The following is a 71,382-nucleotide window of genomic DNA, read 5'->3' on the forward strand; positions in this document are numbered from 1 at the left end:
CTCTGGATGCCGCTCAAATATATGTATGTAATGCAAAAAAGTGCCCTCTGGATGCCACTCAAATAAATGTATAACATGCAAAAAAGTGCCCTCTGGATGCCCCTCAAATAAATGTATAACATGCAAAAAAGTGCCCTCTGGATGCCCCTCAAATAAATGTATAACATGCAAAAAAGTGCCGTCTGGATGCCACTCAAATAAATGTATAACATGCAAAAAAGTGCCGTCTGGATGCCACTCAAATAAATGTATAACATGCAAAAAAGTGCCCTCTGGATGCCACTCAAATAAATGTATAACGTGCAAAAAAATTGCCCTCTGGATGCCGCTCAAATATATGTATGTAATGCAAAAAGGTGCCCTCTGGATGCCACTCAAATAAATGTATAACATGCAAAAAAGTGTCGTCTGGATGCCACTCAAATAAATGTATAACATGCAAAAAAGTGTCGTCTGGATGCCACACAATTAAATGTATAACATGCAAAAAAGTGCCCTCTGGATGCCCCTCAAATAAATGTATAACATGCAAAAAAAGTGCCCTCTGGATGCCGCTCAAATATATGTATGTAATGCAAAAAAGTGCCCTCTGGATGCCACTCAAATAAATGTATAACATGCAAAAAAGTGCCGTCTGGATGCCACTCAAATAAATGTATAACATGCAAAAAAGTGCCGTCTGGATGCCACTCAAATAAATGTATAGCATGCAAAAAAGTGCCCTCTGGATGCCCCTCAAATAAATGTATAACGTGCAAAAAAATTGCCCTCTGGATGCCGCTCAAATATATGTATGTAATGCAAAAAAGTGCCCTCTGGATGCCACTCAAATAAATGTATAACATGCAAAAAAGTGCCCTCTGGATGCCCCTCAAATAAATGTATAACATGCAAAAAAGTGCCCTCTGGATGCCCCTCAAATAAATGTATAACATGCAAAAAAGTGCCGTCTGGATGCCACTCAAATAAATGTATAACATACAAAAAAGTGTCGTCTGGATGCCACACAATTAAATGTATAACATGCAAAAAAGTGCCCTCTGGATGCCCCTCAAATAAATGTATAACATGCAAAAAAAGTGCCCTCTGGATGCCGCTCAAATATATGTATGTAATGCAAAAAAGTGCCCTCTGGATGCCACTCAAATAAATGTATAACATGCAAAAAAGTGCCCTCTGGATGCCACTCAAATAAATGTATAACATGCAAAAAAGTGCCCTCTGGATGCCCCTCAAATAAATGTATAACATGCAAAAAAAGTGCCCTCTGGATGCCGCTCAAATATATGTATGTAATGCAAAAAAGTGCCCTCTGGATGCCACTCAAATAAATGTATAACATGCAAAAAAGTGCCCTCTGGATGCCCCTCAAATAAATGTATAAGATGCAAAAAAGTGCCCTCTGGATGCCCCTCAAATAAATGTATAACATGCAAAAAGTGACAAAACACTCAGGGTCATTTTACAGACAGAATAAAACATAATAAATTAAAACAACGTGATAAAATAAATAAAAACAAGCAGTGTTACACCAAGTTAAAATGAGGCAGTGAAATTAGACAGGGAATGCAGTTTGAAACAGGTGAGTTTTAAGTTTGGATTTGAACAGGGGTAGTGAGTCAGAGTTACGGATGTCTGGTGGGAGTGAGTTCCAGAGTTGGAGAGGAGAGCGACTGAAAGCTCTGCCCCATGGTGCTGAGAAATAAATATATAGCTTTGTGTTGTCCTTTTTCATTATTCAATTTCCAGCACAAATGGTCACATAAATACTCACAATATGCAAGAAATGAAGTGTTAATATCTGCTGGTTCCCAGGAGGAGGATGAATGGGAAACTGGACACAGACAGCACAGAATGATGGAGCTGAGCAGGCTCAGGGGCAATTTTGCTGGACCCTGCTTATCACAACTATGGGTTCCTTGGCTTACAACAAACCAGAACCAGGTCCAGCATTAAACCTCTGGAGAGGTATTGCAAAGACCTTGTGGTTTAAATTGTTTAAAAGTAATTTTATTTGTGTTGGTGTTTCCTCCCAGCTGAAAATAATGTTTTTTTGTTGTCATTAATTTTAGCTTTCACTCACATTGAAGGGGATAAAAGAAGTATTATATCTCATTTAAGTTATCAGCCAGATATTGCACAGTTTTAGGCAATAGCTTTGTTTCATTATGTGAGAATTATGTTACAAGAGTTGACCAGTAGGTGGCACTCAAGTTCCATGCATGAAGCAGAGGTAGTAGATTCTATGTGATAGACCAACACAATGTGGAGCATAATTGTGAAGTGGAAGGAAAATGATACATGGTGTTCACAATATTTAACAAATAAAAAAGTGTGGCGTGTAATTCAGCCCCCGAGTCAATACTTTGTTGAACCACCTTTCACTGCAAGTCTTTTGGGGTAGGTCTGTACCAGCGTTGCGCATGTAGAGACAGAATTTTTTGCCCATTTTTCTTTACAAAGCAGCTCCAGTTCAGTCAGATTAGATGGAGAGAGTCTGTGAACAACAATTTTCAAGTCTTGCTACAGATTCTCAATAGGATTCAGGTCTGGACTTTGACTGGACCATTCAAACACATGACTATGCTTTGATCTATACTGTTCCATTGTATCTCTGGCTGTATGCTTAAGTTTGTTGCTCTGCTGAAAGGTGAACCCCCACCCCAGTCTCAAGTCTATTGCAGCCTCTAACAGGTTTTCTTCCAGGATAGCCCTGTATTTAGCTCCATCCATCTTCCCATCAACACTGAGCAGCTTCCCTGTCCCTGCTGCAGAAAAACCTCCCCACAGCATGATGCCGCCACCTCCATGTTTCTGAGATGGTGTGTTCAGGTTGTACTAAATAAACTAAACTAAACTAATAGTTGTCCTGTGAGTATTTACTGCTCTGCAATATAATGTAGCATCAGTGATTTATGCTGTGTGGAAAAAAAACTAACTACAGTGAGGTTAAATACGACACCATCTCTCCTGTGACAGACCTTGTCCAGGCGACTGGCCGGCAGGCCGCCTCAGTTTGGACAAACTACCCAATGACTATCTATCTGCCACTTTTGTTTAGAAAGGAACTGTCATTGTAAATGGAAAAATATATTATTTGTATTTAAAATCATTTCAAATAAAACCTTTTAAATGTCATTTCCTTCCCCCGAGAAAATGGCTATAGTCCTTGTTACAGCAGCCGCTGGTTCAACTCCTGCCCTACACCCTTTGCTGCATGTCTTCCTCAACTCTCTACTCCCTGAAATTCGTGCCTCTCTTCAGCTCTCCTGTTTAATAACAGCAAAAATGCCCCAAAATATTACTCTTAAAATGTCTTTTAAGATTATTTCACCAAATCTGAATGTAAAATGGAAACGTTTGGTGGAATTCAGGGCAAATAAAAAAGTCTTAATTTGTGTGTGTGAGCGTACAAACGTCATGCCACCTCTGCATGAGTCAGTGCTTTATTTGAGCCAACCCAATCAATGCTCACTGGGCTCAAAACACAAAGATCAAAAAGCAATAACTTTGAAGGCACAGGCGAGTTTAAAATCAGGGTACACAAAGTGAAGAATCCTTTTATTGTGTTGCTGCAACATGAACATTACTGCAAATATACGACTGGATCTGATGCTAATGCTGTTACTATGGTGATAAAAACATTTACAAAAAGTAAGTGCGGCTTGTCATAGAAGTTGGGGTAAGCGTACATTTACACATCTTTTCAGTATGAAACTTTGACAGTGAATGAAGCCTCAATAAAACTTTGATATCCAGATACAATGTAAAAGCATCAAAATCTTAAGACAACTTAACTATAAATGTTGCAGTACAAGTATATAGATTGTGCGCAAACACAGCAAAGAGTAACAAAAACAGACAGCATGAGTGATCCCCTTAAGACCAGGATAGTCTCCCCTGATAAATATCCATTTCAAACTGATGATAACATGAATGATGAGTGACTTTAAATGTGCAAAACCACTGCTGGAATATGTTTGACATCTTTTAAGTCCAAAATCCAATAAAGATATAAACTAACACAGCACACATACCCTTCCTTTGTCAAACTGTATACACCAAAATCCTAAACCAAGAGAAAGATAACGCGTCTCATTAAAAGGCACATAGAGGTTAAAAGTCTGACTCTCTCTTACAAAACAGTGTGAAGTGAAGTGGTGTACACCACCTGTCGTAACACTTCTTTATAAAGCACATTCCTTAACCATTAACACTTCCCCCGTAGAAAACCCTGGAAGTATAAAAAATAACCAAAAACTTCTAAACTTTGTAGGTTGTATTATTTACCCATGACCTAACTCATTTTAAAATAGAGCTGCTTCTGTTTAAATACCTTTGTTTCTTCTGATAATATTTCATTTTGAAGCATACCTCTCTATGCAGATGACAGTGTAGTGCAAGTTGAGTATTTTAACCCTTTTTATCTTATTTCTTTTTTCCTGGCTTCTCAATGAGTTTCCCTTTGTCCAATCCCATAGGGGACGTGTGCAGCAATGATCCCCAGTTCCTTAGCCCCCTCAATGTGAGACATTTGGTCGTCAAAGAAGATGTGAGGTTTGATTTTTTTGCAGCTGGGGCCCTTAAGGAGCTCCGGCCAATAAGCAGAGCTCGTCAATCTCCAGAACCCAGCTGCGGTTGTTCAGGGCTCTGGCCCCGGAGCCGGCAGCGCCGCCGGACGTGACAAGGAAGGTTCGGATGGGACAGTTCATGTGCTCGTTCTTTTCGTAGAACTTCCTCTGGACCTTGCCGAGAGCCTCCAGGAAACACTTTAAGGGACCCTGAAAGAGACGAAGAGTCAAGGTAATGTAGAAAAGTTTGGGAATGAGGAGCTCATGTGCAAATCAGAGTGTCATAAAGAAGTTACCTCAGGGAGAGAACTGTTCTTTTTCATTGTCTCATGCTTGATGAAGCTGTCCAGGCCTTCTGTCTTCATGATGATCTCAGCCTCGTCTGAGAAGAGGACGGCATCGCCATCAAATGACACCCTCAGCTGAGTGTCGCACAACTCTGTCTCCGTCTCCGGTATAAACACGGTGGCTGCAGCGATGCCTGAAGGAGGAATGGGGAGGGTTAAATAACAGCTTTGGGATGGCAGGTCATCATTTTGTTTACAGCAGGTAGAATTTAAAAACTGTCAGCAGTCCATCCCAAGACTAAAACTCTGCATCACTCACATAGGTGCTTAGCCTGCTTCCATCCTGAGAAAAGAGCTTACCCTCAGTATCTCCAGCATCACCCATTGGACCAACTCAACCACAGTCCTGACTTGGATACAATCACAATCCTGTCGCTACAAGGTCTTCATTGGTACCAGAGTTGCAGACATCCAAGAGCTAACAGAGGGTAGCATCTGGTGATACATCCACTCAGGAGACAACCCTGCTGACGACATAACCCGGTGCCGCTGTCTCTATCACAGCTTCTTGGTCCCCATCGCTGGAACCATGGACCTCCATTCATGCAGCACCATGAATCGTCCTGGCCCACATCTCCAGACATCTCTCCAGCAGAAGATCCTTCTGAGCTGCGAAAATCCTGCTGCTGTGCCTTCAGATCTTGGTCTGCCTGACGCCAACAGCTCTGACAACTACCAGGAGCTGCTTAAGGCTTCTGCCCAAGGATGTCATGGGGCGGCTACTACCTCAGATCGTTGATACCTCAACGGCAGATGACTATAAGCAGGCTGAACTTGCCCTCTTCAGACAAGTACAGAGAGGCTCGTTTGCAGAGGAGTTTACACTCCTGTCGTCTCAGAAACCATGTCCCACAGGCAGCAGACTACTCACCTTAGCCCCTGAGTACAATCAAGAATCTCAAGTGATCCGTGTGGGAGGAAGGCTTTGTAGATATGAGGACCTCTGCCAAAACACAATCCATCCAATCGTGCTCGACCCACCATCACACCACCAAACTCATCATTCAAGATTTCGACAGACAACTAGCAGATTCACTTCAGGTGACCTTTATTTTGAAGGTCCCAAGTTTGACCCGCAGGAGTCACAGAGCCACACGTGTACACCTCTCTGTTCAGAGTGATGCAGCTGGTCAGAGGAGACGTATCTTTTTCCCTCACCATACTTTAATCCCTAGTTCTCTTTTACACATAAGAGATTCAATTGTGTTTGTTTTGTGTGCATTTACACCACAGGGGGCCATAAATCACACGCTACCTTCCTGCAGCTCCTTCTTGCGGCACAGTGTGGGGTCGAGCGTGAGTCACAAACAAAACCAACATGAGAGTGTGTGAATATCAGTGGAGTACAAACACACCCCCAGGCTGCTGACAGCAGCCCGTTTATTTATGAACCCCAAAAAGGTTTTGTCTGAGAGAAATGAGGATTATAATCTGACTCACCTTCCTCTATGGCCTCTGCGACTTTCTCTGAGTCCTTTGAGAGGTACAGATTCGTCATGTAGGCCTTCAGGTATCCGATGGGGCTCTGACCTCCGGTCATACAGAATCTCTCGATGGTCAGATCTGAAAGTAAGACGGGGATGTTTTTGTTTGCTGAAGGAAGAAATCTCTCTCTAGCTGATACAGTATTCAACAATGATAGCTTACGGTAGTGGTCGATGCTGTTTATGAGGCGCAATCCGACCTGGGCATGGTTGTTTGTCATTAAGACGATGTCAAAGGGCTCCTTACTGCCCGGGTAGAGCTTCTTTAGTCGAGCGTTGACGGTCATCAGAGCCTGTGTTCAGAGCAGAAACAGCTTAAGTTCAGGATGTTGAGTCAAAGTGTTCAGAGTGAAGTTACAACACAAACTTTACGTAATTACAACCACAGAGAGATCAATACAAAGAACATCAAGGTCTTAAAATGACATTGAAGTAAAAGAATGTGGGTTTTCTGTTCGAACATTCTGACCAAAACAAGAACCCTATATTTTGCGAAAATCTTTTGATTTAAATTTAAAACATCAGTCAATTGTTAGAAATTTAGCTGTATTTATATAACATCTTGTAAATAAATCCAATGCAAATAAAGGTGACCCTCCCTTCACGCAGGACACACCCAAGGCAGGGCCTCCTCATTCAGGTGATGCCTCTTGTTTGCACAAATGGTTGTGTTGCCATAATAAACAGCCAGTGTTTACCACCTGTGTGTCAAACCAATTTATATACGGAGTGCTGTATTAGTATTAAATATATATATATTTCATAATTCAATAATAATGCAATTTATTTATCAACATAGCAATAATAAAAGCAACACTCAACAGTAAATAAATACATAAATACATTAGAATAAAGAATACAATACTAGAAAAATGAAAGGGGAGGGGAAGTCATTCAAGTCCCAAAGAGACAGATTAGAGTGAGTATGCTTTTTAGGCGGGATTTGAAGGTGGTGGGAGAGGTGGAATTTTGTACGTCCAGGGGGAGATAGTTCCAGGGGCGGGGGGGCAGAGCGGCTGAAGGCTCTCGACCCCATGGTGGTCAAGCGAGCAGGTGGGATGGTGAGTTGGATGGAAGAGGATGACCTGAGACTACGAGTGGGAATTTTTGTTTGGAGGTCAATAAGGTACTGAGGAGCTAAGTTGTTGATGGCCTTGTAAGTGAGGAACAGAATCTTGAAAACGATGCAGTATTGAATTGGAAGCCAGTGGAGTTGCTGCAGGACAGGTGTGATGTGGCTGGTGGAGGGGGTTCTGGTGATGATGCGGGCAGCAGAGTTTTGAACCAGTTAAAGTTTATACATGGATTTGTCAGGTAAACCAAAAAGAAGGGAGTTGCAGTAATGTAGGCGGGAGGTGACCAGGGTGTGAACCAGAATGGATGTGTGGATTAGTGACGTGGGACTGGAATGACAAATTGACACCTGATACTCCTACTCAGGTAGTCCTAGTCTATTTGTTTTAGAAACACACATAATACAAGACACAATTAATGTGTCAACTTTTTCTCTCTCTCTCTCTCTCTCTCTCTCTCTCTCTCTCTCTCTCTCTCTCTCTCTCTCATTCTACTCTATCCCTTTTTCCAACCGCAACTCTGAGTCAGCAGATGTCTGTCTAACATGAGTCTGGTTCTGCACGAGGTTAAAGGAAGTTAAAGGAGGTTAAAGGAAGTTAAAGGAAGTTAAAGGAAGTTAAAGGAAGTTTGCTCTAAAACAGGAATCATGCCATCTTTTATCAGAGAACATGGTCTGACTCTATAAAACAAGCTTTTCCTGGTCTGAACTGTTTCAACACAAATGCACTACAGGACCACACCCTGCAGAAAGTAAATATAGAACTGCATCAACAGGTTGGCAGCCTCCATGGGCAGGCTTATGAACTTACCTTCACCAAGGGAAAAGCTGCTCCAGGCTGCAGGGGCTCGCTCTCATGCTTCACCTGATGAGCCACATACTTATCCAGTCCTTCTTTCTCATAGATCTTCCTCTCTTCATCCATGTTGAAGAGGGTGCGAGAGGAGACGGCGATGCGGAAAGGATCCTGGGGTTTGGGCAGAGAGTGCAGGAGGAGGGTGGTCAAAGGTGCAAATTTTGAGGGGAATCTTTATTAATTTTCAGAAACTAGTGACAATCTAAATAATAGTGCCATAACTTTGTTTTGGATTTTTATTTTATGAACATAATGTTAGTATCACGTAGACGTAACAGACACTTGACTCATAAAAAGACTCAGTGTATCTGTAAAGCTCATTATATGGTTTTAAATATTAAATCAAGTGATATGTTTTTTTTCATCTGAAAGTGCAAACAGAAAGTAGCATAAGAAGTCAGTAGTCAAGCAAAGCATGCTTAAATTGCTTTTAAGTACTTCAGAAAATGTATGTCACTCCTTTACAAAAAAAACCCCAGACAAACAATAAAACAGGTTAGGCTTAGTGGTAACTAATATCCCTTGTGAAATAAAGTTGCCGGCGTAGAATAATTCATTATTGTATATGTAAATATTACAACTCTCCTTGCTCATTTGCATTGTCAGAGATGGGAGGCATGTTTTGTTTTTTCAACTCAAAGCTTATTTAGCACATTAACAGCAACACGTTACATTGAGTAGTATGATAATGATAATAATAATAATAATAATAATAATAATAATAATAATAATACTATAAATCATAGAAGAAGAAGAAGAAGAAGAAGAAGAAGAAGAACAAGAAGAAGAATACATTTTATTTATAGGCGCCTTTCTGGAACTTAAAAGCATGAAATGAAACAAGTTTAACACTCAGTGAACTTACCCATTCCGCAGCCCCGTCCGCTTTCTCCGCACTGTCTGCAGCTGGAGCACACTCGTTTGGATTCATTTCACTCATTTTTGTTAATGCTGTAAAGTCCTGCCTATAACCTCAGTGATCAGCGAGTACACTTTCTTGAAGTGGGGTTAAGCCTGAGTGGTTGGCGTTACTTCTAGCAGTGACGTATCGCAGCAGGTTGTGATCATAGACTGTTGTGATGGGGAGATCAGCTGTTTTCACTGCGCCGGTGTTCCATCGGATGGGGCTACCGCGTCGAGATGTGCATCTAAACGGTTCTGCGCACGCGTATGGCCTGAGCGCGTCAATCGTCACAGCTGTATCATTATGACAGAAGATTATTGTTCAACTATATGTATTTTATATATATATAAACATATAAATGCATATATATATATATATATATATACATATATATATATATATATATATATATATATATATATATATATATATATATATATATATATATTTATAAATATCAGATATTATATATACATATATAAATATATATAAATATATTATATATACATATAAATGCATATAAACAGATATAAAATATATATAAATATATTATATATACATATAAATGCATATATACAGATATAATATATATATATGTATATATATATATATATATATACACATATATATATATATATGCCTACATTTAAATATGTATAATACATGAAAATAATAATATATTCTGTCATATAACAATACAGCTGTGACGACTGACTGTATGCATGTATATTTAGGCCTATGTTTATATATATATATATATATATTTTTATTTTTTCTTGTTTTTCTGTAAAGCACTTTGTAACTTTGTTTAGAAACTTGCTATTCTTCTTCTTCTTATTATTATTATTTTTATTATTATTATTATTATTATTATTATTATTATTATTATTATTATTATTATTATTATCGAAATACGCATTTCCTGAATGAAAAAAAGAAAGGATTTTGTAATTCAATTTCAAAACTTGCCCCCCATCTCTGACAATGCAAATGGGTAAGGAGAGTTGTAATATGTAGCTACATATACAATAATAAATGATTCTACGCTGGCAACTGTATTTCCCAAGGGATAGCCTATAGGTAACCACTAAGCCTAACCTGTTTTAAAGTTTGTTTGGGTTTTCTTTTTTTGCAAAGGAGTGATGTACATTTTCTGAAGTACTTCAAATAAATTTTAACATGCATTGCTTGACTATTGCAGGGCTCTCAAGTTTTGAACTCAGTTCAGAGTGAAATATAGGCAGCGGATTGTATCCTCTCATTAGTCATTGTCCGGCTGTATTTTGTTCCTGTACCTTAACAATTTTGACTACCCTCCCTCTAACTCTCTCCCTAGCTCTCTTTATTTTTGTGAAAAAGTAGTAATTTCGTTCAGTAAACAGCCTACGAAATCAATTGATGAGATGATTTACTGTACACATTTCATACGGGGCTTCGCGTCTTACAATCTGCGTCAGTAAGTCAGTCTGCATTGCGCATGTGCATCATTTTCTTTGGAATGTAACGTTGTTGCGTTGTTTTACCCGAATACAATGATGCTATTTTTCTAATTGGCTGTTGGGTATATTTCTTTCTTTCTTTTTTTGATTAGCTGGTGCGTTGCAAGCTACTTCTGAACTCTATAGGAAACCCACTTGATTCCTACCTGTTCAATTATTCTGCATGAGAAATGCAAGGTGTGGCATATGAGCGTGTCAACAGGTTGGAATGCATGCGTCTAACGCAGTTGAAACAGTTCAGACCAGGACAAGCTTGTTTTACAGAATCACACCATGATCTCTGATGCCGGTGTAGCCCTGTACAAAATCATTTCGGTTACAGTGCATAAAATACAATGTTAAAAGTATAAGAAATAGTTGTATTAAAAGTTCATAATATGTTCAAAAGAAGAGTCATAAGATTTAAAACTGTTTAAAATAAGTGTTATAAAAAGGGAATAAATATAATACTTTCAGTTTAATACATTTTACTATTTACAGTTAAAAGATAAAGTATTTACAAAGGTCTTAAGTTTATTTAAAACATTTGTGATTAGGAAGGAAGGAGAGATGAAGAAGCAGTTTAGTTTCTGTGTGTAATCTAACTTGATACCTGTCTTATGTCAATCATTCCATTCTTGTGTTGTGTTTGGTTGTTATCAACCTCACGAGCCAATCAGAGTACACCATTTACGTAAGGGGCGGGACTAGTGGTGCAGGTTAGTGTGGGGTGAAGGTGAACATGCAGCATGAGAGACGCAGACGCTATCGATCAGAGAGCTGAGACGGAGATATTCTGAGTGGGGAGCAGTTAAGTTTTATCGTGAAGGTCGACTACTCGTGGTCCTGATTTAAACTTCTGTGACCTGCAAGAGGTGAATATAATGTGTATGCCTGTATTTCGTGTTATATCTAACTGTTAGTGTTAATGAGACTGAATGTGTAACGTGGTTAGCAACATGCTAATTAGCGGTAGCATACAGTGTTAATGTGCCTGTGTATCGTAGCCTTAGCATTTAAGATGCTAAAGCGAGCTAATGCTAAGTCAACAAGAGATAGTGTTTGATACTGTGGCTTAACTGAATGATATGTTTAAAGGACAGACGTTGGAGAGAGAGGTCGAGACGGGTTTTTCCAACAGACGGCCCTGCTGTTTTTTTTTCGTCTTCTTTGAACTTCGCTGTTGTGCGCCATTGCCCTCGTGAGACTGCATTGTTTGTCCCCGCCTATCCATACTAATCCAACTGGGAGTTTGTGCGTACTAACTGAACATTGTGCACGTGCTTTTTATTTTAAGCTCAGTTGAGTGAAGCGGCCATCACCGTTTTAGGCCACACCGCACCCAAGCTACAGTCAACAGGCCTGCAACGGGTTAAGGTTTTGAATACCAGGTTGTTTTAATGTTGTGTGTTTCATGTGAGTGTGTGTGGGCCCACAGGTAAATGTTTATTGATGTATTAGTGTTTGGAAAGTAACAGAGAACTGTTGAATATAACTCAAGTATTCTATATATTTGTTATTGTTGTTTTTTTACCTTTTATTTCATTTTGTATAAATAAATACCTCTGAAGGTTTTGCATTTAAAGTACAGTTGTGGTGGTCCTTATTAAAGTTACAAACCTCATTAAAGTTACAAACCTCATTAAAGTTACAAACCTTATTAAAGTTACAAACCTTCTTAAAGTTTCAAACCTTATTAGAGTTGTATTTTTCTAAAAGAGCTCAGGCCCTGTCCCATAGTATTAACATCTCTAGTTTTAAATTTAATTACATGGGACCTGGGTTACATAGATGGAGGCACCGCTGGGATTTGTATTGACATAAAGTAAATGAGACAATCAAAAGTAACTGGACCCCACAACTTTAGAGCTTTAATGTAAAAGTAAAACGTGTGACAGTAATTAAAAGTAACTAAAACCAAGTGCAACAATGGAAGTTCAAGCAAGCAGTCCAACACAAATAGAGCTAATTAACTGGTGCAAAGGAGAATCAGTAGATTTAAAGCATGCAGTTCTGTTATATGGAGTGCCTGAAGGAGTTCCTACAGAAGACATTGAAGAAACAGGAGGGACTATCAAATCCCTGGGGAGAGTTGCAGTTAGGGGCAAAATGTTTCACCCTCAACAACAATCGCTGATGGTGTTATGTGAGTGTCGTGAAGAGATCCACCCCTCCAGAATTCCCCCAGAGATGATGCCTATAAGTGGCGGAAGTGGTTGGAAAGCTGTTTACTACACTGACTCGGGGAGTCCACAGGATGCGTGTGCGCCGCGTTACGGCTGCGACACGGCTCTGCTCCGTCCCGGGGCTTTCGCCCTGGTCCATAGGAGCTTTGGTGTTTGGAGCGGCGCGCACTCCGGAGCAGGAAACTCAAGATCCCTCGAGAACTCCAAAACGCGCGAGAACAACACAGTATAAACTTTTCCTCGTCCATGGTATCTTTTGAGACTGACGTCTGGCCCGATGCCACAGGTTATGACGTAATGTTGAAGAAGTGGTGAAATTTACGATCTTGTGTTTGCACATGGTGTTTATTTGGAAAGTGAGCGGATGTTGCATACGATCCTCGTGCCTGACTTCCGGGATAGTTCGATCATTTCTGTGTCGATTGACGCAGGCTGGGCGCGGGGAGCGGCGAAAATAGACTCCCCGCGTATCTCTGGCAGAGCGGCGCGGCGGAACGCTCCAGAGACGGAACTGAGACACGCTGCAGCGCGCCCTGTGGACTCTAGAGCATTGACTTGAATGGGAACCTATTTGCTGCGACGTGCGCGGCAGCCGTAACGTACCGCGACGCATCCTGTGGATCTTGGGCTTGAGCCTCAACATGATGTGTTTGAAGAGAAATTACTCACCTTTCTGCAGGGCGAAGGGAAAACCTTAGAGGACATCCAAGGTTTAAGTATCCCTTCCAAAGAAGGTAACAGTAACCCAGCAGACATCATCCGTGCAGTCGGTGATGTTTTGCGACGAACCAACAAACAGCCTGACAGCCACACATATCGACGTCTACGGGCATTTTCCGGAACTGGTCCCACCCCCGCTGGAGAAGAGTCCTTAGACAACTGGCTTGAGCAAGCTTATACGCTTGGTGCGAAGCTCCTCTGACCCTAACAAAGAAAACCCAAAGCCCACGGCTGAAGAGCAGTGTGTAGCTAGAACCAACAAGATTGAAGTCCCAGAAAATAACATGGACTTGCCTGAGGGTCTTGTAGGTCCATCATTTATTCATACCATCAAAGTCAATGATGTGGTCTGCGATGCTCTCATCGACAGTGGGTCCAACTTGACCATTATCTTTGAAAGCTGGTACAACGAACACTTGTCAGATGTCCCAATAAAGCCCCTCTCTTGCCTTGGACTCTGGGGCCTGGCTGACACAGAGTATCCGTACATAGGGTACGTTGTTGTAGAGATGGAGTTTACTGAGGAGATCACTGGTGTATCAGGGCGTGTAGAAGTGCTCGCCTTGATTTGTCCTGAGCCAAGAAACCAGCAACAAACCCCTGTGCTGGTTGGAACCAATACATCTCTGTTCCGCCGCCTGTGGGAGCTGGTGAAGACAAAAGAAGACCAGAATGCTGTTCACTCCATGAGAATTCAGTCAGTGTACGCCCCAGCTAAAGCACAAGAGCAGTTAACTAAGGATGACGTTTTGGGACAGATTAAGTGGAAAGGCCCCAATCCACTCTCTATTGCTCCAGGTGCAAAGTATTATGTAACCTGCTCAGTAGACAGAAAAAGTGCCCCATCCAAAGATCTTGTGATGATTGATGCACCCACTGCCCAGTGTCTCCCCGCTGGTGTGCTGGTACAGCCAGGTGTGATCCCAGACACTGATATAGACAGTAACGGTTTCACTGTGCTCATTCAAAATGAGTCCAAAAAAACGACCTCCATACCGGTGGGGGCCGTCATTGCTGAGATGTATGCTGTGGACACAGTTACCCCAATCCAGCCATCCAACCTCTCATCAGAAACCCTTGATCCAAGTCTCTTCAATTTCGGAGATTCCCCTATCCCTGAAGAGTGGAAGAGTCGACTTCAGCAGAAGTTGGCAGAGAGGCAGAATGTTTTCTCATTGCATGAGTGGGATGTTGGTGTGACCAAAGGGGTTGAACATAACATTCGCCTGCATGATCCCAGACCTTTCAGAGAGAGATCAAGGAGAATTGCCCCTGCAGACATTGATGATGTGAGGCGACACATACAACAGTTGCTGGCCACTGGGATTATCACAGAGTCCCGCAGTCCCTATACCTCACCGATCGTTGTAGTCCGCAAAAAGAATGGGACAATAAGAATCTGTATCGACTACAGAACACTCAACAACCGCACCACACCAGACCAGTACACAATGCCACGCATTGACGACGCATTGGACTCTTTGTCAGGCAGCCAATGGTTCTCGGTCCTAGATCTGCGTAGTGGCTACTACCAGATAGAGATGGCACCAGAGGACAAAGAAAAGACAGCGTTCATTTGCCCCCTTGGTTTCTACCAATTTGAGCGCATGCCACAGGGAATCACAGGAGCGCCTGCAACGTTCCAGCGTCTAATGGAGAAGGCAGTCGGAGATATGCACCTTCTGGAAGCCATTGTGTACCTAGACGATATTATTATTTTTGGCAAAACACTTAAAGAACATGAGCAACGTCTTCTCAAAGTGCTGGACAGACTAGAGGAGGTCGGACTGAAGGTTTCCATTGACAAATGCCAGTTTTGTCAACCTAAAGTCAAGTATGTGGGTCACCTCATTTCTGTGGATGGAATAGCTTCTGATCCAGACAAGGTGGAAGTAGTAAAACACTGGAAAGTAACCACTCACCTGAAGCCTCTCAAGTCTTTCCTCGGATTCTGCAGTTATTATCGGAGATTTATTGCAAATTACTCTGCCATTGTCCGCCCCCTCTCCGAGCTCACCAAGGGTTATGCCCCCACTTGGCAAGATCCCAAGTCCAAAAAGAGTGGTGGCCAAAGCAAAGCCTATTTCAAGCAATCCGAGCCCTTTGGAGAACGGTGGACTCAAGCCTGCCAGGAAGCTTTTGAGCAAATCCGTGCCTGCCTCATCAATGCCCCAGTGTTGGCATTCGCCGACCCAACCAAAAGGTACATATTACATGTAGATGCCAGTATGAATGGGTTAGGCGCTGTCCTGAACCAGGAATACCCTGAGGGCCTCAGACCCGTAGCTTTTGCAAGTCGGAAGCTTAAAGACTCTGAGCACAACTATCCAGTCCACCAATTGGAATTTCTTGCATTAAAATGGGCTGTCGTGGACAAATTTCACGACTACTTGTATGGTGCAAAGTTTACTGTCAGAACGGACAATAACCCATTAACGTATGTGTTGACCTCTGCCAAACTCAGCGCAGTCGGACATCGCTGGTTAGCTGCCCTTGCCACCTATGATTTCACCATCCAGTATCGTCCTGGGAGGCAAAATATCGATGCTGACTTGCTGTCTCGACAGTATGCTCCAGAGGAGGTTAAAGAGTGGATCAGTGTCCCGCCTGCTGGCATCAAAGCCCTCTGCAAACAAACCTGCAGCAGTGAAGAGGCAGATGTGCCCGACAGATTTGTGGATCAGCTGGGAGCTCCTGCCACATCAGTACCAGAAGCCTACATGTTCCCAGTAAACTTTAGCATCAACACCCTTGACCAGTTGAGCCCGAATGATATCCAGGTATCACAGGATATAGACCCGGCAATTGGGCCGTTAAAGAAAGCCATGGAGAACAACAAAGGGTTCACTCGCTCAAAAAATTACTCACCTGAGATGGTGTTGTTGCTTCGAGAAAGCCACAAGTTGGACACTATGACCGTCGTGTGAGAGACTTACCGTTGGAGGTTGGTGACAGAATCCTCATTCACAATGTGGGTCTAAAAGGCAAGCATAAACTCCAAGATCGATGGAAATCAACACCGTATGTTGTTGTGGAGAAGTTGCCAAATCTGCCAGTTTACAAGGTCAAACCAGAACATGGCCCAGGTGCAGTCAAAACTCTCCATCGAAACCACCTGTTGCCGATCGGATATATGGTCAGGATGTCTAATCCGTCTGAAGATAAAGAACCTGTTCGGAGACCTGTTACGAGAGCTCAACTTACCCGGCAACGTCAACCAAAAGCTGAGTATACAGACCTAGCAAAGGAAAGTGACACAGAGTCATCAGACTCAGAGTTTGAAACTGTCCATAATCAACCTGATTTTGATGTGGATGAAGTCCAAAGACAGTTGGCAGTTGAACATCAAAGCTCTGAAGAGGACGAGAAGTCTGAAGAGGATCAAAGCTCTGAAGAGGACGAGAAGTCTGAAGAGGATCAAAGCTCTGAAGAGAACGAGAAGTCTGAAGAGGATCAAAGCTCTGAAGAGGACGGGAAGTCTGAAGAGGATTGTGAAGTTTCAGAAAATCCAGAACATACAGAAGCAGAGTATGAGGGATCGCCTGACGGTGTTGCACCTCCTTTGTCAGACTCTGATGTGCAAGACATGACAGTGACAAATCTTCCACAATCCGAAAATCACTGAGGAAAACAAAACCAGCTGTGAGATTAACTTATGAGAAACCTGGTTACCCATCCTGTGAGCCAGTTACCATCATGCACCATGGTATGGTCATTCAACTCAAGTTAAACCCTCCAGACCAGGACAAACGAACCAATAAAACAAGGTGCAAAACGTCCAGAAGGTTCGCAGAGGAGGAGACAATGTATCATCCTTCTGAGTTAAAGAGAGACATAAGGTGTGATGAGGACATCTACACGGTCAGAAGGGGGAGGGTGTAGCCCTGTACAAAATCATTTCGGTTACAGTGCATAAAATACAATGTTAAAAGTATAATAAATAGTTGTATTAAAAGTTCATAATATGTTCAAAAGAAGAGTCATAAGATTTAAAACTGTTTAAAATAAGTATTATAAAAAGGGAATAAATATAATACTTTCAGTTTAATACATTTTACTATTTACAGTTAAAAGATAAAGTATTTACAAAGGTCTTAAGTTTATTTAAAACATTTGTGATTAGGAAGGAAGGAGAGATGAAGAAGCAGTTTAGTTTCTGTGTGTAATCTAACTTGATACCTGTCTTATGTCAATCATTCCATTCTTGTGTTGTGTTTGGTTGTTATCAACCTCACGAGCCAATCAGAGTACACCATTTACGTAAGGGGCGGGACTAGTGGTGCAGGTTAGTGTGGGGTGAAGGTGAACATGCAGCATGAGAGACGCAGACGCTATCGATCAGAGAGCTGAGACGGAGATATTCTGAGTGGGGAGCAGTTAAGTTTTATCGTGAAGGTCGACTACTCGTGGTCCTGATTTAAACTTCTGTGACCTGCAAGAGGTGAATATAATGTGTATGCCTGTATTTCGTGTTATATCTAACTGTTAGTGTTAATGAGACTGAATGTGTAACGTGGTTAGCAACATGCTAATTAGCGGTAGCATACAGTGTTAATGTGCCTGTGTATCGTAGCCTTAGCATTTAAGATGCTAAAGCGAGCTAATGCTAAGTCAACAAGAGATAGTGTTTGATACTGTGGCTTAACTGAATGATATGTTTAAAGGACGGACGTTGGAGAGAGAGGTCGAGACGGGTTTTTCCAACAGACGGCCCTGCTGTTTTTTTTTTCGTCTTCTTTGAACTTCGCTGTTGTGCGCCATTGCCCTCGTGAGACTGCATTGTTTGTCCCCGCCTATCCATACTAATCCAACTGGGAGTTTGTGAGTACTAACTGAACATTGTGCACGTGCTTTTTATTTTAAGCTCAGTTGAGTGAAGCGGCCATCACCGTTTTAGGCCACACCGCACCCAAGCTACAGTCAACAGGCCTGCAACGGGTTAAGGTTTTGAATACCAGGTTGTTTTAATGTTGTGTGTTTCATGTGAGTGTGTGTGGGCCCACAGGTAAATGTTTATTGATGTATTAGTGTTTGGAAAGTAACAGAGAACTGTTGAATATAACTCAAGTATTCTATATATTTGTTATTGTTGTTTTTTTACCTTTTATTTCATTTTGTATAAATAAATACCTCTGAAGGTTTTGCATTTAAAGTACAGTTGTGGTGGTCCTTATTAAAGTTACAAACCTCATTAAAGTTACAAACCTTATTAAAGTTACAAACCTTCTTAAAGTTTCAAACCTTATTAGAGTTGTATTTTTCTAAAAGAGCTCAGGCCCTGTCCCATAGTATTAACAACTCTAGTTTTAAATTTAATTACATGGGACCTGGGTTACACCAGACTGCACCATTCCTGTTTTAAAGCCCTCTATCCAGACCTAGCGTCCTGTTGTTCTGCTGAGGAGTAAAACCAGAGTAATTACTAGAGTAGTAGACATGGCTCTTAAGTTTTGAACTCAGTTCAGAGTGAAATATAGGCAGTGGATTGTATCCTCTCATTAGTCATTGTCCGGCTGTATTTTGTTCCTGTACCTTAACAATTTTGACTACCCCTTTTCTAACTCTCTCCCTAGCTCTCTTTATTTTTGTGAAAAAGTAGTAATTTCGTTCAGTAAACAGCCTACGAAATCAATTGATGAGATGATTTACTGTACACATTTCATACGGGGCCCCGCGTCTTACAATCTGCGTCAGTAAGTCAGTCTGCATTGCGCATGTGCATCATTTTCTTTGGAACGTAACGTTGTTGCGTTGTTTTACCCGAATACAACGATGCTATTTTTCTAATTGGCTGTTGGGTATATTTCTTTATTTCTTTTTTTGATTAGCTGGTGCGTTGCAAGCTACTTCTGAACTCTATAGGAAACCCACTTGATTCCTACCTGTTCAATTATTCTGCATGAGAAATGCAAGGTGTGGCGTATGAGCGTGTCAACAGGTTGGAATGCATGCGTCTAACGCAGTTGAAACAGTTCAGACCAGGACAAGCTTGTTTTACAGAATCACACCATGATCTCTGATGCCAGACCGCACCATTCCTGTTTTAAAGCCCTCTATCCAGACCTAGCGTCCTGTTGTTCTGCTGAGGAGTTAAACCAGAGTAATACTAGAGTAGTAGACAGGGCTCTTAAGTTTTGAACTCAGTTCAGAGTGAAATATAGGCAGCGGATTGTATCCTCTCATTAGTCATTGTCCGGCTGTATTTTGTTCCTTTACCTTAACAATTTTGACTACCCCTCCTCTAACTCTCTCCCTAGCTGTCTTTATTTTTGTGAAAAAGTAGTAATTTCGTTCAGTAAACAGCCTACGAAATCAATTGATGAGATGATTTACTGTACACATTTCATACGGGGCCCCGCGTCTTACAATCTGCGTCAGTAAGTCAGTCTGCATTGCGCATGTGCATCATTTTCTTTGGAACGTAACGTTGTTGCGTTGTTTTACCCGAATACAACGATGCTATTTTTCTAATTGGCTGTTGGGTATATTTCTTTCTTTCTTTTTTTGATTAGCTGGTGCGTTGCAAGCTACCTCTGAACTCTATAGGAAACCCACTTGATTCCTACCTGTTCAATTATTCTGCATGAGAAATGCAAGGTGTGGCGTATGAGCGTGTCAACAGGTTGGAATGCATGCGTCTAACGCAGTTGAAACAGTTCAGACCAGGACAAGCTTGTTTTACAGAATCACACCATGATCTCTGATGCCAGACCGCACCATTCCTGTTTTAAAGCCCTCTATCCAGACCTAGCGTCCTGTTCTGCTGAGGTTAAATCCAGAGTAATTACTAGAGTAGTAGACATGGCTCTCAAGTTTTGAACTCGGTTCAGAGTGAAATATAGGCAGCGGATTGTATCCTCTCATTAGTCATTGTCCAGCTGTATTTTGTTCCTTTACCATAACAATTTTGACTACCCCTCCTCTTACTCTCTCCCTAGATCTCTTTATTTTTGTGAAAAAGTAGTAATTTCGTTCAGTAAACAGCCTACGAAATCAATTGATGAGATGATTTACTGTACACATTTCATACGGGGGCCCCGCGTCTTACAATCTGCGTCAGTAAGTCAGTCTGCATTGTGCATGTGCATCATTTTCTTTGGAACGTAACGTTGTTGCGTTGTTTTACCCGAATACAATGATGCTATTTTTCTAATTGGCTGTTTGGTATATTTCTTCTCCTCCAAGAATCGCCACCTTAACGTGGTGGAGGGGTTTGTGTGTCCCGGTGAACCCGGGAGCTGTGTTGTCGGGGGCATCCGCCCCTGGTAGGGTCTCCCAAGGCAAATTGGTCCCGGGGAGGGGCCAGACAAAGAGCGATTCAAAAAACCTTCATGAAATGGCAATTTGGGATGAGAGCTACCTCGCCCGGAAGAGGGAGACCGGGGCACCCCCCTGGAGCCAGACCCTGGGGGGGGTGCTGGATGGCGAGCGTCTGGTGGCCGGGCTCTCGCCCATGAAGCCCGGTCGGGCTCAGCCTGAAAAAATAACATGGAGCCGCCACCCTGTGGGCCCACCACTCGCAGGGGTAGGCATGGGGGTTGGGTGCGCAGGAGGCCGGGTGGCGGTCCGGGCAGGAGGCCTGGGCGTGCTGATCCCCGGTGGCATAGACTGGCTGTTGGGACGTGGAACGTTACCTCGCTGGTGCGGAAGGAGCCTGAGTTAGTGCGTGTAATTCAGCCCCCGAGTCAATACTTTGTTGAACCACCTTTCACTGCAAGTCTTTTGGGGTAGGTCTGTACCAGCGTTGCGCATGTAGAGACAGAATTTTTTGCCCATTTTTATTTACAAAGCAGCTCCAGTTCAGTCAGATTGGATGGAGAGAGTCTGTGAACAACAATTTTCAAGTTTCTACAGATTCTCAATAGGTTTCAGGTCTGGACTTTGACTGGACCATTCAAACACATGACTATGCTCTGATCTATACTGTTCCATGGTTTCTCTGGCTGTATGCTTAAGTTTGTTGCTCTGCTGGAAGGTGAACCTCCACCCCATTCTCAAGTCTTTTGCAGCCTCTAACAGGTTTTTTTCCCAGTATAGCCCTGTATTTAGCTCCATCCGTCTTCCCATCAACACTGAGCAGCTTCCCTGTCCCTGCTGCAGAAAAGCCTCCCCACAGCATGATGCCGCCACCTCCATGTTTCTGAGATGGTGTGTTCAGGTTGTACTAAATAAACTAAACTAAACTAAACTAAACTAAACTAATAGTTGTCCTGTGAGTATTTATTGCTCTGCAATAGAATGTAGCATCAGTGATTTATGCTGTGTGGAAAAAAAACTAACTACAGTGAGGTTAAATACGACACCATCTCTCCTGTGACAGACCCCGTCCAGGCGACTGGCCGGCAGGCCGCCTCAGTTTGGACAAACTACCCAATGACTATCTTTCTGCCACTTTTGTTTACAAAGGAACTGTCATTGTAAATGGAAAAATATATTATTTGTATTTAAAATCATTTCAAATAAAACCTTTTAAATGTCATTTCCTTCCCCCGAGAAAATGGCTATAGTCCTTGTTACAGCAGCCGCTGGTTCAACTCCTGCCCTACACCCTTTGCTGCATGTCTTCCTCAACTCTCTACTCCCTGAAATTCGTGCCTCTCTTCAGCTCTCCTGTTTAATAACAGCAAAAATGCCCCAAAATATTACTCTTAAAATGTCTTTTAAGATTATTTCACCAAATCTGAATGTAAAATGGAAACGTTTGGTGGAATTCAGGGCAAATAAAAAAGTCTTAATTTATGTGTGTGAGCGTACAAACGTCATGCCACCTCTGCATGAGTCAGTGCTTTATTTGAGCCAACCCAATCAATGCTCACTGGGCTCAAAACACAAAGATCAAAAAGCAATAACTTTGAAGGCACAGGCGAGTTTAAAATCAGGGTACAGAAAGTGAAGAATCCTTTTATTGTGTTGCTGCAACATGAACATTACTGCAAATATACGACTGGATCTGATGCTAATGCTGTTACTATGGTGATAAAAACATTTACAAAAAGTAAGTGCGGCTTGTCATAGAAGTTGGGGTAAGCGTACATTTACACATCTTTTCAGTATGAAACTTTGACAGTGAATGAAGTCTCAATAAAACTTTGATATCCAGATACAATGTAAAAGCATCAAAATCTTAAGACAACTTAACTATAAATGTTGCAGTACAAGTATAAAGATTGTGCGCAAACACAGCAAAGAGTAACAAAAACAGACAGCATGAGTGATCCCCGTAAGACCAGGATAGTCTCCCCTGATAAATATCCATTTCAAACTGATGATAACATGAATGATGAGTGACTTTAAATGTGCAAAACCACTGCTGGAATATGTTTGACATCTTTTAAGTCCAAAATCCAATAAAGATATAAACTAACACAGCACACATACCCTACCTTTGTCAAACTGTATACACCAAAATCCTAAACCAAGAGAAAGATAATAACGCGTCTCATTAAAAGGCACATAGAGGTTAAAAGTCTGACTCTCTTACAAAACATTGTGAAGTGAAGTAGTGTACACCACCTGTCGTAACACTTCTTTATAAAGCACATTCCTTAACCATTAACACTTCCCCCGTAGAAAACCCTGGAAGTATAAAAAATAACCAAAAACTTATAAACTTTGTAGGTTGTATTATTTACCCATGACCTAACTCATTTTAAAATAGAGCTGCTTCTGTTTAAATACCTTTGTTTCTTCTGATAATATTTCATTTTGAAGCATACCTCTCTATGCAGATGACAGTGTAGTGCATGTTGAGTATTTTAACCCTTTTTATCTTATTTCTTTTTTTCTGGCTTCTCAATGAGTTTCCCTTTGTGGTACTTCTGTCCAATCCCATAGGGGACGTGTGCAGCAATGATCCCCAGTTTCGTAGCCCCCTCAACGTGAGACATTTGGTCGTCAAAGAAGATGTGAGGTTTGATTTTTTGCAGCAGTGGTCCTTTAGGAGCTCCGGCCAATAAGCAGAGCTCGTCAATCTCCAGATCCCAGCTGCGGAGAGTGTTCAGGGCTCTGGCCCCGGAGCCGGCAGCGCCGCGGGACGTGACAAGGAAGGTTCGGATGGGACAGTTCATGCGCTCGTTGTTTTCGTAGAACTTCCTCTGGAGCTTGCAAAGAGCCTCCAGGAAACACTTTAAGGGACCCTGAAAGAGACGAAGAGTCAAGGTAATGTAGAAAAGTTTGGGAATGAGGAGCTCAGGTGCAAATCAGAGTGTCATAAAGAAGTTACCTCAGGGAGAGAAATGTTCTTTTTCATTGTCTCATGCTTGATGAAGCTGTCCAGGCCTTCTGTCTTCATGATGATCTCAGCCTCGTCTGAGAAGAGGACGGCATCGCCATCAAATGCCACCCTCAGCTGAGTGTCGCACAACTCTGTCTCCGTCTCCGGTATAAACACGGTGGCTGCAGCGATGCCTGAAGGAGGAATGGGGAGGGTTAAATAACAGCTTTGGGATGGCAGGTCATCATTTTGTTTACAGCAGGTAGAATTTAAAAACTGTCAGCAGTCCATCCCAAGACTAAAACTCTGCATCACTCACATAGGTGCTTAGCCTGCTTCCATCCTGAGAAAAGAGCTTACCCTCAGCATCTCCAGCATCACCCATTGGACCAACTCAACCACAGTCCTGACTTGGATACAATCACAATCCTGTCGCTACAAGGTCTTCGTTGGTACCAGAGTTGCAGACATCCAAGAGCTAACAGAGGGTAGCATCTGGTGATACATCCACTCAGGAGACAACCCTGCTGACGACATAACCCGGTGCCGCTGTCTCTATCACAGCTTCTTGGTCCCCATCGCTGGAACCATGGACCTCCATTCATGCTGCACCATGAATCGTCCTGGCCCACATCTCCAGACATCTCTCCAGCAGAAGATCCTTCTGAGCTGTGGAAATCCAGCTTCTGTGGCAATATTGCTGTGCCTTCAGATCTTTGTCTGCCTGACGCCAACAGCTCTGACAACTACCAGGAGCTGCTTAAGGCTTCTGCCCAAGCATGTCATGGGGCGGCTACTACCTCAGATCGTTGATACCTCAACGGCAGATGACTATAAGCAGGCTGAACTTGCCCTCTTCAGACAAGTACAGAGAGACTCTTTTGCAGAGGAGTTTACACTCCTATCGTCTCAGAAACCATGTCCCACAAGCAGCAGACTACTCACCTTAGCCCCTGAGTACAATCAAGAATCTCAAGTGATCCGTGTGGGAGGAAGGCTTTGTAGATATGAGGACCTCTGCCAAAACACAATCCATCCAATCGTGCTCGACCCACCATCACACCACCAAACTCATCATTCAAGATTTCGACAGACAACTAGCAGATTCACTTCAGGTGACCTTTATTTTGAAGGTCCCAAGTTTGACCCGCAGGAGTCACAGAGCCACACGTGTACACCTCTCTGTTCAGAGTGATGCAGCTGGTCAGAGGAGACGTCTCTTTTTCCCTCACCATACTTTAATCCATAGTTCTCTTTTACACATAAGAGATTCAATTGTGTTTGTTTTGTGTGCATTTACACCACAGGGGGCCATAAATCACACGCTACCTTCCTGCAGCTCCTTCTTCCTTTCTTTCTTCCTTCTTCCCACAGTGTGGGGTCGAGCGTGAGTCACAAACAAAACCAACACGAGAGTGTGTGAATATCAGTGGAGTACAAACACACCCCCAGGCTGCTGACAGCAGCCCGTTTATTTATGAACCCCAAAAAGGTTGTGTCTGAGAGAAATGAGGATTATAATCTGACTCACCTTCCTCTATGGCCTCTTTAGCTTTCTCTGAGTCCTTGGAGAGGTACAGATTAGTCATGTAGGCCTTCAGGTATCCGATGAGGCTCTGACCTCCGGTCATATCTAATCTGTCGATGGTCAGATCTGAAAGTAAGACGAGGAAGTTTTTGTTTGCTGAAGGAAGAAATCTCTCTCTAGCTGATACAGTATTCAACAATGATAGCTTACGGTAGTGGTCGATGCTGTTTGTGATGCGCAAATCGACCTGGTCATGGTTGTTTGTCATTAAGACGATGTCAAAGGGCTCCTTACTGTCCGGGTAGAGCTTCTTTAGTCGAGCGTTGACGGTCATCAGAGCCTGTGTTCAGAGCAGAAACAGCTGAAGTTCAGGATGTTGAGTCAAAGTGTTCAGAGTGAAGTTACAACACAAACTTTACGTAATTACAACCACAGAGAGATCAATACAAAGAACATCAAGGTCTTAAAATGACATTGAAGTAAAAGAATGTGGGTTTTCTGTTCGAACATTCTGAATCCAGCCAGTGTTTACCACCTGTGTGTCAAACCAATTTATATACGGAGTGCTGTATTAGTATTAAATATATATATATTTCATAATTCAATAATAATGCAATTTATTTATCAACATAGCAATAATAAAAGCAACACTCAGCAGTAAATAAATACATAAATACATTAGAATAAAGAATACAATACTAGAAAAATGAAAGGGGAGGGGAAGTCATTCAAGTCCCAAAGAGACAGATTAGAGTGAGTATGCTTTTTAGGCGGGATTTGAAGGTGGTGGGAGAGGTGGAATTTTGTACGTCCAGGGGGAGATAGTTCCAGGGGCGGGGGGGCAGAGCGGCTGGTTGGATGGAGTTGGATGGAAGAGGATGACCTGAGACTACGAGTGGGAATTTTTGTTTGGAGGTCAATAAGGTACTGAGGAGCTAAGTTGTTGATGGCCTTGTAAGTGAGGAACAGAATCTTGAAAACGATGCAGTATTGAATTGGAAGCCAGTGGAGTTGCTGCAGGACAGGTGTGATGTGGCTGGTGGAGGGGGTTCTGGTGATGATGCAAGCAGCAGAGTTTTGAACCAGTTGAAGTTTATACATGGATTTGTCAGGTAAACCATAAAGAAGGGAGTTGCAGTAATCTAGGCGGGAGGTGACCAGGGTGTGAACCAGAATGGATGTACTGATGGGGGAGAGGGATGGACGCAGGCGAGAGATGTTACGGAGATGGAAGTATGCTGACCGGGTGACATTAGTGACGTGGGACTGGAATGACAAATTGACACCTGATACTCCTACTCAGGTAGTCCTAGTCTATTTGTTTTAGAAACACACATAATACAAGACACAATTAATGTGTCAACTTTTTTTCTCTCTCTCTCTCTCTCTCTCTCTCCCTCTCTCTCATTCTACTCTATCCCTTTTTCCAACCGCAACTCTGACTCAGCAGATGTCTGTCTAACATGAGTCAGGTTCTGCACGAGGTTAAAGGAAGTTAAAGGAAGTTAAAGGAAGTTAAAGGAAGTTTGCTCTAAAACAGGAATCATGCCATCTTTTATCAGAGAACATGGTCTGACTCTATAAAACAAGCTTTTCCTGGTCTGAACTGTTTCAACACAAATGCACTACAGGACCACACCCTGCAGAAAGTAAATATAGAACTGCATCAACAGGTTGGCAGCCTCCATGGCATGGGCAGGCTTATGAACTTACCTTCACCAAGGGAAAAGCTGCTCCAGGCTTCAGGGGCTCGCTCTCATAATTCACGTGATGAGCCACATACTTATCCAGTGCTTTTCCCTCACAGAACTTCCTCTCTTCATCCATGTTGAAGAGGGTGCGAGAGGAGACGGCGATGCGGAAAGGATCCTGGGGTTTGGGCAGAGAGTGCAGGAGGAGGGTGGTCAAAGGTGCAAATTTTGAGGGGAATCTTTATTAATTTTCAGAAACTAGTGACAATCTAAATAATAGTGCCATAACTTTGTTTTGGATTTTTATTTTATGAACATAATGTTAGTATCACGTAGACGTAACAGACACTTGACTCATAAAAAGACTCAGTGTATCTGTAAAGCTCATTATATGGTTTTAAATATTAAATCAAGTGATATGTTTTTTTTGTCATCTGAAAGTGCAAACAGAAAGTAGCATAAGAAGTCAGTAATCAAGCAAAGCATGCTTAAATTGCTTTTAAGTACTTCAGAAAATGTATGTCACTCCTTTACAAAACGAAACCCAGACAAACAATAAAACAGGTTAGGCTTAGTGGTAACTAATATCCCTTGTGAAATAAAGTTGCCGGCGTAGAATAATTCATTATTGTATATGTAGCTACATATTACAACTCTCCTTGCTCATTTGCATTGTCAGAGATGGGAGGCATGTTTTGTTTTTTCAACTCAAAGCTTATTTAGCACATTAACAGCAACACGTTACATTGAGTAGAATGATAATAATAATAATAATAATAATAATAATAATAATAATAATAATAATAATAATCATAGAAGAAGAAGAAGAAGAAGAAGAAGAATACATTTTATTTATAGGCGCCTTTCTGGAACTTAAAAGCATGAAATGAAACAAGTTTAACACTCAGTGAACTTACCCATTCCGCAGCCCCGTCCGCTTTCTCCGCACTGTCTGCAGCTGGAGCACACTCGTTTGGATTCATTTCACTCATTTTTGTTAATGCTGTAAAGTCCTGCCTATAACCTCAGTGATCAGCGAGTACACTTTCCTGAAGTGGGGTTAAGCCTGAGTGGTTGGCGTTACTTCTAGCAGTGACGTATCGCAGCAGGTTGTGATCATAGACTGTTGTGATGGGGAGATCAGCTGTTTTCACTGCGCCGGTGTTCCATCGGATGGGGCTACCGCGTCGAGATGTGCATCTAAACGGTTCTGCGCAAGCGTATGGCCTGAGCGCGTCAATCGTCACAGCTGTATCATTATGACAGAAGATTATTGTTCAACTATATGTATTTTATATATATATAAACATATAAATGCATATATATATATATATATATATATATATATATATATATATATATATATATATATATATATATAAATATATTTATAAATATCAGATATTATATATACATATATAAATATATATAAATATATTATATATACATATAAATGCATATAAACAGATATAAAATATATATAAATATATTATATATACATATAAATGCATATATACAGATATAATATATATATATATATATATATATATATATATATATATATATATAGATATGCCTACATTTAAATATGTATAATACATGAAAATAATAATATATTCTGTCATATAACAATACAGCTGTGACGACTGACTGTATGCATGTATATTTAGGCCTATGTTTATATATATATATATATATATATATATATATATATATATATTTATTTATTTATTTTTTTCTTGTTTTTCTGTAAAGCACTTTGTAACTTTGTTTAGAAACTTGCTATTCTTCTTCTTATTATTATTATTATTATTTTTATTATTATTATTATTATTATTATTATTATTATTATTATCGAAATACGCATTTCCTGAAATGAAAAAAAGAAAGGATTTTGTAATTCAATTTCAAAACTTGCCCCCCATCTCTGACAATGCAAATGGGTAAGGAGAGTTGTAATATGTAGCTACATATACAATAATAAATGATTCTACGCTGGCAACTGTATTTCCCAAGGGATAGCCTATAGGTAACCACTAAGCCTAACCTGTTTTAAAGTTTGTTTGGGTTTTCTTTTTTTGCAAAGGAGTGATGTACATTTTCTGAAGTACTTCAAATAAATTTTAACATGCATTGCTTGACTATTGCAGGGCTCTCAAGTTTTGAACTCAGTTCAGAGTGAAATATAGGCAGCGGATTGTATCCTCTCATTAGTCATTGTCCGGCTGTATTTTGTTCCTGTACCTTAACAATTTTGACTACCCTCCCTCTAACTCTCTCCCTAGCTCTCTTTATTTTTGTGAAAAAGTAGTAATTTCGTTCAGTAAACAGCCTACGAAATCAATTGATGAGATGATTTACTGTACACATTTCATACGGGGCTTCGCGTCTTACAATCTGCGTCAGTAAGTCAGTCTGCATTGCGCATGTGCATCATTTTCTTTGGAATGTAACGTTGTTGCGTTGTTTTACCCGAATACAATGATGCTATTTTTCTAATTGGCTGTTGGGTATATTTCTTTCTTTCTTTTTTTGATTAGCTGGTGCGTTGCAAGCTACTTCTGAACTCTATAGGAAACCCACTTGATTCCTACCTGTTCAATTATTCTGCATGAGAAATGCAAGGTGTGGCGTATGAGCGTGTCAACAGGTTGGAATGCATGCGTCTAACGCAGTTGAAACAGTTCAGACCAGGACAAGCTTGTTTTACAGAATCACACCATGATCTCTGATGCCGGTGTAGCCCTGTACAAAATCATTTCGGTTACAGTGCATAAAATACAATGTTAAAAGTATAAGAAATAGTTGTATTAAAAGTTCATAATATGTTCAAAAGAAGAGTCATAAGATTTAAAACTGTTTAAAATAAGTATTATAAAAAGGGAATAAATATAATACTTTCAGTTTAATACATTTTACTATTTACAGTTAAAAGATAAAGTATTTACAAAGGTCTTAAGTTTATTTAAAACATTTGTGATTAGGAAGGAAGGAGAGATGAAGAAGCAGTTTAGTTTCTGTGTGTAATCTAACTTGATACCTGTCTTATGTCAATCATTCCATTCTTGTGTTGTGTTTGGTTGTTATCAACCTCACGAGCCAATCAGAGTACACCATTTACGTAAGGGGCGGGACTAGTGGTGCAGGTTAGTGTGGGGTGAAGGTGAACATGCAGCATGAGAGACGCAGACGCTATCGATCAGAGAGCTGAGACGGAGATATTCTGAGTGGGGAGCAGTTAAGTTTTATCGTGAAGGTCGACTACTCGTGGTCCTGATTTAAACTTCTGTGACCTGCAAGAGGTGAATATAATGTGTATGCCTGTATTTCGTGTTATATCTAACTGTTAGTGTTAATGAGACTGAATGTGTAACGTGGTTAGCAACATGCTAATTAGCGGTAGCATACAGTGTTAATGTGCCTGTGTATCGTAGCCTTAGCATTTAAGATGCTAAAGCGAGCTAATGCTAAGTCAACAAGAGATAGTGTTTGATACTGTGGCTTAACTGAATGATATGTTTAAAGGACGGACGTTGGAGAGAGAGGTCGAGACGGGTTTTTCCAACAGAAGGCCCTGCTGTTTTTTTTCGTCTTCTTTGAACTTCGCTGTTGTGCGCCATTGCCCTCGTGAGACTGCATTGTTTGTCCCCGCCTATCCATACTAATCCAACTGGGAGTTTGTGCGTACTAACTGAACATTGTGCACGTGCTTTTTATTTTAAGCTCAGTTGAGTGAAGCGGCCATCACCGTTTTAGGCCACACCGCACCCAAGCTACAGTCAACAGGCCTGCAACGGGTTAAGGTTTTGAATACCAGGTTGTTTTAATGTTGTGTGTTTCATGTGAGTGTGTGTGGGCCCACAGGTAAATGTTTATTGATGTATTAGTGTTTGGAAAGTAACAGAGAACTGTTGAATATAACTCAAGTATTCTATATATTTGTTATTGTTGTTTTTTTACCTTTTATTTCATTTTGTATAAATAAATACCTCTGAAGGTTTTGCATTTAAAGTACAGTTGTGGTGGTCCTTATTAAAGTTACAAACCTTCTTAAAGTTTCAAACCTTATTAGAGTTGTATTTTTCTAAAAGAGCTCAGGCCCTGTCCCATAGTATTAACATCTCTAGTTTTAAATTTAATTACATGGGACCTGGGTTACATAGATGGAGGCACCGCTGGGATTTGTATTGACATAAAGTAAATGAGACAATCAAAAGTAACTGGACCCCACAACTTTAGAGCTTTAATGTAAAAGTAACACGTGTGACAGTAATTAAAAGTAACTAAAACCAAGTGCAACAATGGAAGTTCAAGCAAGCAGTCCAACACAAATAGAGCTAATTAACTGGTGCAAAGGAGAATCAGTAGATTTAAAGCATGCACTTCTGTTATATGGAGTGCATGAAGGAGTTCCTACAGAAGACATTGAAGAAACAGGAGGGACTATCAAATCCCTGGGGAGAGTTGCAGTTAGGGGCAAAATGTTTCACCCTCAACAACAGTCGCTGATGGTGTTATGTGAGTGTCGTGAAGAGATCCACCCCTCCAGAATTCCCCCAGAGATGATGCCTATAAGTGGCGGAAGTGGTTGGAAAGCTGTTTACTACACTGACTCGGGGAGTCCACAGGATGTGTGTGTGCCGCGTTACGGCTGCGACACGGCTCTGCTCCGTCCCGGGGCTTTCGCCCTGGTCCATAGGAGCTTTGGTGTTTGGAGCGGCGCGCACTCCGGAGCAGGAAACTCAAGATCCCTCGAGAACTCCAAAACGCGCGAGAACAACACAGTATAAACTTTTCCTCGTCCATGGTGTCGGATATCTTTTGAGACTGACGTCTGGCCCGATGCCACAGGTTATGACGTAATGTTGAAGAAGTGGTGAAATTTACGATCTTGTGTTTGCACATGGTGTTTATTTGGAAAGTGAGCGGATGTTGCATACGATCCTCGTGCCTGACTTCCGGGATAGTTCGATCATTTCTGTGTCGATTGACGCAGGCTGGGCGCGGGGAGCGGCGAAAATAGACTCCCCGCGTATCTCTGGCAGAGCGGCGCGGCGGAACGCTCCAGAGACGGAGCTGAGACACGCCGCAGCGCGCCCTGTGGACTCTAGAGCATTGACTTGAATGGGAACCTATTTGCTGCGACGTGCGCGGCAGCCGTAACGTACCGCGACGCATCCTGTGGATCTTGGGCTTGAGCCTCAACATGATGTGTTTGAAGAGAAATTACTCACCTTTCTGCAGGGCGAAGGGAAAACCTTAGAGGACATCCAAGGTTTAAGTATCCCTTCCAAAGAAGGTAACAGTAACCCAGCAGACATCATCCGTGCAGTCGGTGATGTTTTTCGACGAACCAACAAACAGCCTGACAGCCACACATATCGACGTCTACGGACATTTTCCGGAACTGGTCCCACCCCCGCTGGAGAAGAGTCCTTAGACAACTGGCTTGAGCAAGCAACACTCTTAGTAGATGAAGGCGAATGCTCAGACCAAGAGAAACGACGCCGGATACTGGAAAGTCTCAAAGGGCCCGCCTTTGAAATCATTCAAGCTGTGCGTCTGACTCAACCTGATGCTAGCCCGCGTGAGTACATAGAGGCTATAGAGAGCATTTTTGGTACAGTAGAGTCTGCAGAAGAACTATACCTGTCATTCAGAGCCCTCCACCAGCAGCCTGGTGAACGTTTGTCTGAATTCCTGCGAAGATTAGAGAGATCCCTTGTCAAAGTAGTACAAGGAGGTGGTTTATCTGTCGGCGCAGCTAACGGTGCTCGTATAGAGCAGCTCATTAGAGGATCCACCTCTGAGCTCATGTTGCTTCAGTTGAAAATTAGGGAGCGGAGAAATGATCCCCCTACGTTCTTGAACCTGTTAAGAGAAGTGATGGAAGAGGAAAGTCGTCAATCAGCCAGACTAAGCCAAGTGGCACCCCCGCGTCACCAGCGTGTACGCACCATCCAGGTAGAAAAAGAGAAAGAACCTGACTCAGCTTCTCGGAGTGAGTTACAAGCGCAGATTCAAGAACTGAGAGCGCAGTTGGAAGAGAGAAACAACTCGCCACCTCAGTCACTACCTGATGATTCCTTCAAAGGCTTTAAAGAGAAGCAAAACCAGAAGAATGGATCACAGAGCGAACTACATTCTCTGAAAAAACAAGTGAAGGTGTTGGAAAATAAACTGAGTGTAATGACAGTGAAATACACCTCAGAACCCCAACGAGAACACAAAATGCAGCCCCACCGACAAAGGAGCTCCAGGTCACAAGCCCACTCCTTCCAAAGTATCCAAAGACGATGAATGTTTTTGTTATCGGTGTGGGGAAAATGGTCACATAGCCACCAGATGTACTGCCCCAGAGAACCCCCGGAAAGTCATTAGCAAGCTTATACGCTTGGTGCGAAGCTCCTCTGACCCTAACAAAGAAAACCCAAAGCCCACGGCTGAAGAGCAGTGTGTAGCTAGAACCAACAAGATTGAAGTCCCAGAAAATAACATGGACTTGCCTGAGGGTCTTGTAGGTCCATCATTTATTCATACCATCAAAGTCAACGATGTGGTCTGCGATGCTCTCATCGACAGTGGGTCCAACGTGACTATTATCTTTGAAAGCTGGTACAACGAACACTTGTCAGATGTCCCAATAAAGCCCCTCTCTTGCCTTGGACTCTGGGGCCTGGCTGACACAGAGTATCCGTACAAAGGGTACGTTGTTGTAGAGATGGAGTTTACTGAGGAGATCACTGGTGTATCAGGGCGTGTAGAAGTGCTCGCCTTGATTTGTCCTGAGCCAAGAAACCAGCAACAAACCCCTGTGCTGGTTGGAACCAATACATCTCTGTTCCGCCGCCTGTGGGAGCTGGTGAAGACAAAAGAAGACCAGAATGCTGTTCACTCCATGAGAATTCAGTCAGTGTACGCCCCAGCTAAAGCACAAGAGCAGTTAACTAAGGATGACGTTTTGGGACAGATTAAGTGGAAAGGCCCCAATCCACTCTCTATTGCTCCAGGTGCAAAGTATTATGTAACCTGCTCAGTAGACAGAAAAAGTGCCCCATCCAAAGATCTTGTGATGATTGATGCACCCACTGCCCAGTGTCTCCCCGCTGGTGTGCTGGTACAGCCAGGTGTGATCCCAGACACTGATATAGACAGTAACGGTTTCACTGTGCTCATTCAAAATGAGTCCAAAAAAACGACCTCCATACCGGTGGGGGCCGTCATTGCTGAGATGTATGCTGTGGACACAGTTACCCCAATCCAGCCATCCAACCTCTAATCAGAAACCCTTGATCCAAGTCTCTTCAATTTCGGAGATTCCCCTATCCCTGAAGAGTGGAAGAGTCGACTTCAGCAGAAGTTGGCAGAGAGGCAGAATGTTTTCTCATTGCATGAGTGGGATGTTGGTGTGGCCAAAGGGGTTGAACATAACATTCGCCTGCATGATCCCAGACCTTTCAGAGAGAGATCAAGGAGAATTGCCCCTGCAGACATTGATGATGTGAGGCGACACATACAACAGTTGCTGGCCACTGGGATTATCACAGAGTCCCGCAGTCCCTATGCCTCACCGATCGTTGTAGTCCGCAAAAAGAATGGGACAATAAGAATCTGTATCGACTACAGAACACTCAACAACCGCACCACACCAGACCAGTACACAATGCCACGCATTGACGACGCATTGGACTCTTTGTCAGGCAGCCAATGGTTCTCGGTCCTAGATCTGCGTAGTGGCTACTACCAGATAGAGATGGCACCAGAGGACAAAGAAAAGACAGCGTTCATTTGCCCCCTTGGTTTCTACCAATTTGAGCGCATGCCACAGGGAATCACAGGAGCGCCTGCAACGTTCCAGCGTCTAATGGAGAAGGCAGTCGGAGATATGCACCTTCTGGAAGCCATTGTGTACCTAGACGATATTATTATTTTTGGCAAAACACTTAAAGAACATGAGCAACGTCTTCTCAAAGTGCTGGACAGACTAGAGGAGGTCGGACTGAAGGTTTCCATTGACAAATGCCAGTTTCGTCAACCTAAAGTCAAGTATGTGGGTCACCTCATTTCTGTGGATGGAATAGCTTCTGATCCAGACAAGGTGGAAGTAGTAAAACACTGGAAAGTACCCACTCACCTGAAGCCTCTCAAGTCTTTCCTCGGATTCTGCAGTTATTATCGGAGATTTATTGCAAATTACTCTGCCATTGTCCGCCCCCTCTCCGAGCTCACCAAGGGTTATGCCCCCACTTGGCAAGATCCCAAGTCCAAAAAGAGTGGTGGCCAAAGCAAAGCCTATTTCAAGCAATCCGAGCCCTTTGGAGAACGGTGGACTCAAGCCTGCCAGGAAGCTTTTGAGCAAATCCGTGCCTGCCTCATCAATGCCCCAGTGTTGGCATTCGCCGACCCAACCAAAAGGTACATATTACATGTAGATGCCAGTATGAATGGGTTAGGCGCTGTCCTGAACCAGGAATACCCTGAGGGCCTCAGACCCGTAGCTTTTGCAAGTCGGAAGCTTAAAGACTCTGAGCACAACTATCCAGTCCACCAATTGGAATTTCTTGCATTAAAATGGGCTGTCGTGGACAAATTTCACGACTACTTGTATGGTGCCAAGTTTACTGTCAGAACGGACAATAACCCATTAACGTATGTGTTGACCTCTGCCAAACTCAGCGCAGTCGGACATCGCTGGTTAGCTGCCCTTGCCACCTATGATTTCACCATCCAGTATCGTCCTGGGAGGCAAAATATCGATGCTGACTTGCTGTCTCGACAGTATGCTCCAGAGGAGGTTAAAGAGTGGATCAGTGTCCCGCCTGCTGGCATCAAAGCCCTCTGCAAACAAACCTGCAGCAGTGAAGAGGCAGATGTGCCCGACAGATTTGTGGATCAGCTGGGAGCTCCTGCCACATCAGTACCAGAAGCCTACATGTTCCCAGTAAACTTTAGCATCAACACCCTTGACCAGTTGAGCCCGAATGATATCCAGGTATCACAGGATATAGACCCGGCAATTGGGCCGTTAAAGAGAGCCATGGAGAACAACAAAGGGTTCACTCGCTCAAAAAATGACTCACCTGAGATGGTGTTGTTGCTTCGAGAAAGCCGCAAGTTGGACACTATGACCGTCGTGTAAGAGACTTACCGTTGGAGGTTGGTGACAGAATCCTCATTCACAATGTGGGTCTAAAAGGCAAGCATAAACTCCAAGATCGATGGAAATCAACACCGTATGTTGTTGTGGAGAAGTTGCCAAATCTGCCAGTTTACAAGGTCAAACCAGAACATGGCCCAGGTGCAGTCAAAACTCTCCATCGAAACCACCTGTTGCCGATCGGATATATGGTCAGGATGTCTAATCCGTCTGAAGATAAAGAACCTGTTCGGAGACCTGTTACGAGAGCTCAACTTACCCGGCAACGTCAACCAAAAGCTGAGTATACAGACCTAGCAAAGGAAAGTGACACAGAGTCATCAGACTCAGAGTTTGAAACTGTCCATAATCAACCTGATTTTGATGTGGATGAAGTCCAAAGACAGTTGGCAGTTGAACATCAAAGCTCTGAAGAGGACGAGAAGTCTGAAGAGGATCAAAGCTCTGAAGAGGACGAGAAGTCTGAAGAGGATCAAAGCTCTGAAGAGAACGAGAAGTCTGAAGAGGATCAAAGCTCTGAAGAGGACGGGAAGTCTGAAGAGGATTGTGAAGTTTCAGAAAATCCAGAACATACAGAAGCAGAGTATGAGGGATCGCCTGACGGTGTTGCACCTCCTTTGTCAGACTCTGATGTGCAAGACATGACAGTGACAAATCTTCCACAATCCGAAAATCACTGAGGAAAACAAAACCAGCTGTGAGATTAACTTATGAGAAACCTGGTTACCCATCCTGTGAGCCAGTTACCATCATGCACCATGGTATGGTCATTCAACTCAAGTTAAACCCTCCAGACCAGGACAAACGAACCAATAAAACAAGGTGCAAAACGTCCAGAAGGTTCGCAGAGGAGGAGACAATGTATCATCCTTCCGAGTTAAAGAGAGACATAAGGTGTGATGAGGACATCTACACGGTCAGAAGGGGGAGGGTGTAGCCCTGTACAAAATCATTTCGGTTACAGTGCATAAAATACAATGTTAAAAGTATAATAAATAGTTGTATTAAAAGTTCATAATATGTTCAAAAGAAGAGTCATAAGATTTAAAACTGTTTAAAATAAGTATTATAAAAAGGGAATAAATATAATACTTTCAGTTTAATACATTTTACTATTTACAGTTAAAAGATAAAGTATTTACAAAGGTCTGAAGTTTATTTAAAACATTTGTGATTAGGAAGGAAGGAGAGATGAAGAAGCAGTTTAGTTTCTGTGTGTAATCTAACTTGATACCTGTCTTATGTCAATCATTCCATTCTTGTGTTGTGTTTGGTTGTTATCAACCTCACGAGCCAATCAGAGTACACCATTTACGTAAGGGGCGGGACTAGTGGTGCAGGTTAGTGTGGGGTGAAGGTGAACATGCAGCATGAGAGACGCAGACGCTATCGATCAGAGAGCTGAGACGGAGATATTCTGAGTGGGGAGCAGTTAAGTTTTATCGTGAAGGTCGACTACTCGTGGTCCTGATTTAAACTTCTGTGACCTGCAAGAGGTGAATATAATGTGTATGCCTGTATTTCGTGTTATATCTAACTGTTAGTGTTAATGAGACTGAATGTGTAACGTGGTTAGCAACATGCTAATTAGCGGTAGCATACAGTGTTAATGTGCCTGTGTATCGTAGCCTTAGCATTTAAGATGCTAAAGCGAGCTAATGCTAAGTCAACAAGAGATAGTGTTTGATACTGTGGCTTAACTGAATGATATGTTTAAAGGACGGATGTTGGAGAGAGAGGTCGAGACGGGTTTTTCCAACAGACGGCCCTGCTGTTTTTTTTTCGTCTTCTTTGAACTTCGCTGTTGTGCGCCATTGCCCTCGTGAGACTGCATTGTTTGTCCCCGCCTATCCATACTAATCCAACTGGGAGTTTGTGAGTACTAACTGAACATTGAGCACGTGCTTTTTATTTTAAGCTCAGTTGAGTGAAGCGGCCATCACCGTTTTAGGCCACACCGCACCCACGCTACAGTCAACAGGCCTGCAACGGGGTAAGGTTTTGAATACCAGGTTGTTTTAATGTTGTGTGTTTCATGTGAGTGTGTGTGGGCCCACAGGTAAATGTTTATTGATGTATTAGTGTTTGGAAAGTAACAGAGAACTGTTGAATATAACTCAAGTATTCTATATATTTGTAATTGTTGTTTTTTTACCTTTTATTTCATTTTGTATAAATAAATACCTCTGAAGGTTTTGCATTTAAAGTACAGTTGTGGTGGTCCTTATTAAAGTTACAAACCTCATTAAAGTTACAAACCTTATTAGAGTTGTATTTTTCTAAAAGAGCTCAGGCCCTGTCCCTCTAGTTTTAAATTTAATTACATGGGACCTGGGTTACACCAGACTGCACCATTCCTGTTTTAAAGCCCTCTATCCAGACCTAGCGTCCTGTTGTTCTGCTGAGGAGTAAAACCAGAGTAATTACTAGAGTAGTAGACATGGCTCTTAAGTTTTGAACTCAGTTCAGAGTGAAATATAGGCAGCGGATTGTATCCTCTCATTAGTCATTGTCCGGCTGTATTTTGTTCCTGTACCTTAACAATTTTGACTACCCCTCCTCTAACTCTCTCCCTAGCTCTCTTTATTTTTGTGAAAAAGTAGTAATTTCGTTCAGTAAACAGCCTACGAAATCAATTGATGAGATGATTTACTGTACACATTTCATACGGGGCCCCGCGTCTTACAATCTGCGTCAGTAAGTCAGTCTGCATTGCGCATGTGCATCATTTTCTTTGGAACGTAACGTTGTTGCGTTGTTTTACCCGAATACAACGATGCTATTTTTCTAATTGGCTGTTGGGTATATTTCTTTCTTTCTTTTTTTGATTAGCTGGTGCGTTGCAAGCTACCTCTGAACTCTATAGGAAACCCACTTGATTCCTACCTGTTCAATTATTCTGCATGAGAAATGCAAGGTGTGGCGTATGAGCGTGTCAACAGGTTGGAATGCATGCGTCTAACGCAGTTGAAACAGTTCAGACCAGGACAAGCTTGTTTTACAGTATCACACCATGATCTCTGATGCCAGACCGCACCATTCCTGTTTTAAAGCCCTCTATCCAGACCTAGCGTCCTGTTGTTCTGCTGAGGAGTAAAACCAGAGTAATTACTAGAGTAGTAGACAGGGCTCTTAAGTTTTGAACTCAGTTCAGAGTGAAATATAGGCAGCGGATTGTATCCTCTCATTAGTCATTGTCCGGCTGTATTTTGTTCCTGTACCTTAACAATTTTGACTACCCCTCCTCTAACTCTCTCCCTAGCTCTCTTTATTTTTGTGAAAAAGTAGTAATTTCGTTCAGTAAACAGCCTACGAAATCAATTGATGAGATGATTTACTGTACACATTTCATACGGGGCCCCGCGTCTTACAATCTGCGTCAGTAAGTCAGTCTGCATTGCGCATGTGCATCATTTTCTTTGGAACGTAACGTTGTTGCGTTGTTTTACCCGAATACAACGATGCTATTTTTCTAATTGGCTGTTGGGTATATTTCTTTCTTTCTTTTTTTGATTAGCTGGTGCGTTGCAAGCTACCTCTGAACTCTATAGGAAACCCACTTGATTCCTACCTGTTCAATTATTCTGCATGAGAAATGCAAGGTGTGGCGTATGAGCGTGTCAACAGGTTGGAATGCATGCGTCTAACGCAGTTGAAACAGTTCAGACCAGGACAAGCTTGTTTTACAGAATCACACCATGATCTCTGATGCCAGACTGCACCATTCCTGTTTTAAAGCCCTCTATCCAGACCTAGCGTCCTGTTGTTCTGCTGAGGAGTAAAACCAGAGTAATTACTAGAGTAGTAGACATGGCTCTCAAGTTTTGAACTCGGTTCAGAGTGAAATATAGGCAGCGGATTGTATCCTCTCATTAGTCATTGTCCGGCTGTATTTTGTTCCTTTACCATAACAATTTTGACTACCCCTCCTCTTACTCTCTCCCTAGATCTCTTTATTTTTGTGAAAAAGTAGTAATTTCGTTCAGTAAACAGCCTACGAAATCAATTGATGAGATGATTTACTGTACACATTTCATACGGGGGCCCCGCGTCTTACAGTCTGCGTCAGTAAGTCAGTCTGCATTGCGCATGTGCATCATTTTCTTTGGAACGTAACGTTGTTGCGTTGTTTTACCCGAATACAATGATGCTATTTTTCTAATTGGCTGTTTGGTATATTTCTTCTCCTCCAAGAATCGCCACCTTAACGTGGTGGAGGGGTTTGTGTGTCCCGGTGAACCTGGGAGCTGTGTTGTCGGGGGCATCCGCCCCTGGTAGGGTCTCCCAAGGCAAATTGGTCCCGGGGAGGGGCCAGACAAAGAGCGATTCAAAAAACCTTCATGAAACGGCAATTTGGGATGAGAGCTACCTCGCCCGGAAGAGGGAGACCGGGGCACCCCCCTGGAGCCAGACCTTGGGGGGGGGAGCTGGATGGCGAGCGTCTGGTGGCCGGGCTCTCGCCCATGAAGCCCGGTCGGGCTCAGCCCGAAAAAATAACATGGAGCCGCCACCCTGTGGGCCCACCACTCGCAGGGGTAGGCATGGGGGTTGGGTGCGTAGGTGGCCTGGTGGCGGTCCGGGCAGGAGGCCTGGGCGTGCTGATCCCCGGTGGCATAGACTGGCTGTTGGGACGTGGAACGTTACCTCGCTGGTGCGGAAGGAGCCTGAGTTAGTGCGTGTAATTCAGCCCCCGAGTCAATACTTTGTTGAACCACCTTTCACTGCAAGTCTTTTGGGGTAGGTCTGTACCAGCGTTGCGCATGTAGAGACAGAATTTTTTGCCCATTTTTCTTTACAAAGCAGCTCCAGTTCAGTCAGATTGGATGGAGAGAGTCTGTGAACAACAATTTTCAAGTCTTGCTACAGATTCTCAATAGGTTTCAGGTCTGGACTTTGACTGGACCATTCAAACACATGACTATGCTCTGATCTATACTGTTCCATGGTTTCTCTGGCTGTATGCTTAAGTTTGTTGCTCTGCTGGAAGGTGAACCTCCACCCAATTCTCAAGTCTTTTGCAGCCTCTAACAGGTTTTTTTTCCAGTATAGCCCTGTATTTAGCTCCATCCATCTTCCCATCAACACTGAGCAGCTTCCCTGTCCCTGCTGCAGAAAAGCCTCCCCACAGCATGATGCCGCCACCTCCATGTTTCTGAGATGGTGTGTTCAGGTTGTACTAAATAAACTAAACTAAACTAAACTAAACTAATAGTTGTCCTGTGAGTATTTACTGCTCTGCAATATAATGTAGCATCAGTGATTTATGCTGTGTGGAAAAAAAAACTAACTGCAGTGAGGTTGAATGCGACACGATCTCTCCCGTGACAGACCTAGTTCAGGTGACTGGCCGGCAGGCCGCTTCAGTTTGGACAAACTACCCAATGACTATCTTTCTGCCACTTTTGTTTACAAAGGAACTGTCATTGTAAATGGAAAAATATATTATTTGTATTTAAAATCATTTCAAATAAAACCTTTTAAATGTCATTTCCTTCCCCCGAGAAAATGGCTATAGTCCTTGTTACAGCAGCCGCTGGTTCAACTCCTGCCCTACACCCTTTGCTGCATGTCTTCCCCAACTCTCTACTCCCTGAAATTCGTGCCTCTCTTAAGCTCTCCTGTTTAATAACAGCAAAAATGCCCCAAAATATTACTCTTAAAATGTCTTTTAAGATTATTTCACCAAATCTGAATGTAAAATGGAAACGTTTGGTGGAATTCAGGGCAAATAAAAAAGTCTTAATTTGTGTGTGTGAGCGTACAAACGTCATGCCACCTCTGCATGAGTCAGTGCTTTATTTGAGCCAACCCAATCAATGCTCACTGGGCTCAAAACACAAAGATCAAAAAGCAATAACTTTGAAGGCACAGGCGAGTTTAAAATCAGGGTACAGAAAGTGAAGAATCCTTTTATTGTGTTGCTGCAACATGAACATTACTGCAAATATACGACTGGATCTGATACTAATGCTGTTACTATGGTGATAAAAACATTTACAAAAAGTAAGTGCGGCTTGTCATAGAAGTTGGGGTAAGCGCACATTTACACATCTTTTCAGTATGAAACTTTGACAGTGAATGAAGCCTCAATAAAACTTTGATATCCAGATACAATGTAAAAGCATCAAAATCTTAAGACAACTTAACTATAAATGTTGCAGTACAAGTATAAAGATTGTGCGCAAACACAGCAAAGAGTAACAAAAACAGACAGCATGAGTGATCCCCGTAAGACCAGGATAGTCTCCCCTGATAAATATCCATTTCAAACTGATGATAACATGAATGATGAGTGACTTTAAATGTGCAAAACCACTGCTGGAATATGTTTGACATCTTTTAAGTACAAAATCCAATAAAGATATAAACTAACACAGCACACATACCCTACCTTTGTCAAACTGTATACACCAAAATCCTAAACCAAGAGAAAGATAATAACGCGTCTCATTAAAAGGCACATAGAGGTTAAAAGTCTGACTCTCTCTTACAAAACATTGTGAAGTGAAGTAGTGTTCACCACCTGTCGTAACACTTCTTTATAAAGCACATTCCTTAACCATTAACACTTCCCCCGTAGAAAACCCTGGAAGTATAAAAAATAACCAAAAACTTATAAACTTTGTAGGTTGTATTATTTACCCATGACCTAACTCATTTTAAAATAGAGCTGCTTCTGTTTAAATACCTTTGTTTCTTCTGATAATATTTCATTTTGAAGCATACCTCTCTATGCAGATGACAGTGTAGTGCAAGTTGAGTATTTTAACCCTTTTTATCTTATTTCTTTTTTCCTGGCTTCTCAATGAGTTTCCCTTTGTCCAATCCCATAGGGGACGTGTGCAGCAATGATCCCCAGTTCCTTAGCCCCCTCAATGTGAGACATTTGGTCGTCAAAGAAGATGTGAGGTTTGATTTTTTTGCAGCTGGGGCCCTTAAGGAGCTCCGGCCAATAAGCAGAGCTCGTCAATCTCCAGAACCCAGCTGCGGTTGTTCAGGGCTCTGGCCCCGGAGCCGGCAGCGCCGCCGGACGTGACAAGGAAGGTTCGGATGGGACAGTTCATGTGCTCGTTGTTTTCGTAGAACTTCCTCTGGACCTTGCCGAGAGCCTCCAGGAAACACTTTAAGGGACCCTGAAAGAGACGAAGAGTCAAGGTAATGTAGAAAAGTTTGGGAATGAGGAGCTCATGTGCAAATCAGAGTGTCATAAAGAAGTTACCTCAGGGAGAGAACTGTTCTTTTTCATTGTCTCATGCTTGATGAAGCTGTCCAGGCCTTCTGTCTTCATGATGATCTCAGCCTCGTCTGAGAAGAGGACGGCATCGCCATCAAATGACACCCTCAGCTGAGTGTCGCACAACTCTGTCTCCGTCTCCGGTATAAACATGGTGGCTGCAGCGATGCCTGAAGGAGGAATGGGGAGGGTTAAATAACAGCTTTGGGATGGCAGGTCATCATTTTGTTTACAGCAGGTAGAATTTAAAAACTGTCAGCAGTCCATCCCAAGACTAAAACTCTGCATCACTCACATAGGTGCTTAGCCTGCTTCCATCCTGAGAAAAGAGCTTACCCTCAGTATCTCCAGCATCACCCATTGGACCAACTCAACCACAGTCCTGACTTGGATACAATCACAATCCTGTCGCTACAAGGTCTTCATTGGTACCAGAGTTGCAGACATCCAAGAGCTAACAGAGGGTAGCATCTGGTGATACATCCACTCAGGAGACAACCCTGCTGACGACATAACCCGGTGCCGCTGTCTCTATCACAGCTTCTTGGTCCCCATCGCTGGAACCATGGACCTCCATTCATGCAGCACCATGAATCGTCCTGGCCCACATCTCCAGACATCTCTCCAGCAGAAGATCCTTCTGAGCTGCGAAAATCCTGCTGCTGTGCCTTCAGATCTTGGTCTGCCTGACGCCAACAGCTCTGACAACTACCAGGAGCTGCTTAAGGCTTCTGCCCAAGGATGTCATGGGGCGGCTACTACCTCAGATCGTTGATACCTCAACGGCAGATGACTATAAGCAGGCTGAACTTGCCCTCTTCAGACAAGTACAGAGAGGCTCGTTTGCAGAGGAGTTTACACTCCTGTCGTCTCAGAAACCATGTCCCACAGGCAGCAGACTACTCACCTTAGCCCCTGAGTACAATCAAGAATCTCAAGTGATCCGTGTGGGAGGAAGGCTTTGTAGATATGAGGACCTCTGCCAAAACACAATCCATCCAATCGTGCTCGACCCACCATCACACCACCAAACTCATCATTCAAGATTTCGACAGACAACTAGCAGATTCACTTCAGGTGACCTTTATTTTGAAGGTCCCAAGTTTGACCCGCAGGAGTCACAGAGCCACACGTGTACACCTCTCTGTTCAGAGTGATGCAGCTGGTCAGAGGAGACGTATCTTTTTCCCTCACCATACTTTAATCCCTAGTTCTCTTTTACACATAAGAGATTCAATTGTGTTTGTTTTGTGTGCATTTACACCACAGGGGGCCATAAATCACACGCTACCTTCCTGCAGCTCCTTCTTGCGGCACAGTGTGGGGTCGAGCGTGAGTCACAAACAAAACCAACATGAGAGTGTGTGAATATCAGTGGAGTACAAACACACCCCCAGGCTGCTGACAGCAGCCCGTTTATTTATGAACCCCAAAAAGGTTTTGTCTGAGAGAAATGAGGATTATAATCTGACTCACCTTCCTCTATGGCCTCTGCGACTTTCTCTGAGTCCTTTGAGAGGTACAGATTCGTCATGTAGGCCTTCAGGTATCCGATGGGGCTCTGACCTCCGGTCATACAGAATCTCTCGATGGTCAGATCTGAAAGTAAGACGGGGATGTTTTTGTTTGCTGAAGGAAGAAATCTCTCTCTAGCTGATACAGTATTCAACAATGATAGCTTACGGTAGTGGTCGATGCTGTTTATGAGGCGCAATCCGACCTGGGCATGGTTGTTTGTCATTAAGACGATGTCAAAGGGCTCCTTACTGCCCGGGTAGAGCTTCTTTAGTCGAGCGTTGACGGTCATCAGAGCCTGTGTTCAGAGCAGAAACAGCTTAAGTTCAGGATGTTGAGTCAAAGTGTTCAGAGTGAAGTTACAACACAAACTTTACGTAATTACAACCACAGAGAGATCAATACAAAGAACATCAAGGTCTTAAAATGACATTGAAGTAAAAGAATGTGGGTTTTCTGTTCGAACATTCTGACCAAAACAAGAACCCTATATTTTGCGAAAATCTTTTGATTTAAATTTAAAACATCAGTCAATTGTTAGAAATTTAGCTGTATTTATATAACATCTTGTAAATAAATCCAATGCAAATAAAGGTGACCCTCCCTTCACGCAGGACACACCCAAGGCAGGGCCTCCTCATTCAGGTGATGCCTCTTGTTTGCACAAATGGTTGTGTTGCCATAATAAACAGCCAGTGTTTACCACCTGTGTGTCAAACCAATTTATATACGGAGTGCTGTATTAGTATTAAATATATATATATTTCATAATTCAATAATAATGCAATTTATTTATCAACATAGCAATAATAAAAGCAACACTCAACAGTAAATAAATACATAAATACATTAGAATAAAGAATACAATACTAGAAAAATGAAAGGGGAGGGGAAGTCATTCAAGTCCCAAAGAGACAGATTAGAGTGAGTATGCTTTTTAGGCGGGATTTGAAGGTGGTGGGAGAGGTGGAATTTTGTACGTCCAGGGGGAGATAGTTCCAGGGGCGGGGGGGCAGAGCGGCTGAAGGCTCTCGACCCCATGGTGGTCAAGCGAGCAGGTGGGATGGTGAGTTGGATGGAAGAGGATGACCTGAGACTACGAGTGGGAATTTTTGTTTGGAGGTCAATAAGGTACTGAGGAGCTAAGTTGTTGATGGCCTTGTAAGTGAGGAACAGAATCTTGAAAACGATGCAGTATTGAATTGGAAGCCAGTGGAGTTGCTGCAGGACAGGTGTGATGTGGCTGGTGGAGGGGGTTCTGGTGATGATGCGGGCAGCAGAGTTTTGAACCAGTTAAAGTTTATACATGGATTTGTCAGGTAAACCAAAAAGAAGGGAGTTGCAGTAATGTAGGCGGGAGGTGACCAGGGTGTGAACCAGAATGGATGTGTGGATTAGTGACGTGGGACTGGAATGACAAATTGACACCTGATACTCCTACTCAGGTAGTCCTAGTCTATTTGTTTTAGAAACACACATAATACAAGACACAATTAATGTGTCAACTTTTTCTCTCTCTCTCTCTCTCTCTCTCTCTCTCTCTCTCTCTCTCTCTCTCTCTCTCTCTCTCTCATTCTACTCTATCCCTTTTTCCAACCGCAACTCTGAGTCAGCAGATGTCTGTCTAACATGAGTCTGGTTCTGCACGAGGTTAAAGGAAGTTAAAGGAGGTTAAAGGAAGTTAAAGGAAGTTAAAGGAAGTTAAAGGAAGTTTGCTCTAAAACAGGAATCATGCCATCTTTTATCAGAGAACATGGTCTGACTCTATAAAACAAGCTTTTCCTGGTCTGAACTGTTTCAACACAAATGCACTACAGGACCACACCCTGCAGAAAGTAAATATAGAACTGCATCAACAGGTTGGCAGCCTCCATGGGCAGGCTTATGAACTTACCTTCACCAAGGGAAAAGCTGCTCCAGGCTGCAGGGGCTCGCTCTCATGCTTCACCTGATGAGCCACATACTTATCCAGTCCTTCTTTCTCATAGATCTTCCTCTCTTCATCCATGTTGAAGAGGGTGCGAGAGGAGACGGCGATGCGGAAAGGATCCTGGGGTTTGGGCAGAGAGTGCAGGAGGAGGGTGGTCAAAGGTGCAAATTTTGAGGGGAATCTTTATTAATTTTCAGAAACTAGTGACAATCTAAATAATAGTGCCATAACTTTGTTTTGGATTTTTATTTTATGAACATAATGTTAGTATCACGTAGACGTAACAGACACTTGACTCATAAAAAGACTCAGTGTATCTGTAAAGCTCATTATATGGTTTTAAATATTAAATCCAGTGATTTGTTTTTTTTGTCATCTGAAAGTGCAAACAGAAAGTAGCATAAGAAGTCAGTAGTCAAGCAAAGCATGCTTAAATTGCTTTTAAGTACTTCAGAAAATGTATGTCACTCCTTTACAAAAAAAACCCCAGACAAACAATAAAACAGGTTAGGCTTAGTGGTAACTAATATCCCTTGTGAAATAAAGTTGCCGGCGTAGAATAATTCATTATTGTATATGTAAATATTACAACTCTCCTTGCTCATTTGCATTGTCAGAGATGGGAGGCATGTTTTGTTTTTTCAACTCAAAGCTTATTTAGCACATTAACAGCAACACGTTACATTGAGTAGTATGATAATGATAATAATAATAATAATAATAATAATAATAATAATACTATAAATCATAGAAGAAGAAGAAGAAGAAGAAGAAGAAGAAGAAGAAGAAGAAGAAGAAGAAGAAGAAGAAGAATACATTTTATTTATAGGCGCCTTTCTGGAACTTAAAAGCATGAAATGAAACAAGTTTAACACTCAGTGAACTTACCCATTCCGCAGCCCCGTCCGCTTTCTCCGCACTGTCTGCAGCTGGAGCACACTCGTTTGGATTCATTTCACTCATTTTTGTTAATGCTGTAAAGTCCTGCCTATAACCTCAGTGATCAGCGAGTACACTTTCCTGAAGTGGGGTTAAGCCTGAGTGGTTGGCGTTACTTCTAGCAGTGACGTATCGCAGCAGGTTGTGATCATAGACTGTTGTGATGGGGAGATCAGCTGTTTTCACTGCGCCGGTGTTCCATCGGATGGGGCTACCGCGTCGAGATGTGCATCTAAACGGTTCTGCGCACGCGTATGGCCTGAGCGCGTCAATCGTCACAGCTGTATCATTATGACAGAAGATTATTGTTCAACTATATGTATTTTATATATATATATAAACATATAAATGCATATATATATATATATATATATATATATATATATATATATATATATAAATATATTTATAAATATCAGATATTATATATACATATATAAATATATATAAATATATTATATATACATATAAATGCATATAAACAGATATAAAATATATATAAATATATTATATATACATATAAATGCATATATACAGATATAATATATATATATGTATATATATATATATATATATATATATACACACATATATATATATATATATATATATATATATATATATATATATATATATATGCCTACATTTAAATATGTATAATACATGAAAATAATAATATATTCTGTCATATAACAATACAGCTGTGACGACTGACTGTATGCATGTATATTTAGGCCTATGTTTATATATATATATATATTTTTTTTTTTATTTTTTTCTTGTTTTTCTGTAAAGCACTTTGTAACTTTGTTTAGAAACTTGCTATTCTTCTTCTTATTATTATTATTATTTTTATTATTATTATTATTATTATTATTATTATTATTATTATTATTATTATTATCGAAATACGCATTTCCTGAATGAAAAAAAGAAAGGATTTTGTAATTCAATTTCAAAACTTGCCCCCCATCTCTGACAATGCAAATGGGTAAGGAGAGTTGTAATATGTAGCTACATATACAATAATAAATGATTCTACGCTGGCAACTGTATTTCCCAAGGGATAGCCTATAGGTAACCACTAAGCCTAACCTGTTTTAAAGTTTGTTTGGGTTTTCTTTTTTTGCAAAGGAGTGATGTACATTTTCTGAAGTACTTCAAATAAATTTTAACATGCATTGCTTGACTATTGCAGGGCTCTCAAGTTTTGAACTCAGTTCAGAGTGAAATATAGGCAGCGGATTGTATCCTCTCATTAGTCATTGTCCGGCTGTATTTTGTTCCTGTACCTTAACAATTTTGACTACCCTCCCTCTAACTCTCTCCCTAGCTCTCTTTATTTTTGTGAAAAAGTAGTAATTTCGTTCAGTAAACAGCCTACGAAATCAATTGATGAGATGATTTACTGTACACATTTCATACGGGGCTTCGCGTCTTACAATCTGCGTCAGTAAGTCAGTCTGCATTGCGCATGTGCATCATTTTCTTTGGAATGTAACGTTGTTGCGTTGTTTTACCCGAATACAATGATGCTATTTTTCTAATTGGCTGTTGGGTATATTTCTTTCTTTCTTTTTTTGATTAGCTGGTGCGTTGCAAGCTACTTCTGAACTCTATAGGAAACCCACTTGATTCCTACCTGTTCAATTATTCTGCATGAGAAATGCAAGGTGTGGCATATGAGCGTGTCAACAGGTTGGAATGCATGCGTCTAACGCAGTTGAAACAGTTCAGACCAGGACAAGCTTGTTTTACAGAATCACACCATGATCTCTGATGCCGGTGTAGCCCTGTACAAAATCATTTCGGTTACAGTGCATAAAATACAATGTTAAAAGTATAAGAAATAGTTGTATTAAAAGTTCATAATATGTTCAAAAGAAGAGTCATAAGATTTAAAACTGTTTAAAATAAGTGTTATAAAAAGGGAATAAATATAATACTTTCAGTTTAATACATTTTACTATTTACAGTTAAAAGATAAAGTATTTACAAAGGTCTTAAGTTTATTTAAAACATTTGTGATTAGGAAGGAAGGAGAGATGAAGAAGCAGTTTAGTTTCTGTGTGTAATCTAACTTGATACCTGTCTTATGTCAATCATTCCATTCTTGTGTTGTGTTTGGTTGTTATCAACCTCACGAGCCAATCAGAGTACACCATTTACGTAAGGGGCGGGACTAGTGGTGCAGGTTAGTGTGGGGTGAAGGTGAACATGCAGCATGAGAGACGCAGACGCTATCGATCAGAGAGCTGAGACGGAGATATTCTGAGTGGGGAGCAGTTAAGTTTTATCGTGAAGGTCGACTACTCGTGGTCCTGATTTAAACTTCTGTGACCTGCAAGAGGTGAATATAATGTGTATGCCTGTATTTCGTGTTATATCTAACTGTTAGTGTTAATGAGACTGAATGTGTAACGTGGTTAGCAACATGCTAATTAGCGGTAGCATACAGTGTTAATGTGCCTGTGTATCGTAGCCTTAGCATTTAAGATGCTAAAGCGAGCTAATGCTAAGTCAACAAGAGATAGTGTTTGATACTGTGGCTTAACTGAATGATATGTTTAAAGGACGGACGTTGGAGAGAGAGGTCGAGACGGGTTTTTCCAACAGACGGCCCTGCTGTTTTTTTTTTCGTCTTCTTTGAACTTCGCTGTTGTGCGCCATTGCCCTCGTGAGACTGCATTGTTTGTCCCCGCCTATCCATACTAATCCAACTGGGAGTTTGTGAGTACTAACTGAACATTGTGCACGTGCTTTTTATTTTAAGCTCAGTTGAGTGAAGCGGCCATCACCGTTTTAGGCCACACCGCACCCAAGCTACAGTCAACAGGCCTGCAACGGGTTAAGGTTTTGAATACCAGGTTGTTTTAATGTTGTGTGTTTCATGTGAGTGTGTGTGGGCCCACAGGTAAATGTTTATTGATGTATTAGTGTTTGGAAAGTAACAGAGAACTGTTGAATATAACTCAAGTATTCTATATATTTGTTATTGTTGTTTTTTTACCTTTTATTTCATTTTGTATAAATAAATACCTCTGAAGGTTTTGCATTTAAAGTACAGTTGTGGTGGTCCTTATTAAAGTTACAAACCTCATTAAAGTTACAAACCTTATTAAAGTTACAAACCTTCTTAAAGTTTCAAACCTTATTAGAGTTGTATTTTTCTAAAAGAGCTCAGGCCCTGTCCCATAGTATTAACAACTCTAGTTTTAAATTTAATTACATGGGACCTGGGTTACACCAGACTGCACCATTCCTGTTTTAAAGCCCTCTATCCAGACCTAGCGTCCTGTTGTTCTGCTGAGGAGTAAAACCAGAGTAATTACTAGAGTAGTAGACATGGCTCTTAAGTTTTGAACTCAGTTCAGAGTGAAATATAGGCAGCGGATTGTATCCTCTCATTAGTCATTGTCCGGCTGTATTTTGTTCCTGTACCTTAACAATTTTGACTACCCCTTTTCTAACTCTCTCCCTAGCTCTCTTTATTTTTGTGAAAAAGTAGTAATTTCGTTCAGTAAACAGCCTACGAAATCAATTGATGAGATGATTTACTGTACACATTTCATACGGGGCCCCGCGTCTTACAATCTGCGTCAGTAAGTCAGTCTGCATTGCGCATGTGCATCATTTTCTTTGGAACGTAACGTTGCGTTGTTTTACCCGAATACAACGATGCTATTTTTCTAATTGGCTGTTGGGTATATTTCTTTCTTTCTTTTTTTGATTAGCTGGTGCGTTGCAAGCTACTTCTGAACTCTATAGGAAACCCACTTGATTCCTACCTGTTCAATTATTCTGCATGAGAAATGCAAGGTGTGGCGTATGAGCGTGTCAACAGGTTGGAATGCATGCGTCTAACGCAGTTGAAACAGTTCAGACCAGGACAAGCTTGTTTTACAGAATCACACCATGATCTCTGATGCCAGACCGCACCATTCCTGTTTTAAAGCCCTCTATCCAGACCTAGCGTCCTGTTGTTCTGCTGAGGAGTTAAACCAGAGTAATACTAGAGTAGTAGACATGGCTCTTAAGTTTTGAACTCAGTTCAGAGTGAAATATAGGCAGCGGATTGTATCCTCTCATTAGTCATTGTCCGGCTGTATTTTGTTCCTTTACCTTAACAATTTTGACTACCCCTCCTCTAACTCTCTCCCTAGCTGTCTTTATTTTTGTGAAAAAGTAGTAATTTCGTTCAGTAAACAGCCTACGAAATCAATTGATGAGATGATTTACTGTACACATTTCATACGGGGCCCCGCGTCTTACAATCTGCGTCAGTAAGTCAGTCTGCATTGCGCATGTGCATCATTTTCTTTGGAACGTAACGTTGTTGCGTTGTTTTACCCGAATACAACGATGCTATTTTTCTAATTGGCTGTTGGGTATATTTCTTTCTTTCTTTTTTTGATTAGCTGGTGCGTTGCAAGCTACCTCTGAACTCTATAGGAAACCCACTTGATTCCTACCTGTTCAATTATTCTGCATGAGAAATGCAAGGTGTGGCGTATGAGCGTGTCAACAGGTTGGAATGCATGCGTCTAACGCAGTTGAAACAGTTCAGACCAGGACAAGCTTGTTTTACAGAATCACACCATGATCTCTGATGCCAGACTGCACCATTCCTGTTTTAAAGCCCTCTATCCAGACCTAGCGTCCTGTTCTGCTGAGGTTAAATCCAGAGTAATTACTAGAGTAGTAGACATGGCTCTCAAGTTTTGAAATCGGTTCAGAGTGAAATATAGGCAGCGGATTGTATCCTCTCATTAGTCATTGTCCAGCTGTATTTTGTTCCTTTACCATAACAATTTTGACTACCCCTCCTCTTACTCTCTCCCTAGATCTCTTTATTTTTGTGAAAAAGTAGTAATTTCGTTCAGTAAACAGCCTACGAAATCAATTGATGAGATGATTTACTGTACACATTTCATACGGGGGCCCCGCGTCTTACAATCTGCGTCAGTAAGTCAGTCTGCATTGTGCATGTGCATCATTTTCTTTGGAACGTAACGTTGTTGCGTTGTTTTACCCGAATACAATGATGCTATTTTTCTAATTGGCTGTTTGGTATATTTCTTCTCCTCCAAGAATCGCCACCTTAACGTGGTGGAGGGGTTTGTGTGTCCCGGTGAACCCGGGAGCTGTGTTGTCGGGGGCATCCGCCCCTGGTAGGGTCTCCCAAGGCAAATTGGTCCCGGGGAGGGGCCAGACAAAGAGCGATTCAAAAAACCTTCATGAAATGGCAATTTGGGATGAGAGCTACCTCGCCCGGAAGAGGGAGACCGGGGCACCCCCCTGGAGCCAGACCCTGGGGGGGGTGCTGGATGGCGAGCGTCTGGTGGCCGGGCTCTCGCCCATGAAGCCCGGTCGGGCTCAGCCTGAAAAAATAACATGGAGCCGCCACCCTGTGGGCCCACCACTCGCAGGGGTAGGCATGGGGGTTGGGTGCGCAGGAGGCCGGGTGGCGGTCCGGGCAGGAGGCCTGGGCGTGCTGATCCCCGGTGGCATAGACTGGCTGTTGGGACGTGGAACGTTACCTCGCTGGTGCGGAAGGAGCCTGAGTTAGTGCGTGTAATTCAGCCCCCGAGTCAATACTTTGTTGAACCACCTTTCACTGCAAGTCTTTTGGGGTAGGTCTGTACCAGCGTTGCGCATGTAGAGACAGAATTTTTTGCCCATTTTTATTTACAAAGCAGCTCCAGTTCAGTCAGATTGGATGGAGAGAGTCTGTGAACAACAATTTTCAAGTTTCTACAGATTCTCAATAGGTTTCAGGTCTGGACTTTGACTGGACCATTCAAACACATGACTATGCTCTGATCTATACTGTTCCATGGTTTCTCTGGCTGTATGCTTAAGTTTGTTGCTCTGCTGGAAGGTGAACCTCCACCCCATTCTCAAGTCTTTTGCAGCCTCTAACAGGTTTTTTTCCCAGTATAGCCCTGTATTTAGCTCCATCCGTCTTCCCATCAACACTGAGCAGCTTCCCTGTCCCTGCTGCAGAAAAGCCTCCCCACAGCATGATGCCGCCACCTCCATGTTTCTGAGATGGTGTGTTCAGGTTGTACTAAATAAACTATTCTATATATTTGTTATTGTTGTTTTTTTACCTTTTATTTCATTTTGTATAAATAAATACCTCTGAAGGTTTTGCATTTAAAGTACAGTTGTGGTGGTCCTTATTAAAGTTACAAACCTCATTAAAGTTACAAACCTCATTAAAGTTACAAAACTTATTAAAGTTACAAACCTTATTAGAGTTGTATTTTTCTAAAAGAGCTCAGGCCCTGTCCCATAGTATTAACATCTCTAGTTTTAAATTTAATTACATGGGACCTGGGTTACATAGATGGAGGCACCGCTGGGATTTGTATTGACATAAAGTAAATGAGACAATCAAAAGTAACTGGACCCCACAACTTTAGAGCTTTAATGTAAAAGTAAAACGTGTGACAGTAATTAAAAGTAACTAAAACCAAGTGCAACAATGGAAGTTCAAGCAAGCAGTCCAACACAAATAGAGCTAATTAACTGGTGCAAAGGAGAATCAGTAGATTTAAAGCATGCAGTTCTGTTATATGGAGTGCCTGAAGGAGTTCCTACAGAAGACATTGAAGAAACAGGAGGGACTATCAAATCCCTGGGGAGAGTTGCAGTTAGGGGCAAAATGTTTCACCCTCAACAACAATCGCTGATGGTGTTATGTGAGTGTCGTGAAGAGATCCACCCCTCCAGAATTCCCCCAGAGATGATGCCTATAAGTGGCGGAAGTGGTTGGAAAGCTGTTTACTACACTGACTCGGGGAGTCCACAGGATGCGTGTGCGCCGCGTTACGGCTGCGACACGGCTCTGCTCCGTCCCGGGGCTTTCGCCCTGGTCCATAGGAGCTTTGGTGTTTGGAGCGGCGCGCACTCCGGAGCAGGAAACTCAAGATCCCTCGAGAACTCCAAAACGCGCGAGAACAACACAGTATAAACTTTTCCTCGTCCATGGTATCTTTTGAGACTGACGTCTGGCCCGATGCCACAGGTTATGACGTAATGTTGAAGAAGTGGTGAAATTTACGATCTTGTGTTTGCACATGGTGTTTATTTGGAAAGTGAGCGGATGTTGCATACGATCCTCGTGCCTGACTTCCGGGATAGTTCGATCATTTCTGTGTCGATTGACGCAGGCTGGGCGCGGGGAGCGGCGAAAATAGACTCCCCGCGTATCTCTGGCAGAGCGGCGCGGCGGAACGCTCCAGAGACGGAACTGAGACACGCCGCAGCGCGCCCTGTGGACTCTAGAGCATTGACTTGAATGGGAACCTATTTGCTGCGACGTGCGCGGCAGCCGTAACGTACCGCGACGCATCCTGTGGATCTTGGGCTTGAGCCTCAACATGATGTGTTTGAAGAGAAATTACTCACCTTTCTGCAGGGCGAAGGGAAAACCTTAGAGGACATCCAAGGTTTAAGTATCCCTTCCAAAGAAGGTAACAGTAACCCAGCAGACATCATCCGTGCAGTCGGTGATGTTTTGCGACGAACCAACAAACAGCCTGACAGCCACACATATCGACGTCTACGGGCATTTTCCGGAACTGGTCCCACCCCCGCTGGAGAAGAGTCCTTAGACAACTGGCTTGAGCAAGCTTATACGCTTGGTGCGAAGCTCCTCTGACCCTAACAAAGAAAACCCAAAGCCCACGGCTGAAGAGCAGTGTGTAGCTAGAACCAACAAGATTGAAGTCCCAGAAAATAACATGGACTTGCCTGAGGGTCTTGTAGGTCCATCATTTATTCATACCATCAAAGTCAATGATGTGGTCTGCGATGCTCTCATCGACAGTGGGTCCAACGTGACCATTATCTTTGAAAGCTGGTACAACGAACACTTGTCAGATGTCCCAATAAAGCCCCTCTCTTGCCTTGGACTCTGGGGCCTGGCTGACACAGAGTATCCGTACATAGGGTACGTTGTTGTAGAGATGGAGTTTACTGAGGAGATCACTGGTGTATCAGGGCGTGTAGAAGTGCTCGCCTTGATTTGTCCTGAGCCAAGAAACCAGCAACAAACCCCTGTGCTGGTTGGAACCAATACATCTCTGTTCCGCCGCCTGTGGGAGCTGGTGAAGACAAAAGAAGACCAGAATGCTGTTCACTCCATGAGAATTCAGTCAGTGTACGCCCCAGCTAAAGCACAAGAGCAGTTAACTAAGGATGACGTTTTGGGACAGATTAAGTGGAAAGGCCCCAATCCACTCTCTATTGCTCCAGGTGCAAAGTATTATGTAACCTGCTCAGTAGACAGAAAAAGTGCCCCATCCAAAGATCTTGTGATGATTGATGCACCCACTGCCCAGTGTCTCCCCGCTGGTGTGCTGGTACAGCCAGGTGTGATCCCAGACACTGATATAGACAGTAACGGTTTCACTGTGCTCATTCAAAATGAGTCCAAAAAAACGACCTCCATACCGGTGGGGGCCGTCATTGCTGAGATGTATGCTGTGGACACAGTTACCCCAATCCAGCCATCCAACCTCTCATCAGAAACCCTTGATCCAAGTCTCTTCAATTTCGGAGATTCCCCTATCCCTGAAGAGTGGAAGAGTCGACTTCAGCAGAAGTTGGCAGAGAGGCAGAATGTTTTCTCATTGCATGAGTGGGATGTTGGTGTGACCAAAGGGGTTGAACATAACATTCGCCTGCATGATCCCAGACCTTTCAGAGAGAGATCAAGGAGAATTGCCCCTGCAGACATTGATGATGTGAGGCGACACATACAACAGTTGCTGGCCACTGGGATTATCACAGAGTCCCGCAGTCCCTATACCTCACCGATCGTTGTAGTCCGCAAAAAGAATGGGACAATAAGAATCTGTATCGACTACAGAACACTCAACAACCGCACCACACCAGACCAGTACACAATGCCACGCATTGACGACGCATTGGACTCTTTGTCAGGCAGCCAATGGTTCTCGGTCCTAGATCTGCGTAGTGGCTACTACCAGATAGAGATGGCACCAGAGGACAAAGAAAAGACAGCGTTCATTTGCCCCCTTGGTTTCTACCAATTTGAGCGCATGCCACAGGGAATCACAGGAGCGCCTGCAACGTTCCAGCGTCTAATGGAGAAGGCAGTCGGAGATATGCACCTTCTGGAAGCCATTGTGTACCTAGACGATATTATTATTTTTGGCAAAACACTTAAAGAACATGAGCAACGTCTTCTCAAAGTGCTGGACAGACTAGAGGAGGTCGGACTGAAGGTTTCCATTGACAAATGCCAGTTTTGTCAACCTAAAGTCAAGTATGTGGGTCACCTCATTTCTGTGGATGGAATAGCTTCTGATCCAGACAAGGTGGAAGTAGTAAAACACTGGAAAGTAACCACTCACCTGAAGCCTCTCAAGTCTTTCCTCGGATTCTGCAGTTATTATCGGAGATTTATTGCAAATTACTCTGCCATTGTCCGCCCCCTCTCCGAGCTCACCAAGGGTTATGCCCCCACTTGGCAAGATCCCAAGTCCAAAAAGAGTGGTGGCCAAAGCAAAGCCTATTTCAAGCAATCCGAGCCCTTTGGAGAACGGTGGACTCAAGCCTGCCAGGAAGCTTTTGAGCAAATCCGTGCCTGCCTCATCAATGCCCCAGTGTTGGCATTCGCCGACCCAACCAAAAGGTACATATTACATGTAGATGCCAGTATGAATGGGTTAGGCGCTGTCCTGAACCAGGAATACCCTGAGGGCCTCAGACCCGTAGCTTTTGCAAGTCGGAAGCTTAAAGACTCTGAGCACAACTATCCAGTCCACCAATTGGAATTTCTTGCATTAAAATGGGCTGTCGTGGACAAATTTCACGACTACTTGTATGGTGCAAAGTTTACTGTCAGAACGGACAATAACCCATTAACGTATGTGTTGACCTCTGCCAAACTCAGCGCAGTCGGACATCGCTGGTTAGCTGCCCTTGCCACCTATGATTTCACCATCCAGTATCGTCCTGGGAGGCAAAATATCGATGCTGACTTGCTGTCTCGACAGTATGCTCCAGAGGAGGTTAAAGAGTGGATCAGTGTCCCGCCTGCTGGCATCAAAGCCCTCTGCAAACAAACCTGCAGCAGTGAAGAGGCAGATGTGCCCGACAGATTTGTGGATCAGCTGGGAGCTCCTGCCACATCAGTACCAGAAGCCTACATGTTCCCAGTAAACTTTAGCATCAACACCCTTGACCAGTTGAGCCCGAATGATATCCAGGTATCACAGGATATAGACCCGGCAATTGGGCCGTTAAAGAAAGCCATGGAGAACAACAAAGGGTTCACTCGCTCAAAAAATTACTCACCTGAGATGGTGTTGTTGCTTCGAGAAAGCCACAAGTTGGACACTATGACCGTCGTGTGAGAGACTTACCGTTGGAGGTTGGTGACAGAATCCTCATTCACAATGTGGGTCTAAAAGGCAAGCATAAACTCCAAGATCGATGGAAATCAACACCGTATGTTGTTGTGGAGAAGTTGCCAAATCTGCCAGTTTACAAGGTCAAACCAGAACATGGCCCAGGTGCAGTCAAAACTCTCCATCGAAACCACCTGTTGCCGATCGGATATATGGTCAGGATGTCTAATCCGTCTGAGGATAAAGAACCTGTTCGGAGACCTGTTACGAGAGCTCAACTTACCCGGCAACGTCAACCAAAAGCTGAGTATACAGACCTAGCAAAGGAAAGTGACACAGAGTCATCAGCCTCAGAGTTTGAAACTGTCCATAATCAACCTGATTTTGATGTGGATGAAGTCCAAAGACAGTTGGCAGTTGAACATCAAAGCTCTGAAGAGGACGAGAAGTCTGAAGAGGATCAAAGCTCTGAAGAGAACGAGAAGTCTGAAGAGGATCAAAGCTCTGAAGAGGACGGGAAGTCTGAAGAGGATTGTGAAGTTTCAGAAAATCCAGAACATACAGAAGCAGAGTATGAGGGATCGCCTGACGGTGTTGCACCTCCTTTGTCAGACTCTGATGTGCAAGACATGACAGTGACAAATCTTCCACAATCCGAAAATCACTGAGGAAAACAAAACCAGCTGTGAGATTAACTTATGAGAAACCTGGTTACCCATCCTGTGAGCCAGTTACCATCATGCACCATGGTATGGTCATTCAACTCAAGTTAAACCCTCCAGACCAGGACAAACGAACCAAAAAACAAGGTGCAAAACGTCCAGAAGGTTCGCAGAGGAGGAGACAATGTATCATCCTTCCGAGTTAAAGAGAGACATAAGGTGTGATGAGGACATCTACACGGTCAGAAGGGGGAGGGTGTAGCCCTGTACAAAATCATTTTGGTTACAGTGCATAAAATACAATGTTAAAAGTATAATAAATAGTTGTATTAAAAGTTCATAATATGTTCAAAAGAAGAGTCATAAGATTTAAAACTGTTTAAAATAAGTATTATAAAAAGGGAATAAATATAATACTTTCAGTTTAATACATTTTACTATTTACAGTTAAAAGATAAAGTATTTACAAAGGTCTTAAGTTTATTTAAAACATTTGTGATTAGGAAGGAAGGAGAGACGAAGAAGCAGTTTAGTTTCTGTGTGTAATCTAACTTGATACCTGTCTTATGTCAATCATTCCATTCTTGTGTTGTGTTTGGTTGTTATCAACCTCACGAGCCAATCAGAGTACACCATTTACGTAAGGGGCGGGACTAGTGGTGCAGGTTAGTGTGGGGTGAAGGTGAACATGCAGCATGAGAGACGCAGACGCTATCGATCAGAGAGCTGAGACGGAGATATTCTGAGTGGGGAGCAGTTAAGTTTTATCGTGAAGGTCGACTACTCGTGGTCCTGATTTAAACTTCTGTGACCTGCAAGAGGTGAATATAATGTGTATGCCTGTATTTCGTGTTATATCTAACTGTTAGTGTTAATGAGACTGAATGTGTAACGTGGTTAGCAACATGCTAATTAGCGGTAGCATACAGTGTTAATGTGCCTGTGTATCGTAGCCTTAGCATTTAAGATGCTAAAGCGAGCTAATGCTAAGTCAACAAGAGATAGTGTTTGATACTGTGGCTTAACTGAATGATATGTTTAAAGGACGGACGTTGGAGAGAGAGGTCGAGACGGGTTTTTCCAACAGACGGCCCTGCTGTTTTTTTTTCGTCTTCTTTGAACTTCGCTGTTGTGCGCCATTGCCCTCGTGAGACTGCATTGTTTGTCCCCGCCTATCCATACTAATCCAACTGGGAGTTTGTGAGTACTAACTGAACATTGTGCACGTGCTTTTTATTTTAAGCTCAGTTGAGTGAAGCGGCCATCACCGTTTTAGGCCACACCGCACCCAAGCTACAGTCAACAGGCCTGCAACGGGTTAAGGTTTTGAATACCAGGTTGTTTTAATGTTGTGTGTTTCATGTGAGTGTGTGTGGGCCCACAGGTAAATGTTTATTGATGTATTAGTGTTTGGAAAGTAACAGAGAACTGTTGAATATAACTCAAGTATTCTATATATTTGTTATTGTTGTTTTTTTACCTTTTATTTCATTTTGTATAAATAAATACCTCTGAAGGTTTTGCATTTAAAGTACAGTTGTGGTGGTCCTTATTAAAGTTACAAACCTCATTAAAGTTACAAACCTTATTAAAGTTACAAACCTTCTTAAAGTTTCAAACCTTATTAGAGTTGTATTTTTCTAAAAGAGCTCAGGCCCTGTCCCATAGTATTAACAACTCTAGTTTTAAATTTAATTACATGGGACCTGGGTTACACCAGACTGCACCATTCCTGTTTTAAAGCCCTCTATCCAGACCTAGCGTCCTGTTGTTCTGCTGAGGAGTAAAACCAGAGTAATTACTAGAGTAGTAGACATGGCTCTTAAGTTTTGAACTCAGTTCAGAGTGAAATATAGGCAGTGGATTGTATCCTCTCATTAGTCATTGTCCGGCTGTATTTTGTTCCTGTACCTTAACAATTTTGACTACCCCTTTTCTAACTCTCTCCCTAGCTCTCTTTATTTTTGTGAAAAAGTAGTAATTTCGTTCAGTAAACAGCCTACGAAATCAATTGATGAGATGATTTACTGTACACATTTCATACGGGGCCCCGCGTCTTACAATCTGCGTCAGTAAGTCAGTCTGCATTGCGCATGTGCATCATTTTCTTTGGAACGTAACGTTGTTGCGTTGTTTTACCCGAATACAACGATGCTATTTTTCTAATTGGCTGTTGGGTATATTTCTTTCTTTCTTTTTTTGATTAGCTGGTGCGTTGCAAGCTACTTCTGAACTCTATAGGAAACCCACTTGATTCCTACCTGTTCAATTATTCTGCATGAGAAATGCAAGGTGTGGCGTATGAGCGTGTCAACAGGTTGGAATGCATGCGTCTAACGCAGTTGAAACAGTTCAGACCAGGACAAGCTTGTTTTACAGAATCACACCATGATCTCTGATGCCAGACCGCACCATTCCTGTTTTAAAGCCCTCTATCCAGACCTAGCGTCCTGTTGTTCTGCTGAGGAGTTAAACCAGAGTAATACTAGAGTAGTAGACAGGGCTCTTAAGTTTTGAACTCGGTTCAGAGTGAAATATAGGCAGCGGATTGTATCCTCTCATTAGTCATTGTCCGGCTGTATTTTGTTCCTTTACCTTAACAATTTTGACTACCCCTCCTCTAACTCTCTCCCTAGCTGTCTTTATTTTTGTGAAAAAGTAGTAATTTCGTTCAGTAAACAGCCTACGAAATCAATTGATGAGATGATTTACTGTACACATTTCATACGGGGCCCCGCGTCTTACAATCTGCGTCAGTAAGTCAGTCTGCATTGCGCATGTGCATCATTTTCTTTGGAACGTAACGTTGTTGCGTTGTTTTACCCGAATACAACGATGCTATTTTTCTAATTGGCTGTTGGGTATATTTCTTTCTTTCTTTTTTTGATTAGCTGGTGCGTTGCAAGCTACCTCTGAACTCTATAGGAAACCCACTTGATTCCTACCTGTTCAATTATTCTGCATGAGAAATGCAAGGTGTGGCGTATGAGCGTGTCAACAGGTTGGAATGCATGCGTCTAACGCAGTTGAAACAGTTCAGACCAGGACAAGCTTGTTTTACAGAATCACACCATGATCTCTGATGCCAGACTGCACCATTCCTGTTTTAAAGCCCTCTATCCAGACCTAGCGTCCTGTTCTGCTGAGGTTAAATCCAGAGTAATTACTAGAGTAGTAGACATGGCTCTCAAGTTTTGAACTCGGTTCAGAGTGAAATATAGGCAGCGGATTGTATCCTCTCATTAGTCATTGTCCAGCTGTATTTTGTTCCTTTACCATAACAATTTTGACTACCCCTCCTCTTACTCTCTCCCTAGATCTCTTTATTTTTGTGAAAAAGTAGTAATTTCGTTCAGTAAACAGCCTACGAAATCAATTGATGAGATGATTTACTGTACACATTTCATACGGGGGCCCCGCGTCTTACAATCTGCGTCAGTAAGTCAGTCTGCATTGTGCATGTGCATCATTTTCTTTGGAACGTAACGTTGTTGCGTTGTTTTACCCGAATACAATGATGCTATTTTTCTAATTGGCTGTTTGGTATATTTCTTCTCCTCCAAGAATCGCCACCTTAACGTGGTGGAGGGGTTTGTGTGTCCCGGTGAACCCGGGAGCTGTGTTGTCGGGGGCATCCGCCCCTGGTAGGGTCTCCCAAGGCAAATTGGTCCCGGGGAGGGGCCAGACAAAGAGCGATTCAAAAAACCTTCATGAAATGGCAATTTGGGATGAGAGCTACCTCGCCCGGAAGAGGGAGACCGGGGCACCCCCCTGGAGCCAGACCCTGGGGGGGGTGCTGGATGGCGAGCGTCTGGTGGCCGGGCTCTCGCCCATGAAGCCCGGTCGGGCTCAGCCTGAAAAAATAACATGGAGCCGCCACCCTGTGGGCCCACCACTCGCAGGGGTAGGCATGGGGGTTGGGTGCGCAGGAGGCCGGGTGGCGGTCCGGGCAGGAGGCCTGGGCGTGCTGATCCCCGGTGGCATAGACTGGCTGTTGGGACGTGGAACGTTACCTCGCTGGTGCGGAAGGAGCCTGAGTTAGTGCGTGTAATTCAGCCCCCGAGTCAATACTTTGTTGAACCACCTTTCACTGCAAGTCTTTTGGGGTAGGTCTGTACCAGCGTTGCGCATGTAGAGACAGAATTTTTTGCCCATTTTTATTTACAAAGCAGCTCCAGTTCAGTCAGATTGGATGGAGAGAGTCTGTGAACAACAATTTTCAAGTTTCTACAGATTCTCAATAGGTTTCAGGTCTGGACTTTGACTGGACCATTCAAACACATGACTATGCTCTGATCTATACTGTTCCATGGTTTCTCTGGCTGTATGCTTAAGTTTGTTGCTCTGCTGGAAGGTGAACCTCCACCCCATTCTCAAGTCTTTTGCAGCCTCTAACAGGTTTTTTTCCCAGTATAGCCCTGTATTTAGCTCCATCCGTCTTCCCATCAACACTGAGCAGCTTCCCTGTCCCTGCTGCAGAAAAGCCTCCCCACAGCATGATGCCGCCACCTCCATGTTTCTGAGATGGTGTGTTCAGGTTGTACTAAATAAACTAAACTAAACTAAACTAAACTAAACTAAACTAATAGTTGTCCTGTGAGTATTTATTGCTCTGCAATAGAATGTAGCATCAGTGATTTATGCTGTGTGGAAAAAAAACTAACTACAGTGAGGTTAAATACGACACCATCTCTCCTGTGACAGACCCTGTCCAGGCGACTGGCCGGCAGGCCGCCTCAGTTTGGACAAACTACCCAATGACTATCTTTCTGCCACTTTTGTTTACAAAGGAACTGTCATTGTAAATGGAAAAATATATTATTTGTATTTAAAATCATTTCAAATAAAACCTTTTAAATGTCATTTCCTTCCCCCGAGAAAATGGCTATAGTCCTTGTTACAGCAGCCGCTGGTTCAACTCCTGCCCTACACCCTTTGCTGCATGTCTTCCTCAACTCTCTACTCCCTGAAATTCGTGCCTCTCTTCAGCTCTCCTGTTTAATAACAGCAAAAATGCCCCAAAATATTACTCTTAAAATGTCTTTTAAGATTATTTCACCAAATCTGAATGTAAAATGGAAACGTTTGGTGGAATTCAGGGCAAATAAAAAAGTCTTAATTTATGTGTGTGAGCGTACAAACGTCATGCCACCTCTGCATGAGTCAGTGCTTTATTTGAGCCAACCCAATCAATGCTCACTGGGCTCAAAACACAAAGATCAAAAAGCAATAACTTTGAAGGCACAGGCGAGTTTAAAATCAGGGTACAGAAAGTGAAGAATCCTTTTATTGTGTTGCTGCAACATGAACATTACTGCAAATATACGACTGGATCTGATGCTAATGCTGTTACTATGGTGATAAAAACATTTACAAAAAGTAAGTGCGGCTTGTCATAGAAGTTGGGGTAAGCGTACATTTACACATCTTTTCAGTATGAAACTTTGACAGTGAATGAAGTCTCAATAAAACTTTGATATCCAGATACAATGTAAAAGCATCAAAATCTTAAGACAACTTAACTATAAATGTTGCAGTACAAGTATAAAGATTGTGCGCAAACACAGCAAAGAGTAACAAAAACAGACAGCATGAGTGATCCCCGTAAGACCAGGATAGTCTCCCCTGATAAATATCCATTTCAAACTGATGATAACATGAATGATGAGTGACTTTAAATGTGCAAAACCACTGCTGGAATATGTTTGACATCTTTTAAGTCCAAAATCCAATAAAGATATAAACTAACACAGCACACATACCCTACCTTTGTCAAACTGTATACACCAAAATCCTAAACCAAGAGAAAGATAATAACGCGTCTCATTAAAAGGCACATAGAGGTTAAAAGTCTGACTCTCTTACAAAACATTGTGAAGTGAAGTAGTGTACACCCCCTGTCGTAACACTTCTTTATAAAGCACATTCCTTAACCATTAACACTTCCCCCGTAGAAAACCCTGGAAGTATAAAAAATAACCAAAAACTTATAAACTTTGTAGGTTGTATTATTTACCCATGACCTAACTCATTTTAAAATAGAGCTGCTTCTGTTTAAATACCTTTTGTTTCTTCTGATAATATTTCATTTTGAAGCATACCTCTCTATGCAGATGACAGTGTAGTGCATGTTGAGTATTTTAACCCTTTTTATCTTATTTCTTTTTTTCTGGCTTCTCAATGAGTTTCCCTTTGTGGTACTTCTGTCCAATCCCATAGGGGACGTGTGCAGCAATGATCCCCAGTTTCGTAGCCCCCTCAACGTGAGACATTTGGTCGTCAAAGAAGATGTGAGGTTTGATTTTTTGCAGCAGTGGTCCTTTAGGAGCTCCGGCCAATAAGCAGAGCTCGTCAATCTCCAGATCCCAGCTGCGGAGAGTGTTCAGGGCTCTGGCCCCGGAGCCGGCAGCGCCGCGGGACGTGACAAGGAAGGTTCGGATGGGACAGTTCATGCGCTCGTTGTTTTCGTAGAACTTCCTCTGGAGCTTGCAAAGAGCCTCCAGGAAACACTTTAAGGGACCCTGAAAGAGACGAAGAGTCAAGGTAATGTAGAAAAGTTTGGGAATGAGGAGCTCAGGTGCAAATCAGAGTGTCATAAAGAAGTTACCTCAGGGAGAGAAATGTTCTTTTTCATTGTCTCATGCTTGATGAAGCTGTCCAGGCCTTCTGTCTTCATGATGATCTCAGCCTCGTCTGAGAAGAGGACGGCATCGCCATCAAATGCCACCCTCAGCTGAGTGTCGCACAACTCTGTCTCCGTCTCCGGTATAAACACGGTGGCTGCAGCGATGCCTGAAGGAGGAATGGGGAGGGTTAAATAACAGCTTTGGGATGGCAGGTCATCATTTTGTTTACAGCAGGTAGAATTTAAAAACTGTCAGCAGTCCATCCCAAGACTAAAACTCTGCATCACTCACATAGGTGCTTAGCCTGCTTCCATCCTGAGAAAAGAGCTTACCCTCAGCATCTCCAGCATCACCCATTGGACCAACTCAACCACAGTCCTGACTTGGATACAATCACAATCCTGTCGCTACAAGGTCTTCATTGGTACCAGAGTTGCAGACATCCAAGAGCTAACAGAGGGTAGCATCTGGTGATACATCCACTCAGGAGACAACCCTGCTGACGACATAACCCGGTGCCGCTGTCTCTATCACAGCTTCTTGGTCCCCATCGCTGGAACCATGGACCTCCATTCATGCTGCACCATGAATCGTCCTGGCCCACATCTCCAGACATCTCTCCAGCAGAAGATCCTTCTGAGCTGTGGAAATCCAGCTTCTGTGGCAATATTGCTGTGCCTTCAGATCTTTGTCTGCCTGACGCCAACAGCTCTGACAACTACCAGGAGCTGCTTAAGGCTTCTGCCCAAGCATGTCATGGGGCGGCTACTACCTCAGATCGTTGATACCTCAACGGCAGATGACTATAAGCAGGCTGAACTTGCCCTCTTCAGACAAGTACAGAGAGACTCTTTTGCAGAGGAGTTTACACTCCTATCGTCTCAGAAACCATGTCCCACAAGCAGCAGACTACTCACCTTAGCCCCTGAGTACAATCAAGAATCTCAAGTGATCCGTGTGGGAGGAAGGCTTTGTAGATATGAGGACCTCTGCCAAAACACAATCCATCCAATCGTGCTCGACCCACCATCACACCACCAAACTCATCATTCAAGATTTCGACAGACAACTAGCAGATTCACTTCAGGTGACCTTTATTTTGAAGGTCCCAAGTTTGACCCGCAGGAGTCACAGAGCCACACGTGTACACCTCTCTGTTCAGAGTGATGCAGCTGGTCAGAGGAGACGTCTCTTTTTCCCTCACCATACTTTAATCCATAGTTCTCTTTTACACATAAGAGATTCAATTGTGTTTGTTTTGTGTGCATTTACACCACAGGGGGCCATAAATCACACGCTACCTTCCTGCAGCTCCTTCTTCCTTTCTTTCTTCCTTCTTCCCACAGTGTGGGGTCGAGCGTGAGTCACAAACAAAACCAACACGAGAGTGTGTGAATATCAGTGGAGTACAAACACACCCCCAGGCTGCTGACAGCAGCCCGTTTATTTATGAACCCCAAAAAGGTTGTGTCTGAGAGAAATGAGGATTATAATCTGACTCACCTTCCTCTATGGCCTCTTTAGCTTTCTCTGAGTCCTTGGAGAGGTACAGATTAGTCATGTAGGCCTTCAGGTATCCGATGAGGCTCTGACCTCCGGTCATATCTAATCTGTCGATGGTCAGATCTGAAAGTAAGACGAGGAAGTTTTTGTTTGCTGAAGGAAGAAATCTCTCTCTAGCTGATACAGTATTCAACAATGATAGCTTACGGTAGTGGTCGATGCTGTTTGTGATGCGCAAATCGACCTGGTCATGGTTGTTTGTCATTAAGACGATGTCAAAGGGCTCCTTACTGTCCGGGTAGAGCTTCTTTAGTCGAGCGTTGACGGTCATCAGAGCCTGTGTTCAGAGCAGAAACAGCTGAAGTTCAGGATGTTGAGTCAAAGTGTTCAGAGTGAAGTTACAACACAAACTTTACGTAATTACAACCACAGAGAGATCAATACAAAGAACATCAAGGTCTTAAAATGACATTGAAGTAAAAGAATGTGGGTTTTCTGTTCGAACATTCTGACCAAAACAAGAACCCTATATTTTGCGAAAATCTTTTGATTTAAATTTAAAACATCAGTCAATTGTTAGAAATTTAGCTGTATTTATATAACATCTTGTAAATAAATCCAATGCAAATAAAGGTGACCCTCCCTTCACGCAGGACACACCCAAGGCAGGGCCTCCTCATTCAGGTGATGCCTCTTGTTTGCACAAATGGTTGTGTTGCCATAATAAACAGCCAGTGTTTACCACCTGTGTGTCAAACCAATTTATATACGGAGTGCTGTATTAGTATTAAATATATATATATTTCATAATTCAATAATAATGCAATTTATTTATCAACATAGCAATAATAAAAGCAACACTCAACAGTAAATAAATACATAAATACATTAGAATAAAGAATACAATACTAGAAAAATGAAAGGGGAGGGGAAGTCATTCAAGTCCCAAGAGACAGATTAGAGTGAGTATGCTTTTTAGGCGGGATTTGAAGGTGGTGGGAGAGGTGGAATTTTGTACGTCCAGGGGGAGATAGTTCCAGGGGCGGGGGGGCAGAGCGGCTGAAGGCTCTCGACCCCATGGTGGTCAAGCGAGCAGGTGGGATGGTGAGTTGGATGGAAGAGGATGACCTGAGACTACGAGTGGGAATTTTTGTTTGGAGGTCAATAAGGTACTGAGGAGCTAAGTTGTTGATGGCCTTGTAAGTGAGGAACAGAATCTTGAAAACGATGCAGTATTGAATTGGAAGCCAGTGGAGTTGCTGCAGGACAGGTGTGATGTGGCTGGTGGAGGGGGTTCTGGTGATGATGCGGGCAGCAGAGTTTTGAACCAGTTAAAGTTTATACATGGATTTGTCAGGTAAACCAAAAAGAAGGGAGTTGCAGTAATGTAGGCGGGAGGTGACCAGGGTGTGAACCAGAATGGATGTGTGGATTAGTGACGTGGGACTGGAATGACAAATTGACACCTGATACTCCTACTCAGGTAGTCTTAGTCTATTTGTTTTAGAAACACACATAATACAAGACACAATTAATGTGTCAACTTTTTCTCTCTCTCTCTCTCTCTCTCTCTCTCTCTCTCTCTCTCTCTCTCTCTCTCTCTCATTCTACTCTATCCCTTTTTCCAACCGCAACTCTGAGTCAGCAGATGTCTGTCTAACATGAGTCTGGTTCTGCACGAGGTTAAAGGAAGTTAAAGGAGGTTAAAGGAAGTTAAAGGAAGTTAAAGGAAGTTAAAGGAAGTTTGCTCTAAAACAGGAATCATGCCATCTTTTATCAGAGAACATGGTCTGACTCTATAAAACAAGCTTTTCCTGGTCTGAACTGTTTCAACACAAATGCACTACAGGACCACACCCTGCAGAAAGTAAATATAGAACTGCATCAACAGGTTGGCAGCCTCCATGGGCAGGCTTATGAACTTACCTTCACCAAGGGAAAAGCTGCTCCAGGCTGCAGGGGCTCGCTCTCATGCTTCACCTGATGAGCCACATACTTATCCAGTCCTTCTTTCTCATAGATCTTCCTCTCTTCATCCATGTTGAAGAGGGTGCGAGAGGAGACGGCGATGCGGAAAGGATCCTGGGGTTTGGGCAGAGAGTGCAGGAGGAGGGTGGTCAAAGGTGCAAATTTTGAGGGGAATCTTTATTAATTTTCAGAAACTAGTGACAATCTAAATAATAGTGCCATAACTTTGTTTTGGATTTTATTTTATGAACATAATGTTAGTATCACGTAGACGTAACAGACACTTGACTCATAAAAAGACTCAGTGTATCTGTAAAGCTCATTATATGGTTTTAAATATTAAATCCAGTGATTTGTTTTTTTTGTCATCTGAAAGTGCAAACAGAAAGTAGCATAAGAAGTCAGTAGTCAAGCAAAGCATGCTTAAATTGCTTTTAAGTACTTCAGAAAATGTATGTCACTCCTTTACAAAAAAACCCCCAGACAAACAATAAAACAGGTTAGGCTTAGTGGTAACTAATATCCCTTGTGAAATAAAGTTGCCGGCGTAGAATAATTCATTATTGTATATGTAAATATTACAACTCTCCTTGCTCATTTGCATTGTCAGAGATGGGAGGCATGTTTTGTTTTTTCAACTCAAAGCTTATTTAGCACATTAACAGCAACACGTTACATTGAGTAGTATGATAATGATAATAATAATAATAATAATAATAATAATAATAATAATACTATAAATCATAGAAGAAGAAGAAGAAGAAGAAGAAGAAGAAGAAGAAGAAGAACAAGAAGAAGAACAAGAAGAAGAATACATTTTATTTATAGGCGCCTTTCTGGAACTTAAAAGCATGAAATGAAACAAGTTTAACACTCAGTGAACTTACCCATTCCGCAGCCCCGTCCGCTTTCTCCGCACTGTCTGCAGCTGGAGCACACTCGTTTGGATTCATTTCACTCATTTTTGTTAATGCTGTAAAGTCCTGCCTATAACCTCAGTGATCAGCGAGTACACTTTCCTGAAGTGGGGTTAAGCCTGAGTGGTTGGCGTTACTTCTAGCAGTGACGTATCGCAGCAGGTTGTGATCATAGACTGTTGTGATGGGGAGATCAGCTGTTTTCACTGCGCCGGTGTTCCATCGGATGGGGCTACCGCGTCGAGATGTGCATCTAAACGGTTCTGCGCACGCGTATGGCCTGAGCGCGTCAATCGTCACAGCTGTATCATTATGACAGAAGATTATTGTTCAACTATATGTATTTTATATATATATAAACATATAAATGCATATATATATATATATATATATATATATATATATATATATATATATATATATATATATATATATATAAATATATTTATAAATATCAGATATTATATATACATATATAAATATATATAAATATATTATATATACATATAAATGCATATAAACAGATATAAAATATATATAAATATATTATATATACATATAAATGCATATATACAGATATAATATATATATATGTATATATATATATATATATATATATATACACACATATATATATATATATATATATATATATATATATATATATATATATATATGCCTACATTTAAATATGTATAATACATGAAAATAATAATATATTCTGTCATATAACAATACAGCTGTGACGACTGACTGTATGCATGTATATTTAGGCCTATGTTTATATATATATATATATATATATTTTTATTTTTTTCTTGTTTTTCTGTAAAGCACTTTGTAACTTTGTTTAGAAACTTGCTATTCTTCTTCTTATTATTATTATTATTTTTATTATTATTATTATTATTATTATTATTATTATTATTATTATTATCGAAATACGCATTTCCTGAATGAAAAAAAGAAAGGATTTTGTAATTCAATTTCAAAACTTGCCCCCCATCTCTGACAATGCAAATGGGTAAGGAGAGTTGTAATATGTAGCTACATATACAATAATAAATGATTCTACGCTGGCAACTGTATTTCCCAAGGGATAGCCTATAGGTAACCACTAAGCCTAACCTGTTTTAAAGTTTGTTTGGGTTTTCTTTTTTTGCAAAGGAGTGATGTACATTTTCTGAAGTACTTCAAATAAATTTTAACATGCATTGCTTGACTATTGCAGGGCTCTCAAGTTTTGAACTCAGTTCAGAGTGAAATATAGGCAGCGGATTGTATCCTCTCATTAGTCATTGTCCGGCTGTATTTTGTTCCTGTACCTTAACAATTTTGACTACCCTCCCTCTAACTCTCTCCCTAGCTCTCTTTATTTTTGTGAAAAAGTAGTAATTTCGTTCAGTAAACAGCCTACGAAATCAATTGATGAGATGATTTACTGTACACATTTCATACGGGGCTTCGCGTCTTACAATATGCGTCAGTAAGTC

At 42.2% G+C, this 71,382-nt stretch overlaps 2 protein-coding genes, 5 long non-coding RNA genes and 2 pseudogenes across 7 annotated transcripts; 5 read left to right on the top strand and 4 right to left on the bottom strand.

Moving 5' to 3' along the window:
• Positions 1-3,564: 3,564 nt before the first annotated feature.
• LOC117823795 lies at positions 3,565-9,504 on the bottom strand (annotated as a pseudogene).
• An 8,207-nt stretch (positions 9,505-17,711) lies between these two features.
• LOC117824372 lies at positions 17,712-18,770 on the top strand. Its single transcript, XR_004633574.1, has 2 exons — positions 17,712-18,059; positions 18,283-18,770. It is a non-coding gene; the product is annotated as an uncharacterized LOC117824372 (long non-coding RNA).
• A 3,716-nt stretch (positions 18,771-22,486) lies between these two features.
• LOC117824647 (cytosolic 5'-nucleotidase 1A-like) lies at positions 22,487-28,247 on the bottom strand. Its single transcript, XM_034700190.1, has 6 exons — positions 27,968-28,247; positions 27,073-27,228; positions 25,570-25,699; positions 25,363-25,485; positions 23,841-24,025; positions 22,487-23,754 (listed from the first exon to the last, which is right to left on the bottom strand). The coding sequence occupies exons 1-6, from the start codon at positions 28,040-28,042 to the stop codon at positions 23,389-23,391; spliced, it is 1,035 nt and encodes a 344-aa protein (XP_034556081.1). The 5' UTR covers positions 28,043-28,247; the 3' UTR covers positions 22,487-23,388.
• Positions 28,248-29,998: 1,751 nt separating this feature from the next.
• Positions 29,999-31,061, top strand: LOC117824650. Its single transcript, XR_004633619.1, has 2 exons — positions 29,999-30,352; positions 30,576-31,061. It is a non-coding gene; the product is annotated as an uncharacterized LOC117824650 (long non-coding RNA).
• A 6,322-nt stretch (positions 31,062-37,383) lies between these two features.
• On the top strand, positions 37,384-38,336 carry LOC117824652. The gene is made up of 2 exons (XR_004633620.1): positions 37,384-37,703; positions 37,927-38,336. It is a non-coding gene; the product is annotated as an uncharacterized LOC117824652 (long non-coding RNA).
• Positions 38,337-41,958: 3,622 nt separating this feature from the next.
• On the bottom strand, positions 41,959-48,083 carry LOC117824648 (annotated as a pseudogene).
• A 1,744-nt stretch (positions 48,084-49,827) lies between these two features.
• LOC117824649 lies at positions 49,828-50,886 on the top strand. The gene is made up of 2 exons (XR_004633618.1): positions 49,828-50,175; positions 50,399-50,886. It is a non-coding gene; the product is annotated as an uncharacterized LOC117824649 (long non-coding RNA).
• Positions 50,887-59,376: 8,490 nt separating this feature from the next.
• LOC117823630 lies at positions 59,377-60,406 on the top strand. The gene is made up of 2 exons (XR_004633440.1): positions 59,377-59,696; positions 59,920-60,406. It is a non-coding gene; the product is annotated as an uncharacterized LOC117823630 (long non-coding RNA).
• Positions 60,407-64,127: 3,721 nt separating this feature from the next.
• Positions 64,128-70,168, bottom strand: LOC117823629 (cytosolic 5'-nucleotidase 1A-like). The gene is made up of 6 exons (XM_034698862.1): positions 69,860-70,168; positions 68,931-69,086; positions 67,212-67,341; positions 67,005-67,127; positions 65,483-65,667; positions 64,128-65,396 (listed from the first exon to the last, which is right to left on the bottom strand). Exons 1-6 carry the CDS (start codon positions 69,932-69,934, stop codon positions 65,031-65,033), a joined length of 1,035 nt encoding a protein of 344 aa, XP_034554753.1. The 5' UTR covers positions 69,935-70,168; the 3' UTR covers positions 64,128-65,030.
• Between the last annotated feature and the right edge of the window lie 1,214 nt (positions 70,169-71,382).

Source organism: Notolabrus celidotus, chromosome 13 (genome assembly GCF_009762535.1).
Source record: "Notolabrus celidotus isolate fNotCel1 chromosome 13, fNotCel1.pri, whole genome shotgun sequence".
NCBI lineage: Eukaryota > Metazoa > Chordata > Actinopteri > Labriformes > Labridae > Notolabrus > Notolabrus celidotus.

What these genes read in the sequence shown, in the direction of transcription:
- LOC117823629 (XM_034698862.1), bottom strand. Translation starts at nt 69,934, where the DNA reads ATGAGTGAAATGAATCCAAACGAGTGTGCTCCAGCTGCAGACAGTGCG. An exon ending in CGGACGGGGCTGCGGAATGG is followed by an intron (nt 69,087 to 69,859) that starts GTAAGTTCACTG and finishes CCCAAACCCCAG; the next exon opens with GATCCTTTCCGCATCGCCGT. An exon ending in TAAAGAGGCCATAGAGGAAG is followed by an intron (nt 65,668 to 67,004) that starts GTGAGTCAGATT and finishes TTCCTCCTTCAG; the next exon opens with GCATCGCTGCAGCCACCGTG.
- LOC117824647 (XM_034700190.1), bottom strand. Translation starts at nt 28,042, where the DNA reads ATGAGTGAAATGAATCCAAACGAGTGTGCTCCAGCTGCAGACAGTGCG. An exon ending in CGGACGGGGCTGCGGAATGG is followed by an intron (nt 27,229 to 27,967) that starts GTAAGTTCACTG and finishes CCCAAACCCCAG; the next exon opens with GATCCTTTCCGCATCGCCGT. An exon ending in AAACAGCATCGACCACTACC is followed by an intron (nt 25,486 to 25,569) that starts GTAAGCTATCAT and finishes TCTTACTTTCAG; the next exon opens with ATCTGACCATCGACAGATTA.